This window comes from Podarcis bocagei (genome assembly GCF_964188305.1).
Source record: "Podarcis bocagei genome assembly, chromosome: 5".
Taxonomy (NCBI): domain Eukaryota; kingdom Metazoa; phylum Chordata; class Lepidosauria; order Squamata; family Lacertidae; genus Podarcis; species Podarcis bocagei.
Genome location: NC_138129.1, coordinates 224,192 through 293,358, shown reverse-complemented (window position 1 = coordinate 293,358; position 69,167 = coordinate 224,192). Strand labels below are relative to the sequence as shown.

General features: G+C 53.0%; 2 protein-coding genes and 1 long non-coding RNA gene across 5 annotated transcripts; 1 reads left to right on the top strand and 2 right to left on the bottom strand.

The window, feature by feature from the left end:
- Positions 1–4,331: 4,331 nt before the first annotated feature.
- LOC308588029 (protein-glutamine gamma-glutamyltransferase E-like) lies at positions 4,332–24,269 on the bottom strand. 2 transcript variants are annotated; one of them, XM_081196191.1, is made up of 14 exons: positions 24,200–24,269; positions 23,266–23,389; positions 21,268–21,441; positions 20,412–20,654; positions 18,417–18,535; positions 16,104–16,232; positions 15,794–15,974; positions 15,566–15,701; positions 13,905–14,008; positions 13,588–13,830; positions 11,184–11,504; positions 6,431–6,588; positions 4,831–4,955; positions 4,332–4,581 (listed from the first exon to the last, which is right to left on the bottom strand). In XM_081196191.1, the coding sequence occupies exons 2-14, from the start codon at positions 23,270–23,272 to the stop codon at positions 4,422–4,424; spliced, it is 2,100 nt and encodes a 699-aa protein (XP_081052317.1). In that variant the 5' UTR covers positions 23,273–23,389; positions 24,200–24,269; the 3' UTR covers positions 4,332–4,421. The 2 variants fall into 2 exon arrangements, with proteins under 2 accessions (XP_081052317.1, XP_081052318.1); XM_081196192.1 differs by having other exon boundaries at positions 23,266–23,382.
- Positions 24,270–40,841: 16,572 nt separating this feature from the next.
- Positions 40,842–56,171, bottom strand: LOC308588031 (protein-glutamine gamma-glutamyltransferase E-like). Its single transcript, XM_081196194.1, has 13 exons — positions 56,020–56,171; positions 53,890–54,057; positions 53,496–53,732; positions 52,930–53,048; positions 51,403–51,531; positions 50,943–51,120; positions 48,046–48,181; positions 47,735–47,838; positions 44,863–45,108; positions 43,978–44,280; positions 43,146–43,303; positions 42,803–42,936; positions 40,842–41,115 (listed from the first exon to the last, which is right to left on the bottom strand). The coding sequence occupies exons 1-13, from the start codon at positions 56,024–56,026 to the stop codon at positions 40,968–40,970; spliced, it is 2,067 nt and encodes a 688-aa protein (XP_081052320.1). The 5' UTR covers positions 56,027–56,171; the 3' UTR covers positions 40,842–40,967.
- On the top strand, positions 47,358–65,423 carry LOC308588430. Of its 2 annotated transcripts, XR_014008753.1 has the most exons (4): positions 47,358–47,471; positions 50,540–50,588; positions 60,144–60,395; positions 62,249–65,423. It is a non-coding gene; the product is annotated as an uncharacterized lncRNA (long non-coding RNA). The 2 variants fall into 2 exon arrangements; XR_014008752.1 differs by lacking the exon at positions 60,144–60,395.
- Positions 65,424–69,167: the final 3,744 nt, after the last annotated feature.

The window sequence follows — 69,167 nt, the reverse complement described above, 5'->3', positions numbered from 1 at the left end:
GCAGGGATGGATTGGCAGGTGGAGTCCATTCTTCAGGGCTTCCCACACGGCTCATACCAGACCCTCCAACATTTGTGCAGTGAAAATGGGGACAGTCTATTCTACACAGAGTGACTGGGGCAACCCAGGCAGATGAACGAGGTGTTGTTGTTGTTTGGTTGTTGTTGTTATATCAGGAAGCTGCTCCCACGTTTGATCTCACCACACATGAAGACATCACATACACATCATTTGTCACCTTGGGCCACTGACAACCTCTCCACTAAAGCTACCTCACAGGATTTTTGTAAAGAAACAATTTGCAAGTGAAGGGATCGTGTACAACACCTTCAATAGATTACAATAAAGGAATAAACCAGGGCTAGGCAACCTACAAAGACAGGAGGGCCTGGCCTGCTCTGGTCCAGGAGGTCACGAAGAGTCGGACACGACTAAACGACTAAACAACAGCAACAGGCAACCTAAGGCCCGTGGGCCAGATGTGGCCCACTTGCCTTCTCAATTCGGACCACAGACGGTCTGGGAATCAGCGTGTTTTTACATGAGTAGAATGTGTCCTTTTATTTAAAATGCATCTCTGGGTTATTTGTGGGGCATAGGAATTTGTTCATTTTCTTCTTCTTCAAAATATGGTCTGAGGGACAGGGGACCGGCCCCCTGCTGAAAAAGGTTGCTGACCCCTGGAAGAAACACTCCAGATGTTTCCTAAAAAATGCCCGGCTGCTGAAGCATTGCAATTTAAAGTGGATTGCTGACATTTCCCTTCAAAATTATAGGAAGGGCTTTTTATGCCAGCTTCACCATTTCCTTCATTTGGTGCAGGGATTTTATTTTCAGTATAAACTGGACTCCGTTTTTGCACCTGCACACACACCATTCTTAATTGTTGTCTGAGACATGGAGGGGAGGAAAAAGGAAAACCGGGGACATTCCAGGATCAGATCAGAAACTGGGATGACTTCTGAAAGATGGGGACACTTGGAAGGCATGTACTACTTGCAGGCATGGAAAATGGCACAGTGCAAGCACCCTTGGCGTGTGCTGTCTGCCTCCCCTTAGAAACGAGATTGTGGAGCTGGAAAAGCTACAGAAAAGGGCAACTGAAACAGCCAAGGCGTGAAACAACTCCTTTAGGCAGAAAGGTTGTCGCATTTAGGACTTTTTAGTAGAAGAAAAGTAAGAGGCGGCACAACAGAGGGCGGTGCGGAGACCAGAGAGAGAGAGAGAGAGAGAGAGAGAGAGAGAGAGAGAGAGAGAGAGAGAGAGGCCTTTCCAACTCAGCCTCAAGATGTGGGGACAGATCCTGAGGCTCTTTCTTAGGAACTGGGGTGCCCTTTCCCCACCCGCCTCCCGCAGTCCTTGCCCTGAGCCCCGCAGGGCTAGAGAGCCAGACAAGCTGCTGCAGGCCCTCACATGGGGCAGCGGAGATGGCAAGCGCAGCCCAGGCGTGGGGCAGTCCAAAGACGCTTCCCCTGGAGATTTCTTCTCCCCTCAGGTATTATTATCATTATTAAATAAATTTGTATTCCACACTTCATCTATAGAGCTCAACAACAGAAAATTACAATATAAAAAAGCAACACTGACATACTAAAAATAAGAACAAAACAAACCAATACCCCCACAACTCATTTAAAAGGACATTGGATGTGGGGGGTGATGAGACCCAGAGGTCTTTGGGGGCCCGCGGCAGGGCTGGGGTTCTCTCCCGCTCCGTTTCCAACCACAGGTCTGGGATGCAGCCGGGTGGGGCTGCTGGCTGTCATTCGGGCTGCGTGTCGGCCACCCACGCAGAACAAGCTCCTCTCTCCAGCAGCTTCCTAATTACTCTTCCCCACAACTGGCAGGTGTCCAAGGGCAGGTCGGCCTGAGGTGCCTTTTCCGCATGGGGCTCCCTGGATGGGGAAAGAGGCTTTGGCTGCTTCCCTTGGAGCGGAGGCTCAGGAGACGGGGCCCAAGGAAGCCAGGAGGACCCTGTTGGCAGCTGGACGTGAGGAGGAGATGCTCGGCTTGGAAGACTTGCTGGGGGCTTTCCCATGATTCTGGATGATCATAAAGGGGGAGACAGCCCAGGCCAATCCACCTTCCCTCCTCAAGTTTAACACGAGAGTCCTTCTGGATCAGGCCCGCCTGGCCTCCCGGCCTCCCAGGGGCTACCCAGATGCCACAGGGGAAGCCTCAAAGCCGGACCTGAGCTCCAGAGCAGTCCAGCAACTGGGATTCAGAAGCACTGGCTGCAGGCAGAGCAGAGCCTCCCCCAGGGCTGGCAGCCCCTGTCAGGAAGGGAGCTGAGAGGCCCAAGAGACTTGGAGAAGAGCCCTGGCTCCGACGGGCAGCTGGTCTTGCTGATGGGGCAACCATGGCTCCCCTGGAGCGGTCCTGGTGCTTCATCTAAATGGCCCCACTCCTTGCTTGTTTCAACCCCCCCCAGCCACCCCCTTCAGCCCTCTGTGCTGTGTTGCCTGCACAACAGGAGGAATCAGAGGGAGGGACTCTGAGTCCAGCATCCTGCGCTAGTCTGCCTTGGTCAGACCCCCCCCCCCCGGCATAGAAGCCAATTCCTAGGGGCCGAGGGGCTTTGTCCCCTCAATAAAATATTTGAGGGGGTGGGGCCCCCCAAAGTTGATGGGCATTGCCATTCAAATGGTGTCTGTGCACTGCATTGTGTGATCGATTATGCAGGGCTTTATTCAAGTTGGCACCCCTGCCGCCTGGAATTCTGTGTCCAGTTCTGGGCCCCTACAATTCCAGGATGATTTGCAGGGAGAGCACCTCCTCTGCCAGCACCAGCACCACCCTAAGGCCCGGACTCAAAGGGACCTCTTCTCTGACCACGGGAGTAGCCAGTGGCCAGCCACAGAGGATCCTGCATGCAGGGGCTCAGTCATCCCTTGAAAGACCACCCAGTTGGAGGGGGCCATAGAAGAGACACCAAGGATCGCCTAGTCCAATGCTCATTGTCACCCTCAACCTTCCACTTCGTATCCATGAAGCCCCTCTTCCCTGAGCTGGGACTGAGGGAGCGAATGGCTCTGACCCGGCCTTTTCTTCCTCTCCCTTCTCCCGAGTAGAGCCAGCTGCTGGACGAAGGTGAGAGCCAGGTACCCCCACTCAGTCTTGGCTGACCTAGTTTAAAGGCAGCGCTTCAACACCCCCCTGATTCAAAACCGCTGAAATCCAGTTGAACCAGTCAGCTGGGTCACCACATTTCCACATCTATTATGGTTAATTATTGTTATTATATTCAGGCATGTTCATTATGAGGTGGAGGGGAGGGGAGGAGGGCAGGCCCAACCGTCATGAAGGAAGCTCTGAGTAGCGGTCTGGGGCAGGGTGGGGGCGATCCTGTGGGCAGAGCCATCTAGGGCAGGGAGGGGGGGAGAGAGGGTTGGTGGCTTCTTCAGGGGGTAGAGCTGGGCCCAGGCAGTCCTGGGGGGAAAGGTTGAGGCAAGCGGACCCTCTTCTCTTAGGCTGAATCGGGGGGGGGGGGGGGCTGGCAATATTGTGGTCCTAGCAAGGGCCCTGAGAGGGGAGGGAGTTGGATGGCGGCTGGAGCGAGGCAAGACCGAGGAGCCTGTCTGGCCTCTGGGGAGACCACGCTGGGAACAAAGGGGGCCGGGTTCACTCCTGAGGCCTGGGCAGCGGAAGCCAGAGGGAGGCCCCTCCAGTGGGGCTCCTGGAGGTTCTTCATCTGCTTCCAGAGCCCAGCTAGTGTGACCTGCCCTTTGGCAAAAGCTGCTGCAATTCAGCCAGGAAGAAGAGCACCCCAGCCCTGGAAGAGATCACTGTGTGAATGCCCCCTCCTCCCCGTGACCAAGCAGATTTTGCAAGATGCACCTAGCGCGCCTTCTTAGCTGACCATTTGCCAGGAGGTGGTTCTGTGCCTTGGAGAGGCCCAAGTGGTGCAATTTGACCCAGTTTCTGAGCACATCAGAGCATACCAGTCTGCCCAAAGATCCCTACAAGAGGTGGAGGAGGAGGAGGAGGAAGAGCTGTCATGTGGAGGATGGAGCAAGCTTCTTTCCTACTGCTCCAGAACCAAGGGATACAAATGGCAAGAAAGGAGACTCCAATTCAACACCAGGAAGAGGGCAAGAGCCCTGGGCAGGTGGTGGCCTCTCCTGCCTTGGAGGCTGTTAAGCAGAGGTCGGCTGGCCATCTGTCAGGGATGCTTTAGTGGAGATTCTGGCATTGCGGGGGCTTGGACTGGATGACCCTTGAGACCCCTTCCAAATCTATAATTTGATGACTGAAGGAGCAGGAGACGTTCCTCACCCCACCCATGAGATGTGCCTTAGCCATCCACAACCCCCTAGAAGAAATGCTGCCACTTTTCTGCCTGGGGAAAAAGCTTTTAATCATCGTGCAGGAACAGGACAGTCACACACACACCCTTCACCACCGCAGCCCCTTGCCCCGGATCACATGGACCCGGCCGGGGCCACGTTCATGAGCACAAAGCCCTTGATGTGCTGGAACTTGTTGCAGGAGAAGTCGACGTGGAGCTGCATAGCCCCTGCGCTGCGTGGGGTGAACTCAAAGAAGATTTTGGACTTCTCTCCAGGTGCCAGCGCTGCCACACTGAAGGGAGAGAGAGAGAGTCACACACACACACATGCAAGGATGCAGCCCTGGAGTGACCAGCCAGAGGCCTGCAGGGGTGACGTCCTCCACAGGGCCACGGCTGAACCGGCTCCACCTGCAGCTGGCTTGGCTTCTCAGAGGAGTCGCTTGGGTGGGACGTCTCCTCGCCTTCCCCTTGCCAGGCAGGAGAGTGGGCCAGCCAAGCTCCTCCCACTTGCTGGTTGCTCCTCCCCCCGCCAAACTTACTTGATCTTGACAGCTTGGCCCATCAGTGTCACCAGCAGCACACAGTTGTCCACTGGCTCTGGGAGAGGGTTGGCGTAGAAGATCTCCACGGTGGCCGGTCTGTTGGCTACAACGCTTGGAGGGGCCTGCAGCCAAGGAGAGGAGCTGCTCAGTCTCTGGGAACGCACTCTGCACCAGCACTTATCCTGGCAGAGCCACAGACCCAGGGGGCTTGCTGAGCCAGGACCCCCTCCTCAGGCACAGCCACCACCTCTCCAGAGCCCCCTTCTTTCAAATATGGTCAAACGCTGTACCTATTTAGGCCTTGGAATCGTTGCAAACAGGATACTCACAGCCACATTCCAAATTGGATCAGGATCTCAGCAGGAGCAAAGGGTTGAGCTCTCTCTCCCCCCATGATCCAGTTGCAGGGGGAACCCAACAGCCCCGCAAGGTTCATCCAGCTTGGCCCTGAATGCCAACTGGGATGGTCAGGCTGCATCATTAACCCTTTGGGGCTCACCACCTCCTCCCCAAGCTCCCTTATGAGCTGTTGCATACTGGGATGGCATCCCATGATGCAACAGGGCTGAACCAGGATGGGGAGGTGAGGCAGGGTTTGCAGGTACTGCAGTATGGACCTGGGGCCAGATGAGGGGAGACAGGGGACTGGCTGCCCCCTCCCCTTGCCCAAGGACAGGGTCTGTGCTGATGTGGCTCCAAACTCAGCCCCTCTTATTTGGGGTCTTGAGGCTAGAAGAAGCCTCTCAACCTGGACTTGCATCTGCATTGCCATATGAACACCAGAAGAACTGGATCAGGCCAGTGGCCCAGCCATTCCAGCCTCCTCTTCTCACAGGAGCCAGCCAGATGCCTCTACTGGGAGCCCTGCAAGCAGGACCCGGGCGCAGGAGCCCCTCTCCCCCCCCCCCCCCCGCAGTCTCCAGCACCTGGGATTTGGAAGCATTGCTGCCTCCAACTGCGGAGGGCAGGCAGAGCCATCTTGACTGGTAGCCCTCAGTTGCCCCCTCATCCTCCAATAATTTGTCCCATCCTCTTCCAAAGCCATCCCTGCCTCAAGTGGGAGGGAGTTCCACAGTTTCACTCTGCACTACAAGAAGGAGGACTTTCTTTCATCTGTCCTCAATCTTCCCACCATCAAGTTAGCCTCAGCAGCAGCAGTGATTAAAATCACTTGTGGGTGTAAAAAAGAAAAATGGTGTAAAAAAAATGTACAAAGATGGAAGTAATCTACATTAGACACAACAATACAGTAAGAGTAAATTTTTTGAGGTCTTAGAACAATGGAAGGAAGTCAATATGTGTATATGTATGTGATGAGATATGGTTTTTTTCTGTAGATGTGTGCTTTTTCGTTTTTGTTTTGTTTCCTTTGCTTTTTTTCTTTCTCTTTTTTGTATGTTTCGTTCTTTTTTGTTTGTATAGTACTATTTTGGACTTAATGTCTGTAATTTTTGTTATGATTCTACATTGAAAATAAAAAAGGAAAATAAATAAAAATCACTTGTGGGTGGGGGGCTGCGGTTCCAGGACGGGGGACCAGCAGGGAGTGGGGCATTCCTTCTTGGCTGCAGCCCTTGAGTGCAGAGGGGCTCCTTACCGTGATGGAGACGTTCTGGGTCTCCAGGGTGATGGCCTTCTCCACCAGCAGCTTCACGCCGTCCACAACGTCACATAAGGCCGTGACCAAGAGCTTCTTGTCGTCCGTCAGGGATGCCCCATAGTGGCCGTACGTGATCCGCAGTGGGAGGTGCTTCTCTGAAAGGCAGAGGGGTGGGGGGAGTCAGGATCCTTTCCTCAGAGGCAACCCACCACCACCCAGCCTCCTGCCCCCTGAACTTGTTCCTGCTCCATGGATTCAGCCCAGCGATGACCACAGCTCTTCCCGCCCCTTTTCCAGGGCCGCCTCTGCAGCGGAAGGTGCAGCTTCCAGAGGGAAGCAGCTTGGAGGACCATCGGCTGGGTGAGGACTGCAGAGCCTGCTCCCTTCCAGGGCCTTTTCCAGCTGGCCCAGGGAGCGTGGCCCAGGCCCTTATTTGGAACAACCTTTTGGGGAAGTGTGGGAAGTGTTCTGCCATTGCTTCCCTGTTCCAGGTGGTTAATGTGCTTTAAAATGTCCTCAAGCAGTCGGTGGCAATTTAAATTTTTATTCCTTTTTTCCTTTGTTGGGGGTGGGTGGGTGGGATGGATAGTTGGTTGGGGATTAATTTTAGTATAATTGTTCTGTTCCTTTTTGTTTTCTGTTGTTTTATTGGTTCTGTATAGTTTGTGTTTTGTTTTTAAGGGGCGGGATCAGGGCTGCCTGGGAGTGGCTCCCCAGCCAACACGATGGCTGGGACAAGTTCCACAGGGGGGGAAGCACTGGGACAACCGATCTCAGTGATCACGGGCAGGAGGAGGAGTTACGCTAAGACCAGACCATGTCATTACCGAGGAGGCAGGTTTAGTCGTTGTTTGAAGACTATCCCTGCCTCCGGGTCTGGCCTTGACCGGATGGATACTGGAATCAACAGGGGAAACCCACATGACCTAAAAGTGTTGCTGTGCAATGCCAGGTCAATGATGAATAAAACCACTGCCATCCACGACCTGATTGTGGATGGAGGATTTGACCTGGCATGTGTGACAGAGACCTGGTTGGAGGAAGCAGATGGGCCTGTCCTTGCCGCTGCTTGCCCACCAGGTTTCTCTTACGCACAGCAACCCAGGTCATGTGGGCGGGGAGGGGGGGTTGCAGTGATTTTTAGGAAGTCACTAGCTTGCACCAGGCGTCCTACTGGGAAGATCCAGTTCTCTGAGTGCATGTTCTGGAAGTTGGGCAATAGGGGCAGTACAGGATTCCTTTTGGTGTACCGACCTCCCCGCTGCACCAAGGATTCCCTGTCTGAGCTGCTTCAGGTCGTGGCGGATGTTCTCCTGGAGACATCTAGTTTGGTTGTCCTAGGGGATTTTAACATCCATGCCGACACGACCTTACAAGGGGCTGCTCGGGACTTTGTGGAAAGCATGGCCTCCATGGGGCTGTCCCTGAATAAGTCTGGCCCAACTCATAGCCATGGGCATGCCTTAGACCTGGTATTCACCTCTAGTGATGTGGGTGATCTGACATGGTCAGATCACTTCCTGGTGCAACTGGACTTCTCTGTGACCCTTCCCCTCTGCAGGGAGGTGGGACCAATTCGGATGGTCCGCCCCCACCACTTAATGGATCCAAATGGTTTCCAGAGAGTGGTAGGGGATGCTTTAGCCCATGTTGATGGCCTTTCAGCTGATTCCCTGGTGGCCCGCTGGAATGCGGAGTTAACCAGGGCTAGAGCGTCGGTGGCAGAAAACTCACTCCGAATCTGACCAGACACAGGTTAGAGCTCAACGTCGAGCCTACCAAGTGGCGATAGCGACGGTGAAGAAGACTTTCTTCACCGCCTCTATTGCATCTGCAGAAAATAGTAGCAGGAGACTCTTTCAGGTGGTTCGCAATTTAACGGAACCACCTTTACCACCGGGGCCTTGTAAAGACCCCAAGATCTCCTGCAATGATTTTGCTAAGTTTTTTGCATATTCGGAAGGAGCTAGACACCACCGTGGGAGCAGGGCCGGGGCGGGAGAGTGCTAGAGCTCTGTCTGGTCAAGTTGCATGGAATCAATTTCAATCCGTTACCCCCGAGGATGTGGACAGGCTGCTTGGACGAGTGAAACCAACCACCTGTCTCCTTGATCCTTGCCCATCCTGGCTTATAAAAGCTAGCCGGGAAGGGCTGGGCGATGGGCTTCGTGGGGTGGTGAATGCTTCCCTCTGTGAGGGAACATTCCCAGATCCACTGAAAGAGGCGGTCATTAAACCGCTTCTTAAAAAACCATCTTTAGACCCGGCCAGTATGGCCAACTATCGCCCAGTTTCAAATCTTCCATTCTTGGGCAAGGTGATTGAGCGCGTGGTTGCTGAACAACTCCATGCACGCCTGGAGGATGCGGACCATTTGGATCCCTTCCAATTGGGATTCAGTCCTCACCATGGGAGTGAAACTGCCTTGGTCGCACTGGTTGATGATCTCCGGCGAGCTAGGGACAAAGGCGAGAGTTGTTTCCTAGTTCTGCTGGATCTCTCAGCGGCCTTTGACACCATCGATCATAACATCCTTCTGGACCGTCTAGAGGGGCTGGGAGCTGGGGGCACTGTCATACAGTGGTTTCACTCCTTCCTCCTGGGCCGTGTTCAGAAAGTGGTGGTGGGGGATGAGTGTTCAGACCCCTGGGCCCTCACTTGTGGGGTGGCTCAGGGTTCCGTCCTCATCCCCATGCTATTTAACATCTATATGAAGCCGCTGGGAGAGATCAGGGGGTTTGGACTGGGTGTCCATCAATATGCAGATGATACCCAGCTCTACCTCTCTTTCAAATCAGAACCAGTGAAGGCGGTGAAGGTCCTGCGAGAGTGTCTGGAGGCGGTTGGAGGACGGGTGGCAGCTAACAGATTGAGGTTGAATCCTGACAAGACAGAAGTACTGTTTTTGGGGGACAGGAGGCGGGCTGGTGTGGAGGACTCCCTGGTCCTGAATAGGGTAACTGTGCCCCTGAAGGACCAGGTGCGCAGCCTGGGAGTCATTTTGGACTCACAGCTGTCCATGGAGGCGCAGGTCAATTCTGTATCCAGGGCAGCTGTCTACCAACTCCACCTGGTACGCAGGCTGAGACCCTACCTGCCCGCGGACTGTCTCGCCAGAGTGGTGCATACTCTAGTTATTTCCCGCTTGGACTACTGCAATGCGCTCTATGTGGGGCTACCTTTGAAGGTGACTCGGAAACTACAACTAATCCAGAATGCGGCAGCTAGACTGGTGACTGGGGGCGGCCGCCGAGACCACATAACACCGGTCTTGAAAGACCTACATTGGCTCCCAGTACGTTTCCGAGCACAATTCAAAGTGCTGGTGTTGACCTTTAAAGCCCTAAACAGCATCAGCCCAGTACACCTGAAGGAGCGTCTCCACCCCCATCGTTCAGCCCGGACACTGAGGTCCAGCGCCGAGGGCCTTCTGGCGGTTCCCTCATTGCAAGAAGCAAAGCTACAGGGAACCAGGCAGAAGGCCTTCTCGGTAGTAGCGCCCGCCCTGTGGAATGCCCTCCCATCAGATGTCAAAGCGATGAATAACTACCTGACATTTAGAAGACATCTTAAGGCAGCCCTGTTCAGGGAAGTTTTTAATCTGTGATATTTTACTGTATTTTTGGTTTCTATGGAAGCCGCCCAGAGTGGCTGGGGAAACCTAGCCAGATGGGCGGGGTACAAATAATAAATTATTATTATTATTATTATTATTATTATTATTATTATTATTATTATTATTATTACTATCCCTCCTCCTCCTCCTCCTCCCTTGGGACCCCCCAAAGGGCAGAACATTCCCAGCAAGGACCCCCTTGGCTGGAAGGCCAGAGCTTAGAGCATAAAAGAAGATGCAGACCTCCCTCAGCCGGCTGAAGACTGACCTCTTTGCCTGACCCACAAAGCGAGACCCTTGTTTATGGCTCCAAACACCTCAAATCCCTATCTCGTTTGTCTTTCTAAGATCTTCTATGCTTTATAGAGTTCAGGCTGTATTTTTGATTTAACGATACTGCTTAGTTTTTGTTTTTTTTAAAAAAATTGCAGACCGCTTAGATATCTTGAAACATCAAGTGATTTATAAATGCTTTTAAATGGACAAGACAGGCAAACAAACAAATCCTGGGCCTCCAATTTAGCTCTCCAGCTTGCCAAGTGAGAGCAGCCTGCCTTGGCCCTCCTCGGCTGGGGGGGGGGGGGACGGCCCATGCGCTGGGGCTCCCTCCAGACAGGCTGCTCCAGTTGGCCCCTGCCATTGCCTTCCTGTGCTGGCTTCCCTTCCCTGCTCCACTCCAGACCCCAAGGGCAGGTACAGACTCACCTGAGCTGGGCTTTCTTCCTTTGCTGGCTCCCTGACGGTGATGCTTGGAGGCCTCAGAGGACCCCCCCCCCACCTGGTCCAGGGGGCTCTGGCTTTGACAGTGGGGCTGGGGGTGCTCCTGCCCGAGACCTGCTCTTGGCCCTGGTCTCATGATGGGCCCTGCACAGCATTTCTACTGCTGGGCTGCATTTCTCCGCAGCTGCCTCTAGTGGGAGCCTGAGCGAGGGGGAGCCTCGTGTCTGGAAGCCCCAGGGGGCCATTGCAGAGTGGGGTGGGGGGGTCAGAAGGTGGAGTGGGTGCAAAGGGCAGCCCAGTCAGTACCACTCCTGGATGGCAGCAGAAGCTGTGTAGAGCCACCCAGCAGACCACCCCTGTTCTCCCCCCCTGCCTGGATGGGCTTTGAGACACGGAGCAGGGGAGGCCCCTTACCTTCCTTGTTGCCAAGGCTGACAGTCATCACTTCCTTCAGGATTTCTCTGATGGCCCTCCGGGTGTACAGGACACTCGAGACGCTCAGGTTGACAGTTATGGTCTTGGGCTCCGGGGCCAAGTTGGCCAGGGTGAGGATGAGGTTGATGTCCTTGCCAAGGATGGGCGGCTGGGCCAGCTTGAACTTCCCAAAGAGCCCGGGGTGTGTGATGAGTTCGGAGGCGGAGGCGTCGTCAGTGGTGCTCATGCGGCTCTCGCTGGGCGTGGACCCATACATCTGGGAGCAGGCCTTGCGGTAGATGTTCCTCTCCTCGGCAGAGCCTGCAAGGAAAGGAAGGGAGCGGTCAGCCTCCGGTTCCAAGCCCCCCTGCCAAAATGCAGGCCTCCAGCTCACTCCAGATCTTTAGGTCTAGTCTGACACACTGCCCACCTGCTGTGCCCCTTTTCTGCCAGTGCACATGGAAGGAACACCTGCAGGAATGGCGTTGCGGGAAATGACCTGACTCGGCTGGTGCTTCCTGCTGCACAGAGCCTCCCTAGTCTAGCTGGGCGGGCGAGTGGGAGACAAATAGCACTGGCCCTTTGAGCAGTTGAAAGCAGTTGACCAATTGACTGGCCAAAAATTAAAAAGCTTGTTCATCCTATTGTGCGAGTATCTAGGTGGCCCCACTTCTGATGCTCTTAAGATGGACTAGAGGTCTAACTCAGAACAGAGCACCTTCCAGAGCTCCTACATGGGCTGCTTTAGGATGTCCAATGGACACAGGTGAGGGTGGGAGTGATCATCTGGCAGAAGCCCAAGGAGCGCTGGCCGGTTTCCAGCACGTGGAGCTGGGCCAGCAGCCAAGGGCTGGGGCTCCTCATCCCAAGAGAATGTGCACGGAGCGCATTCCAGAGTCCAGGCAGCAGCTGCACCAAGGCAGGGAGGGCGGGTGTGCCTGAGGACGTATGGGTGCTGTGAATGCAGAGAGGGCCGCACGGAGTCAGACGCAGAGCCCCAGAAGTCGCCTTCTGCAGAGTTAAAGCCCAGCACAGGGCGGTTGGCTCTGCTGGCACCCACAGGGGGCCTCGGGGAGGGGTGTGTGGGGGCACCTCAGGATCCCCAGCTGTTCTCTCCAGTGCCAAGGACGGGCAGCAGCACCTTCTGCGCACCCAGCATGTGCTTCCTTCCTTCCTTCCCAATGCTGCTTCCAGCCAGAAATCCTGAGACTGAGGGAAGGCAGGCAGAGCCCAGGCAGGAAGGTTTCCGTGTGGGACGGGGAAGAGCCTCTGCCAGCGGGTGTCCCAAACACTCCCTGGCGTTCTGGCGGGGGGAGAGGCCAAGGGTGCAAGTGCCTCTGTGGGCTCTCCCAGCCCCTCATTCTGCCTCCAGCTGTGGCCCACCAAATGCACCTTCCCGGAAGGGCTGATCCCCCGTGTTGTTGCCTGACTATCTGGTATGCAGAAGTCTTCTCCTGCTGAGCATGGAGTCTCCATTTTGCGCCTCCTCGTCATGGCCACTGACAGACCCCCTCCTCCCTGGGAGTTTCGCCACCTCCGCTATGATTGCTGCCTTTGAGAAAGGATTCTCTTTTCTCTCTTCTAGAAGGGAAAGGGATTCCTGGGGGAGGGCGGTGGGCTGGCACGAGGCAGACAGACCCCCCTCTGTTCCCTCTGTTGGCAGCTATTCATAAGTTTACACACCTGCTCTGCATCTCCTGCTTGTCATTAGCTCCACGGTCAAGAACTGGGGCCTCCTTCAGACCGGCAGGATCCAGCCCCTCCCCAAAGGTGGTCCTACTGGCCCTGATTGGCCTTCTGAATGCCAGCTGCTGGGAACCCCGGGGGGGGGGGGCGGACAGGGCTCTTGAGCTCAGGTCCTGCTTGGGGGTTTCCCATGGGGCGCCTGTTTGGCTATTTGGACTAGGTGCCCCCCTTTTGGAGGGCTGCTTCAGCAAGGGAGTTTTAAGTTCTTATTGTATCACTCATTCCCATATGGAGCAGGGTGTGTGGGTGTGTGTGTGGGTGTGTGTGGACAGACTAGATGTCCTTCAAGGTCCCTTCCAAATTTGCGATTCTGCAATGGAGTTTAAACCCTGGCATTGTGATTTTGGCGGTGGTCCTTTTACTCCCTTTCCTAGTTGATCATCTTTTGGTCTTGCTTTCTAGTACAATGGCAAAGTTTGCATCCTGGGGGGTCACAGCTGATGACAAGTTGTCCCACCCTGCATCGATTTGCCGTTGAACCTGCCATTCTGCCACCCAGTTTGGAGAGACCACCTGTATGCTAATTTGGTGGCCTCTGTGCTGGCCTGGCCGGTGGTGGCTTCTGCCTCTCCCCGCCTAGTGTGTCCCCTGAGATCAGAAATGGGGGAAGGGGGGAAGCCAGCCGGAAGGGGCTGGTCCAGGAGGGAAGGGGACTCACCTTCTGGGTACTTGTAGTTGTTGGTGATGTCCACCCGATAGTTGCTGCCCACGGCTTTGGTGCTGATGTGGCTGCCGATGGACGCTGTGTCGCAATAGACCCTGACTTGCCTCCCGTCGGGATAGATGACCCATCGGTTGATATCGGCATTCACCTCGGAGAAGACGAATCCCGTGTCGTAGTTCAGCCGCACGTCTCCTTGCTTGACAGCCAGGACAGAGGCTGGTCCACATTGGTAGATCCCTGGAAGGAAAGCGGGATGCAGCAGCTGCTCTGGAGGGCGACCAGGGTGGGGTGGGGGCAGGAGAGGGCCTTACCTTGGCTTTTCTCCTGGGGGGTTCCGTCTACCACCTGCCACCCGCAGTAGGCATTCCCCAGATCCCTCCGAGTGAACCAGCATTCATTCCAGACATGGTAATCCCTGAAGGGGGGAAGGAACAGAGGAGGAGATAGGAAGCTGCCTCGTACAGAGTCAGACCCATCTAGCTCATCTCGCTCAGCACTGTCCACTCTTCCTGGCAGCAGCTCTCCCGGGCTTCAAGCCAGGTTCTCCCCTGCCTGAGGTGCTGGGGATTGAACTGGGCGCCTGCTGCAGATGCTTTGGCCCTGCTGAGCTGTGTCCCTTCCCCTGAAGGCGCTGGAGGCTCGCCTGAAGAGGGGGCGGCAGGAGGCAGAGCCAGGCCTCTCCCCACACAGCTTCTATACAACACGAGCCTCATGCACAGATGGCAAGCCAAGAGGCTGAGCTCACAAGGAGGGGGGTGGCAGGGGTGCCAACTTGAATAAAATAGGGGGGGGGCAAGTAAGCCCTTCCCCACATTACCACATGAGGCGGTTCGTGGACACCATTTGAATGGCAATGCCATATGTTCTAGGGTGGCTGAAGGGATCTCGGCCCCTGGGAGTTGGCTCCTCAAAGACGACGCTGCCCCAGAGCCCAGAGGCAGAAAGGCAGGCAGGGAGGTCCTGTCCGGGGGCTTCTGGCCAAATCCGCTCAAACTGGTCAGCAATGGGTCCTCTGGGACCTTTAGGGGGAATATTTCCTGGCTGGTTGGTGATTATTGGTAAACATGATGTTTATCCCCCCTCCCATGTTTTAATATTGCTTTATAATGGAGTCATATTTAGCTATCATAAGGGTCCCCCAAACAGACAAAGCAGCAGGGCAAAGACATGGGGATGATTGAAACCAATGGCTGCTCCTGGCATGATAAGGGGCCGCCTAGCCAAGCCGAGTGACCTGGGCTCAGCCCTTATTGATCTTGGACTGGGTGAGCAAAGAGGTGCTCCCTGAGCCATAACTGCCTCTGCAAACAGGACGGTGAGCAGCACTGCCCAAGGGGCAGGTGTTTGCCTTGGCTCCCTCCACCTTCCAGCTCTCCTGGGAAAGTGACTCCTCTTCCCCGAAGAGCTGGGGAGGGAGAAATGTCCCCTGGGCCAGAACAGTCCCTGTCCCCCGGACGGGAGCCCAGGCTGAGGAGGGCGACGTTGGGCTTTGCCAGAATCCTGGCCCAAGATCTGGCATTCCTCTGACAGTTCCATTGCCTGTAGGGGGCTGATCCCCAGAGCCAAACACAGACATGAATAGACTCATAGAAGTGTAGAGTTGGAAGGGATCCCAAGGGTCATCTAGACCAACCCACTCCCCAGCAATGCAGGAATCTCAGCTAAAGCATCTCTGACAGGTGGCTACCCAACCCCTCCTTTAAAACTTCCCATGAAGGTGGTGGAGAATTGAGTTTAAGATTGGAAATGTGAGAAATGGAGAGAAACCCCAGATATCCGTTGTCTGTCTCCAGGGCCTGGCAAGACTGGCCCCCGGTGGGGGGCGCTTTAGTTGAGATCCCTGCATTGCGGAGGGTTGGAACAGATGACCCTCAGGGTCCCCTCTCGCTCTACAGCTCTGTGATTCTCTGAAGGGAATCCTGGGATCGAGCACCCGAAGGGCCTCCTCCCCGCCCACCAGAGGCGCATTTACCAAACGGAGTCTTGTCCCCTCTTGATGCTCTTCCCAGAGGGATCGTAGTATTTGTCGATGCTGAAGTTCGTGTCTGCGTCGTGGGCGGAATTGAAGTTGGTGACCAAGCGGGTCGGGATGCCCAGGCACCTCAGGACTGCGCAAGAGAGGAGAGAGGGGCCGGTGGGTCTGGCTCTGCTCGCCGCCCTGACCCCCGTTTCTTCCTCCGCTTTGCCACCAGAAGCCTACCTGTGCCGCCCACCCCGGCGAAGACCCAGCACTGGCCGTACTGGACCGGCCGGAAGTTGTCCTGCGCCCACTTTCTGAGGATGGCCACGCTGCCGTCCCACCGAGAGGGGTTCTCGTGGTGGGCAAACTCCTCGCTCCACTTGCCCTCCAGCACCCCGTTGTCGTTGTCGTTCCCGTTGACCTAAAGCGCCAGGGAGGCGGAACGGGAGGAGCAGGCGGGTGAGGGGGGCCTGGGAGCTGGGGAGGGCTTTCAGGCTCCCTGAAGGATCTCACCCCGCCTGGGATCAAGTGGCAGAGGGCTGGCGCTTACCATGGAGCTGATCACCCGGCCCACGTAGCGAGGGTCGCTCCTGCGCGACGTGTCCCCACCCGGGTCCTGGCGATGGTAGAGGCTCAGGTCCAGCAGCGTCAGGGCCAGGTTGAGCATGTTATCTTGGAACTGCAAGGCAGAAAGGAAGGTTCTCTAAAGCAGAGGAGCATCCACACAGAGACAAATACACGCAGTCACCCAGCCAAGGTGCGCTCCAGTTGGGGCAAGAGGTGGAGAGGGAAACATGGGCCCTCAGACTGGGGCAGGTTAGAAGCAGAGGGTCTTCCTGTGCACATGAAGATGCAGAAGGACCAACTGGTTCCAGGGCAAGTGGGGACCCCCAGAGAGGGAAACATGGGCCGTCAGACTGGGGCAGGTTAGAAGCAGAGGGTCTTCCTGTGCACATGAAGATGCAGAAGGACCAACTGGTTCCAGGGCAAGTGGGGACCCCCAGAGAGGGAAACATGGGCCCTCAGACTGGGGCAGGTTAGAAGCAGAGGGTCTTCTTGTGCACATGAAGATGCAGAAGGACCAACTGGTTCCAGGGCAAGTGGGGACCCCCCGCGCTCCGCAGCCAGCAGGAGCACCTGCCGCTCCTCTGCTCGTTCTCTGTGATACGGATTATTATCTCAGGCCTCAGCCCAGCATCCTCTGAGCAGAACCATCTCCATGCCACGGGGCACAGATGGAGCTGGGCTCAGTGGCTGCCTCCCTCTTGTCTACCTTCAGCCCCTGACACTGGGAGGGAATACCCGAGAATGCTGACCCCAGGAGAGTCTTGTCTTGTTCTGCTCCTGGTGGTGGCAGGAACCATTCCCTTCCATCATGCAATGCACTCTCTACTTTGGGCTACACACACAGTCACAGAACATGTGGACAACCTTCAGCATGTGTGAAATTGGCAGCCCAACCTAAAAAGTGCAGGTTCCTGCTAGCAGGCGGGAGAAGGGGCTAAGACTACAGTGCTCTATTGCTGACAGCTAAGGGCCAAGACCATAGAAATGCAATTGGTAGAGAGGGCTTTGTGTGATGTCATTTCCCCTCCTCTCCCAGAGGAGAAGGAGCATATAGTACTTCCTGCTCCTCTCTCTCTCTCTTCCTTTGACCAGCAATGGGTGCAGATCTGCCTCCCTTGCTCCAGCTCAGAAAAGTAAATAGAAGTGACTTGCTTGCATAGTCTTTACTGATCCTGTTGCTGTGAACCAACACCTGTCTAAAGTAAGTGAATCTTATTATTAAGCTTACCTTCCAAGCTGCTGCCTGGTTCTTTATTAAGGAGCCAGCTTACTTCATAGCTGGACTTGCTCAAAACAAGGTTCTACAGCCTAATTGATTTGATTTATTATAATTCCTATGTTTTTAAATTTTCTGCCACGCATGGGGTGATTTTGCTTAAAAATGGAAAGCAATGATTCTTCAACATCAACTTTGTTGGACTGGTCAAGTTGTGTGGATGCCTGATTATCGTCTTCCAAAGCAAATACTCTATTCCAAATTTAAGAATGGAAAACGTAATGCTGGTGGTCAACAAAAGAAGTTTAAAGACTCTTTCAAGGTAAAACTTTAAAAAGTAGTATAAACACCAACAACTGGGAAACATTGGCCTGTGAGCACTCCAATTGCAGAACAGCCTTTACCAAAGGTGTCATGGGCTTTGAAGACACTTGAACTCAGGACACAAGGGAGAAACATGCTAAGAAGAAGGCACGCTTGGCAAACCATCACCATGATCAACTCCCACCCAGAAACCTACGTCCCCCCTGTGGAAGGACATGTGGATCTAGAATTGGCCTCCACAGTCACCTACGGACACACTGTTAAGACCGTGTTCATGGAAGACAATCTTACTTGGCTACTGCCAAAGAAGAAGAATATTTTGAAACCCTGTTCAGCCCACACACGTGGGTGCCTAGATGGATAAATGACAATTAATATATCTTCTCCTACCTATTAAGGCTCATCCCACTCGACGGTGACTGTGCAGCCATACAGCAATGGCCTAGGAAGCTGCTCTCCTCAACCTCCCCATGACCCCATTTCCCAGGACTACTTGCCCTGCTTATCCTCCCATGAAGGTTTCCATCGCTCTGAGGATCCAGGCAGAGGAAAATGCTGCCTCCCCTCCCTTACCATCACTTCCTCTCCTGGCCACCTCTCCATCTTCAGGCTACAAGGGCACCGCTGCTGTCCCCCTGGCAGGGGCGGTGGAACCCCAATCCCAGAGATATAGGGCCACAGCCCCATAGCCCAGAGATATAGGGCCAGCAGCAGAGCTGGTGCTTTGAAGGCCAGGAGCAAGACCTTAACACTGACCTGCCCGTAGTACCATCCTCGCGCTTCGATATAGTTGGCGTTTCCCACGAAGATGATCCCATTTTCGTTCAAAACGTATTCTTGCCTCTCGCTTTCATCTGCCATGTAGACAAGGTCTCCTGTTGGGCGGAGGCAAGAGGTTGGCAGTGGGTGCTTCAAGTAAAGCTGGATTGGACTTTGAACAACCAAGTGGCAAGGGGTAAATGCCCCCCCTCAAATGTCTTTGGGGGCCTCCAGCTTTGCTCTAAAATTAGAACTTGATCATATAAATCAGTTTCCCTCTGGTGTGTGCTGGGCAACAGTTGCTTGGAAAATAATTATTTTGCTGAATAGAACATCCTTGCAAATGTAAGTTTATGAAAGAGCTGGATTGCAAGAGAGGAGATTCCAGAAAAAACATTAAGAAGAACTTTCTGGGGGTAAGAGCTATTCAAGAGTGGAACAGACTCCTTGGGAAGGTGGTAGTCAGATGCTCTGACTGTGCTCCTGCACTGCGGAGGGTTGGACTAGTAGACCCTTGCCGTCTGTTCCAACAATACAGTTTTATTACTTTGTGGTTCTTGCATAGACACTGCAGACCGTGGCTGTGACCCTGAAGGTCAGAGACCCTGCCCCAGGGGATGGGGACACTCGTCTTGACAACTGAGAGGGAGAGCTTTCCAGCTGAGCAGTGCAAAGGAGCCTGGGCAAAAGGGTCACATCCTGCTCTGCTCTGCTTGGGCAGTGAGAGGGGAGCCCCCTCCCTGCCATGTCCCTGCCCCACAAGGAGCTTTTTTGCTCAGCCCCATCATTGCTCCTGCCTCCTTGGGCCAAAAGAAGGAGCTGCCATGGAGCTTCCCAAGCCGGCCGTTTTGCAGCAAGGGATTTCCTAGCCCTTGGCTCCCTTCCAAGAAAAACCTGGCACCCTCTGGGGTCTCCCAGCCTGGCATGGGCAAGTTCCAGGGCCCTCCAAGGCCTGGCTCGAGGCTACCCCCCCCCCAGCATCTGTCCTAGGAGGGGAGGGCTGTCAGCTAGGCCTTGCAAAGCCAGTGGGACCATGTTACCCCCTTCCCTATCCTTTGGGGGTGGGGTAGTGCAACCACTAGGCTGCTTGGTGGGGGGGCCTTGAAAGGGGCCCATGGAAATGGGGGGGGGGCTCCCCTGTGCAGCTGCTGCTGTAGCAAAGGGCTCTGGCTGCTGCTTGCTCTGCTGACGCATGGAAGGGGCAAGTCAGGACTCGGTCGGACGCAGCAGCAGTCAGATCTGCAGGTGCTTCTGGGAGGCTCACTGGGCCAACGTTCTTCTGGGCAAAGAGGGATCTGGCCTCCTGCCCAGCTGTGCTGGATCTTGCCCTTCTTCTTTCAGCCACGTTCCCATTTTTAGCTAGTCCTGAGTGCTGAGTTTCCACCGCCCAGCTGGATGATGGATGAGCAGCCCAGAGGCCCTGGGTGATGCAACCAGAAGAACAGGAGGAGAGTCCCTGGGAGGCAGGGAGGGAGGGAGGGAGGGAGAGGGGAGGCCTCCTCCTCCTGCTGCTGCTGTTGTGAAGCACACTTGGCCCCATGTGCTGCGGGGGGGGGGGATTACTCTGTCTCCAGGACCACCATTACAAACTCTTGCAGCATCAGCCCGGTCCATCACCAGCCGGTCAGTAGAGCATTGCTGTGCCCCAGTCGGGCTTCTGGGTCAGGCATCTCATTGCCCAGATGCCAACATCTGGGGTGGGGAGGCGGTCTGTGCAAGGCTTCTGCTTTGAGCTACAAATAAGCCCAAAGCCCCCTACAATTCTCTGAGTCTATGATTCCCTGCCTGCTTGCTTGGGAAGCTGTCCTAAGGGACGAGTTCTAAACCGCAGAGCTGTGGTGCGGAAGGGAGTCACGTGGCACCAACTGCATTGTCTGCCTGTCAACCCTCAGCAGAAACACCCCTGTGGGGCAGAGGCCCATCCCAAGGGCGGCAGCAGGGCCTGCGCAGGCAGGCAGGCAGGCAGGCAGGCAGGCAGGAGGAGCATCTTACCTTGGCACCAAGGGTTAAAGAGCAGGACAAACTGCCCCAGGAAGCGGGCATAGGCCTGGTTGCCACACATCATCTGCAGGCTCAGTTTGTAGCGGCCGATGGCAGCGGTGGGGGGGCTGGCCAGGGTGAAGTTGGCGCAGTTGCCATTGATGGAGCTGAGCATGGCACTCCAGGACCCTCCAGTCAGGGCGCTGGAGACGGGGAAGACGGCCCGGGTGTGCTGGGACTCCGAAGGGGCTCTCCCTGCCAGAGGGAACAGAGGCAAAGGCAAAGCTGTCATTGGAGGTGACTCATACCTGTGAGAGGCTACCCAAGCGGCAACCTTCTCCCTGAAGGGTTTGGTCAGCATGAAGATCCAGCCAGCTGGCCAACCTCCGGATGCAGGCACTGCACAGACCTCCTGGGACAGGAGTGTTGGTGCGTGTGTGCACCCGCACTGGACCCGGTCTCTTCCGCGCCACAGAACAGCTCCTGTGGTGGTGGTGCCATCTTGGCTTCCCACCAGAGAGAACGCTGTGGAGGGCATAACGTGGCACAGGGCAAGCCATGGGTCTTGGGCAGCACCTTACAGATGGACAAGCTTCTTGTGGGAGAGAGATGTTTGCATGCAGGGGTAGGGTGGTGGGAAAGGGGAACCCCGCGGTCAAAAAGGTCTTGGCAGGCTAGAGGCCCAGGAGATCTGCCGCTTCCGTGTGCAGAGGCCAAAGGTGCGCAAGGACCGAAGGGGAGCAGAGGTGCCATCCCGGAGGCGCCTTTTTGTCCTGCAGCCAGAGATCAGGCCAAGAGGTGCCCATGCGAGTGATGCCAGCTGGCCATGAAGGAGGACGGGGGGAAACAGTGGTGGGGGCGGCCTTACCTGTCTCTACAACGAAAGCAAAGCTGTCCCCGGACTGAAGGGGTCTATTGAAGTAGACGGTCAGCAAGAAGCCCTGCCCCCGGCGTACAGCCAGCTCCGAGCAGGCAAAGCGGCTGGTGTGGTGGGCCGGGCCATTGGCCGGGATTTGCCAGCTCAGCTGTGTTGGTGTCAGATCTGTGGAACAGCATAAGGTGAGTCTGGAAGGGGCCTGCCTGGGCCTGACTCTGCTCTCCCCCAGCCAGCCAGACGCAGCTGCTGCTCGTCCACCTTCACGTCTCCAAGCCTTCTCCTAAGCAGACTCTGCTTCTTGGGTGGCCGCGACAGGGTGCAATATCCATGCTGACCAGAGCAGCTATCGTCATTTTATTTAGTAACACACCTACATCCCATTCTCCAGGTAAGTTTCTTCAACCCACCTTACAATATCCAATTAAATCAATGTCACAAAATATGAAAACTGCAACAGAAAAGGAAAAGGGGAGAAGGCAGCATCAAATGAAAAGTCAAGATTGTGTGTGAAAGTGATGAAGGGGGGCGGGATGTATAACATCCATCAATCATCACAGATTAGGAAGCAGCATGGGCGTGAGCGCCAGCCAGGGAAGGAGCTGCATGTCTCCCGACAGGAACATCAAAGAGGAAGAGGCCTTGCCTTCATTAGACACACAAGGTGATTTGCAACAAGGACAAAACACCCTGACGCCGGGCAGCCCTTGCCACCCAAGTGCAGAGGAGCTCAGCAGAGCTGAGGGACTCCCTTTCCAAGGCAGCTCCCTGCAGTCCTCCTCAAGCACATCCTGACCACCCAGCCGAGGGGCTGGGGGGGGGCTGCTGCTCCCGCGTCCTTGGGATTTCCAGCACCACCACCACCAGGACAGGACAGGGTAGAGGTCAGTGCCAAGACTGAGTCTCCATGCCCCAGTCCAGAGAGAGCGTTCTAGAGTTGCCCATAATCCAGCTGGTGCTTTGGGGATGGAGCGGGAAGCAGCTGCTTCCGGGGTTTTTGCTCTCTAGACTTGGCAAATCTGAACCTGAAGGATGAAGTGAGAAGGATGAGTCACCATTAAAGGGAGGGAGGGAGGGAGGGAGATCAAAGACTCAGCTGCTCCCATTGTGGTGAGACCAGGAAATGCTCTCAGGTGTTTCAGGCATTAAATGCCAGGCAGGCAGAACCTGCCCTAACATTGGGGATACGTGGCTGTTGGGTCTTCATGCGCCACTTGCTGCCCAGTTCTTTCACAGAGGTTAATGCCAATGGCGGGGGGTGCTGGGTACTCAGTTTTGCAGTTCCCACCTGGGTTAGACCAGATCAGGACAAAGATCAAAGCGGCAGGCGCACGTACGCACACACACACACACACACACACACACACACACACACACACACACCACCCCATGACTGTTTGGTTAAGGAGCCTCAAGGAGGGTTGTAGTGGGAGGCCAACCAGAGCAGCACTCTGAGGGGTTTGGAAGGGCTACCTGCTGATGGGCTTTTGGTGGAGGATTGTTGCAAACCGCTCAGATGCTATTTATGAAGAGCAATATATTAATATTTTCCACTCATAAATACATGAAGTGGAGAGATGGAAGAAGAGGCTGGTGCAGGAACTCCAGGATGCTCAGGAATGCGCTGCATCCGTCCACTCAGAGCAGATTGCCACCTTGAGAGGAAGAGCCATCACTTGGGACCTTCAAGGCCCTCTTGCGCCCTGAGGGTAGAGCTGCTGGGGAAGAGGAACACCCCATTTCTCCTGGCACCCAGAAACTCACCATCTCTCCCTTGGAAGGCCCCAGGCAGCTGGGCTGGACCCCTTGGATGTGGGAGACAGCAAATGCACAGTTGCCTTGTGTTCTTCTGAGGACTCCCGTCTCAGCAGAGCAACAAGCCAAAGGCCACCAAAGAGAAAGCTCCCTCCCTCCCTAGCAAGGACCACAGCATGGAGGCTGCAGGGCAGAGAGCAGGGCTGGCCGGGGCAGGTGCCACCATCCCAAACTCACCTCCCATCCTTGAGTCTTGTCTTCTTCAGCACGGCCAGGAGCTCCTACTGCACATTCCTCGCCGCTCTCCTGCTGTCCGCTGAGCCAGGTGTGATGTGAGGATGTTTCCGCTGATCCCTAAAAACTACCCAGGTGCAATTAGCCAGTTCCTGTAATCGGTGGCAGCGCAAGGGCAATTTTCCTCTCCAGTGGGAGGAGAAGGCATCCTTGTTTACTCAGAGGAAGTGCATTCACTTGCTTGCGCAGGGATGACATGCAGGACTTCCTACATGGAATTCCAAGGTGAGGAGTCACCCCCAGAGGCGAGGAAACAGGTGGGAAGGGAGAGAAACTGCAGGAGGAAGAGAGAGCCTCTCTCCCCACACCCTTCCATTAGGCAGAGCCCTGCGTCTCCTTCATTGCACAAGCCCAGCCACCTCCCATTTCCCAATGGGGTTCCTGCCTGTGTGCGGACATCCCTTTGGCCTCCTGCCCTCCCCCAGGAAGCTGGCATGGCCCCATTTGCTCCTCACAAGGTAACTGTGCTTCCAGCATTGCAGGGGGTTGGACTAGACGACCCTTTGGGTCTCTCGCCAATCTATGGTTCTGCTCCAAGAGCCTCTTGAGGCAGCTTCAGCTGAGAGGGAGGGAAGGAGGGGCTGCTAGGCTGCGTTGGCAGTAGCCTTGCTTGACCAGAGAGAGACCCAAAGCCACCAAGTGAGTTCCATGGCTGAGAAGGGGCTGACCATCCCCAGGGACTCTTGCAGAAACCCACTGCTGGCTCCCTTGGGCCTCTTGCACAATGCCTCATTGGCATCGACATTCTCCCCTCCCCATTTTTGTTTCTCCTGGGCTTGAGGTGGTACCTCAGACAGTGGAGGAGCCTTTCCTTCTCCTCAGATGAGCTTTACTGAGGTTTCTAGAAATTGTGTTTTGGCTGAGGAAAGTGAAGTACCTTTTGCCAGTGGAGTATTGATCTTCTCTGAAGGTCTCCAGTGGCTCTTGGTTGCTTTGCATCAAGAATGCTGAACTGCAACTTTGTCCTTGCTTGCTTCCTGGATTCTTCACCGGGAATCATCACAAGCCCAGCCTGAACTCCATGATGGCTTCTGGAAGTCTGCCACAGGGCTGGAGTTGAGCAATGCTGTTGCCACTTCCCCGCCCAACTTAATGGTCCTGATGTTGCTCAATGTCCTACTCAGGAGGAAGTAGCCTGCTCCAAAGCCTTCTTTGTGAATCACAGAATGCTGGGGAGATGTCTAAGGCTGTTGCTCTGCTTAATTTCCCCTCAGCATCCTCCTCCACCCCAGCTGAGCACTTCCAGCTCCCTTCCTCTTCTTTGGAAGGCTTCTGCTTCTGCACCACCTGCAGTTACAGGGATCCGCCTTCTCCCCACCTTGTGCCCTTGCAGTGGGCAGATGCCTGACGTGGTTGCCTTACTCTTCTCCTGCTGCTGCAAGTTCAGAGCATGTTCAGAGCAGGTACAGAGGCATTTCCCAGGGGATGGACAGCAAGCACACAGGTCCACAACAACACCCTCTTCCATTCGGAGCCTTATATCCAAAAAATCAGCTTTATACTACTACTACTACTAAAGACCCTGATGTTGGGAAAGATGGAGGGCACAAGGAGAAGGGGACGACAGAGGACGAGATGGTGGGACAGTGTTCTCGAAGCTACGAACATGAGTTTGACCAAAGTGCGGGAGGCAGTGGAAGACAGGAGGGCCTGGCATGCTCTGGTCCAGGGGGTCACGAAGAGTCAGACACGACTGAACGAGTAAACAACAACTACTACTACTTCTACTAATAATTATTTTTATCATTTTTATTTCATACCCAACCTTTCCTCCCTGACAAGGACTTAAGGCTGCTTACAGATAAAATAAGAACATCTAAAAATATAGGGGAAATCGTTTTTTTTAAAATAAGCATTAATAACATTTTGTGCACACACTCACATAACAGAAGATAATTACAATAAAAACAGCACGGTGCCAGCCCGTTCATTAAAAGCAGTCTGTTCCCCAGAGCCTGTCGAAACGAGAAGCTCTCCACCTGCTGGTGGAAGAGCAACAAGAAGGGAGCCAGCCTGACTTCTCTAGGCAGGGAGTTCCAAAGTTGCCTCTCTTCCAAACTAAGCAGATTTGTTTTCCCAAAGCTGCTGGTTTCGGCCATGTTTGTTGCAACTGCAAACTCTTGTTTTACTGTAACTTAGAAGTGTTTTCCTGTACGTAAACTTTTTTGTCTATCTTACTAAAAAAGCTGTGTGGTTTATTCTCTGCAATGGAAAGGTCAGAAGACCACAAATAAAAGTGATAAAAGGTTTGATTGCCTTGTTTCTAAGCTTTATTAAGTGTTTTACTCTGTTACAGAGTCTTCACAGCCTGTTTACTTTTGCATTTTAGCCTGCAGATTTAACCCTCCATCCATCTCCCACAACCATCGCTGAGAAAGCCCCCTCCCCCACCCCACCAAGGGTGCCTGTGAAGGTGGCAGGACCAAGAGAAGGGCTCTTTTATGTGAAGGGATATGACACTTCTGATAGCTGGCACCTAAGCTGTGCAGGGCTTGTTATCTTATAGCCAGCCCTTTGAAAAGAGATCTTTCATGAGTTGAAAATTGGATCTTATTTGTTTACCAGAAGCACATATTAGGGAAAACAATATAAAATATTTGTTTCAAAAAAAATTAGCTGAGGAAATTGTCTGCAGAACTGAAGAAAAAAATGGGGTTATTCTACATGAACATAGACATTCCAATTTTGCCCAAAACTGATGAGCAAGGTAGATATGTTTTTCCCCCATATAATTTTTATTAACAAACCAATCAGATCACATTAATTCCAAATTACAAAACCAATTTTTTAAATTTTTGTTGGGGGTACCCATGCTTCGAGCTCAGAAAGGGATCCAAACATCTCTCTTGCTGCTGCTTTAATATTCACAGTTCTGTCCAAATAGTATTCACAGTTCTGTCCAATCTTCCCTCTGTCCATATTTCTTCATCTTCTTGTTGTTATCGTATATTCCTTTCTTTGTGACCTCTGATAGTCTCCACAAGCGGGTTAAAAACAAACGTTGTTATATCCTGTGTGGATTGTCCGTTCCTCCAAGAGCCATATTCAAACAGGCAGACGCCATTTCAACACTTCGATACAAAGCATTCTTAAAGTCTGCCCATTAATCCTCGCAAGCCTGTCACTCTCTCCTTGGTCTTCTTAGGGGGTTCTGCCAGGTCAAACTCACAGTCCGCTATAATAACAAAGCCGTGGTCTCCTCCCCCTCGATCATAAATCCTGCCACCAGGCCTGCTTCCTAACAAGTCTCTTTTTATAGCTGCGTCATTCCAAAGGCCTTTCATTTCTTTCCAAATATTTCACAAACCATGTCTTTGATTAGTAATTCATTTCCACACAGTTCTTAATCATTCCTCTTATATTCAGTAATTGCAACAATTCTTCGGGGGGGGGGTTTGTTAGGTAATCACATAAGATAAAAAAAGAACCCCCCCTCATTCCGTCCTGTTCCAAAGCAAGGTAGATATGTTGGGGTGGAAGTTAGCATCCAAGGGAATAAAACTGTGGTTTTAGGCATTTATGCTCCAAATGAAGACAAATCAATATTTTATAAATGATTTATGGAAAAGTTGGTGGGTTTTTCATATGAAAGTTGGTGCGTTATGGGAGATTGGAATGGAGTGGTCTTCACAATACAGGCTAGAGCTTCAGAGAAAAATACTAAAACTTCCTAGGGTAAGGTACCTAAACATTTTTTTAAAAAAATGATGGATAATTTGGAACTTGTTGATATCTGGCGAGATAAAATGGAGATGTAAAGCAGATCTTTCTCAAGAACAGACATGATATGGTGGACAGACACCGGTTACTTGGGTGCATAAAGCTGACATATAGTTAAAAAGGGAAATCCTGGGGTGCAGGCTGACTCTGCTGCCCAGCTCCTTGGGGTGCCACTCCCCGTGGGTCCCTCCAGTCAGTAAAGAAGGAATTTCCAGCCAAGTTTAAAAACCAAAACTGCGCCAGTAGACCCAATCTTTAGTGTTGCCTCAAGGTTCAAACACACAAAGGGTAGGAACCCCAAACATGGGTTGCATGTGATCCCTCGTAGCCGAGTAAGATTGTCTTCCATGAACACAGTCTGAACAGTTAGTCCGTAAGTGACTGTGGAGGCCAATTCTGGATCCACACATTCTTCCACAGTGGGGACATTGGTTTCCGGGTGGGAGTTCATCATGGTGTGGATTTGCCAAGCGTGCCTTCCTCTTAGTGTGTTTCTCCCTTGTGTCCTGAGTTCGAGTGTCTCCAAAGCCCATTCTCCAATTGGAGTGCTCACAGGCCAATGTTTCCCAGTTGTTAGTGTTTATACTACTGTCAGAGCTGCTCGAAGATCCTAGCTCACAGAGGATCACGCTAGCCAGCGACCATTAAGTAAAAGTCTTTATTGAGTTACAGTTTCCATTTTCAAGCTGCTGCGTGCAACTCTACGTCTAGTAGCTAGATCGGCGAAGCTCCGTCTGATTCTCCGCCCCTTGTGCACCAACTTAATATCCTAGCCCTGCTCCACCTTTTCCGCCTGACTGTTCTCCTCTGGGTCCCTCTGCCCCCCGGGGTTTCTTCCTTCCGGGATTCTTCTGACGCTGACCCGGACCCTTCTGCCTCCTTGCGCCGGGCTTTAGGACCTGGCTCCCTTTCCGGGCTGCTTACTGCGCCGCCTTCCTCTGCATTTGAACTTGGCGCGCGCGCCCAACCTTCCACTTTCCGCTTAACCGTTCCTTCGCTCCCCGATGGAGGTGTGGCCACTCCTGACTCCTGCCCTCCCTCCTGTGGTGAGCTGCCAGCGCTTGCCCCCTGGCTCCCTTCCTCCTCCCTGCTCCCTGGCGGTGACGCTGGTCCCGATTTCCAACTGCTCTCCTCTGAGTCCCCTCTGGCTCTATCTTCCTGGGGTGCCCCCCTAAACTCCCCCCTTGCCCTGGCCACTGGTGCTCCTTTCTGTGAATCCTCTGATTCACTGGAAAGACTCGGAGATCTCGGGTCGTCGTCATCACTCATCTTTTCTTCTGCCTCCTGCCCTTCGCTCTCTGTTTCCTCCCTTGCCCTTGCCTCTGCTCCTAAACCCCTGACAACTACTTTTTAAAGATTTACCTTGAAAGAGTTTTTAAACTTCTTTTGTTGACCACCAGCATTACGTTTTCCATTCTTAAATTTGGAATAGAGTAGTTGCTTTGGAAGACGATAATCAGGCATCCGCACAACTTGACCAGTCCAACGAAGTTGATGTTGAAGAATCATTGCTTCGACACTGTTGATCTTTCCCTCTTCCAGTACGCTGGTATTAGTTTGCCTGTCTTCCCAAGTGATGTGTAAATTTTTTGGGAGACACTGTTGATGGAATCTTTCAAAAAGTTGGAGATGGCGTTTATAAGTGGTCCATGTTTCACAGGCATACAGTAAGGTTCTAGTACAATAGCTTTGTAAACAAGCATTTTGGTTTCCCTGCAAATGTCCTGGTCCTCAAACACTCTGCATTTCAATCAGGAGAAAGTTGCACTTTCAGGCGATGCTGGATTTCAGCATCAATGTTGGCCCTTGTGGAAAGATAACTGCCCAGGTAAGAGAAGTGATTGACACTTTCCACCACTGAGGTCGCTTTGTGGTGGTGCAGAGGGATTGTTTTGTGCTTGTTGGTGCAGCACTTTGTTTTTTTGGATGTTGGGCAATAGGCCAAGCTTCTTGTAAGCTTCTGCGAATACATTTAGGATGGTTTGGTAGTCATCCTCTGAGTGTACACACATTACGTTGAACAAAAATTAGAATTAGAACAAAAGAGGGAGCTTTGGGGTTTTAGGTTTATGTTGCATTTGTGCAAACAGTGTAGGGGAACGCTCAGGCTCATCATCCTGACTCGAGGCTGTGGTACCACTTCTGGGGTGTCACAATCCCCCCCCTCCAGCTTTAACATTACCAAAGACTTTCTCAATCATAATCCAGTTATTATGACTTTCAACAGGAAAAAAATGTTTGTGTAGAGGCTTATTACAACAAGAAAAGTTTGTACAAGACTGCAAACAGAAGTTAAAATATTTATTGGAGAATAATTTAGACAAAGTCATAGAGATGCAAACAGTTTGGGATTCAATTAAGCTTTCATAAGAGGCTATTTCATACAACATACAGTTGAAATCAAAATTATTCAACTCCCTCAACTCCCTTTGCAAATCAGGTTTATTATCAAAAATTACAACTTTCGGCTGTTTGCAATGAGCAAATCAAACAAAAGCAATTGAAATAGCTCAACACAATGGATGCTTCAAGTGGTTTCCCTCCAATTCATCTGAAATTGCAACTTATACTGGCTTCTCCAGTCTCACTATCATTCAACCCCCTGAATAGAATCCCTCACAACAGCACAAATACAACTGGTGTTGATTAGTTGCACCAGGTGTGCTTGAGCTGGAACACCTGAGATACCTGAACTGGCTAGGGGTTTGCTGAGTATCAAATGTGGCTGCAAGTCAGAAATATCACTATGTCACGAGAATACAAGAATGTAAGAGAATAGATCATCCCCCTTCCGATACAAGAAGATACCGAAGGCACTGAATGGGAGCTTGAGTTGAGAGTCTTGCATTGCAGGGGGTTGGACTAGATCAGCCTGGGGGAATCCCTTCCAACTCTATAATTCTATGATTCTAATTAGAAAAAGATTATGGAACTTTATTTCAATACATGATTACAGCTGTGAGACTTTTATACGCAGAAAGATGGAAAGATTCATCATTACCTACCATGGAGGAATGGTTGTTAAAATTATTGGATTTAGCTGAGATGGTGAAGTAGACATGTTTAATCAGAGAAAAATATTGTCAATATTTACTCAAGATTGGACATTCCTTATAGACTTTTTGCATTAAAAAGAAAGTGACCTTATAATATAATATTGAGGATTGAAAATGATATTGGTGGAATTCTGGGAACTATTTTGGAATGGATTCTTTGAACAATTTTCTATATATAGCTGACAGACAAAGAATCAGAAGTTATCATTTTCTTTACTGTCAGAGCTGCTTCAAGATCCTAGCTCACAGAGGATCACGCTAGCCAGCGGTGATTAAGTAAAAGTCTTTATTGAATTACAGTTTCCATTCTCACGCTGCTGTCTGCAACTCTACGTCTACTAGCTAGATCGGCGAGGCTCCGTCTGAGTCTCCGCCCCGTGCGCACCAACTTAATATCCTAGCCTTGCTCCACCTTTTCCTCCTGACTGTCCTCCTCTGGGTCCCTCTACCCCCCGGGGCTTCTTCCTTCCGGGATTCTTCTGACGCTGACCCGGACCCTTCTGCCTCCTTGCGCCGGGCTTTAGGACCCGGTTCCCTTTCGGGGCTGCTCACTGCGCCGCCTTCCTCTGCATTTGAACTTGGCGCGCGCGCCCAACCTTCCACTTTCCTCTTAACCGTTTCTTCGCTCCCCGATGGAGGTGTGGCCACTCCTGACTCCTGCCCTCCCTCCTGTGGTGAGCTGCCAGCGCTTCCCCCCTGGCTCCTTTCCTCTTCCCTGCTTCCTGGCGGTGACGCTGGTCCCGATTTCCAGCTGCTCCCCCCTGAGTCTCCTCTGGCTCTATCTTCCTGGGGTGCCTCCCTAGACTCCCCCCTTGCCCTGGCCACTGGTGCTCCTTTCTGTGAATCCTCTGATTCACTGGAAAGACTGGGAGATCTCGGGTCGTCGTCATCACTCATCCTTTCCTCTGTCTCCTCCCCTTCGCTCTCTGTTTCCTCCCTTGCCCGTGCCTCTGCACCTAAACCCCTGACATCCATCCCCCCCTCGAAGCCCCCCAGTCCCCCCTCCCCTCCTTCCGGTGCTGGAACTGGGGGCTGCTGTTGCAAAGGGACGAACGTCGGATATCGGTCGCTTCCCGTGGCAGGCCTCCAGCGGAACTCTTCCAGGTCTTCCTCTCTGCTCTCGTTGACGACAGTCACCTCCTCTTCCATCTCTGTGCCGCCGTGCTCGAAACCAGGGTCGTCCCCGAAAATGTCCATGTCCGTCTCTCCCGCACTACCTCCAGGCGGCGTTGCTCGGCCGGAACAGTCCAGCCACTTCCTGCGGAACTGCTCCTCCGGCCTATCGTCCCACCAATACGAGGGTTCTGAGACAGATCCCGAGGGTGACCCCTCCGGGGAACGGACGTCTCGTGTTGGTTCCTCGTCCGAGTCGAACCCCCTGAACGTGCTGTCCGAAAGCGTGGGCGTGAAAAGCCAGTCGTCGAAAAAGTCTGCTGGCATCGATCTATGTGGGAAGAGGGCATGAAACTCGTCTTTGAGCAGAGGTTCGTCTAAAGCGTAGCCCGGCACCCAGCTGTTCGCACTGGCCGGGGTGCCCTCCCTGGCGAGAAAGTATTCTACTCCCTCTTCCCCCCATCTGGAGTCCAAAATCTCCGTGACTTCGTTGATGCGCTCCTCCTGTGCCACTCCCGCGTGCCCCGTTCCTTCTCTGAGCGGACTCGGCGCCGTTCCGGGTTCCTGGAACCTGTGCGGTGCCTTGTAGGGAGTGAGCACCGATCTGTGGAACACCGGATGCATTCTGGAACCCTCCGGAAGCGCCAGCCTGAAAGCCACCGGGTTGACCTGCTCTTCGACTTGGTAGGGCCCCAGTTGTTTATGCCCTAGTTTCTTCTTGGCCAACGACCTGGCCGGCACTGCGTGGGCTGCTAACCAGACCCAGTCTCCCACGTGGAGCTCTTCGCCAACCCTTCTGTGTTTGTCCGCTTGTACCTTGTATGCGTGTTTAGCCAGCTCCAGGTGGCGCCGCAGCTGATCGTGGACTTCCTGCAGCTCCGACGCGAACGCATCTGCTGACTGCGGCTCCTCTTCTCCCCTGCATTCCAGTCCCGGAAAGGTTCTAGGGTGCCGCCCGTTGTTGGCGAAGAACGGCGTGACGCCCGTGGATACGTGCTTCGTGTTGTTGTAGGCAAACTCTGCAAGCGGCAGGTAATCCACCCACGTCGCAGGCTGTTGGTTTGCATAACATCTCAGGTACTGCTGCATGATGGCATTGGCTCGTTCCGCTTGCCCGTTGGTCTGCGGGTGTCTCGCCGACGCCAGATTGATCTTGACGTTCAGGAAGCCCATCAGTTTCTGCCAGAAGTTCGAGATGAACTGCCGCCCGCGGTCGGACAGAATAGACCGTGGCAGACCGTGAACCTTGAACACGTGGTCTATGAACAGTTTGGCGGTTTGCTCCGCCGTGGCCACCTTAGCACACGGAATGAAATGCGCCATCTTGGAGAACAGGTCCACCACCACCAACACTGCCGTCTTGCCCCTTGAGCTGGGCAGATCCGTGACAAAGTCCAGAGCCACCCTTTCCCAAGGTTCGACCGGAGTTTGCAGCGGCTCCAACAGTCCAGCCGGCGGTTTGTGCACCGGCTTTGCCCTCTGGCAGGTGTCACACCTCGCCACGTAGTCTGCGACCTCCCCTCTCATTCCAGGCCACCAGAAATCCCTGGCTACTAATTCCACCGTCTTCTCCTTGCCAAAGTGCCCGGCCGTGGGTGCGTCGTGCAGCTGCTGTAGCACCTTGGCTCGAAGTTCGTCACCCGGCACGTAGATGGCCCCTTTACGGATGAGCAAGCCATCTCGTAGCTGGAAACCGTCGGCCGCTGCCTTGCCCCCTCGCACCTCTGCCATCTTCGTTTGTGCGAAGGAGTCCCCCTGCAACGCTCGCCGCACCGCCTCTAGGTCCACGGTCGCCGCGGCGCACGCCCACACTGTCGGTGCAAAGATGTGCATGGCGGCCGCTGGTGTCGCGTCCTCCAGATACTGTGGCTTGCGGGAGAGAGCGTCTGCCATGATGTTGGTGTCCCCCGGGACATACTCTATTCGGAAGTCGAAGTCCGCAAAGAACTCAGCCCAACGTATCTGCCTCTGGTTCAGGAACTGTGCTGTGCGCCAGTGTTCCAGATTCTTGTGGTCCGTGCAAACCTGCACCGTGTGCTTGGCGCCGATCAGAAAGTGCCTCCACGCCTTGAACGCTGCATGAATGGCCAGCAACTCCCTGTCCCATATGGTGTAGTTCTGCTCGGACTTGCTGAGCTTCCTGGAGTAAAACGCTCCCGGCCGCCACACGCCCCGCGGGTCCTTCTGCAGCAGGACCGCCCCCACTGCTCTGTCCGAAGCGTCTGTCTCCACCCTCATCGGCATGCTGGGGTTGACATGAAGCAGCTGCTCTTCCGACGCGAAGAGACGCTTGAGGGCCTGAAAGGACTGCTCCGCCTGCTCTGTCCAGATGAACTTCTTCTTCTTGGAGCTAAGGGTGTCAGTGATGGCCGCCGTCTGCATCGCGAAGCCCTTGATAAACTTGCGATAGAAGTTCGCAAAGCCGACAAACCGTTGGACCTCCTTCCGGTTGCGTGGGCTCTTCCAATCCAACACTGCTCGAACCTTGGCGCTGTCCATGGCGAGCCCCTTGTCAGACAGCTTGTAGCCCAGAAAATCCACCTCCGGCACGTCAAATTGGCACTTCTCCAGCTTGGCGTAGAGCCTGTGTTGCTTTAGCCTGCCCAGCACTTCCTTGACGTGCTTGTCATGTTCTTGCTGCGACTCCGAAAAGATCAGGATGTCATCCAAGAAACAGACGCACGTCTTGTAGAGCAGTCCCGCCAACACGTGATGCATAAATGCTTGAAAAACGTGAGCGCCATTTTGCAGTCCAAAAGGCATAACTCTGTATTCGTAGGTACCCAGTGGCGTGAACATGGCTGTCTTCCACTCATCACCTTCCCGCATGCGAATGAGGTTGTACGCCCCCCGCAGGTCCAACTTGGTGAACACCTTTCCCTTCCGTACCTTCGCCAGGAGGTCGTCGATGCGGGGCATGGGGAAGTCCGACGGCTTGGTCACACTGTTCAAAATCCTGTAATCCACTACGAGTCTTTTTTGGGGCGTGTCTCGCTTCTTAACAAAGAATACAGGACTGCCCCCCACTGCCTTAGACTCCCGGATGAAACCGCGCTCCAAATTATGATCGATGAAGTCTTTGAGTTCCTGCAGTTCGTCCTCAGACATGGAATACAGCTTCCCTTTAGGCAGCGCCGCCCCCGGCAGCAGGTCAATTTTGCAGTCATATGGTCTGTGAGGGGGTAGCCTGTCCGCCTCCTTCTCGCAGAAAACTTCCAGAAATTCTGCGTACTTGTGGGGAATCGCTTGCAGCGTGCCTAGCAGCAGCTGTGACTCCTCTTCCTCTCCTTCCTGCCTGGGTACGATGCAGTGTTCAGCACAAAAGGAAGAGCCGAAGACCAGCTGCCTCTGGAACCAAGCCATCGTTGGGCTGTGCTTGTCCAGCCAACTCATACCCAATACAATGGGCGTGTCAGACAGTTGAGTGACGTTGAAGCTGATGACTTCCCTGTGATTCCCAAGTCGCATCACCATTGGTGGCGTCTGCTTCACCACTTGCCCCCCTAGCAGCTCCCTGCCATCCACCGTGACAACCTGCAGGGGCAGTGTGGCCGGCAGCAACTGCACAGCGTGCCTGTCGACAAATTCCTGCCCTATAAAGTCCGCGTTGCTGCCGGAGTCGATGGTGATTGGCACGTCCATGGTGATTCCATTGGGCAGCTGGAGAGATGCTGTGAGCCTCACTACTGGTTTGGGCGGGAGGGGGTTCACTGGCTGTAAAATTTCTGGGGACTGCGTCACTAACACGTCTGGCTGGGCCCCAGTGCCTCTTCCTCCAGCCAGACATCGTCGTTTCCCTGCTGTGGTCCTCCCTGCTGCGTTGCTGCAGTCACCATTGCTGAGGCTGCAGTAAGCTTGTGGGGCCTCTGGGGACACTCTTTCGCCATATGCCCTGGCTGCTCACAGACGTAACACTTCCTGGTCCCTCTAGGAGGCTTCGCCTTCACTGCTGCCGGTGCTAGGGCTCTGGTTGCTGACTGAGCCCTTGCACCTCCAACCTCCATAGGTTCGGCTCCTCCTCCTGGCGGAGGCGTGGATTGCGCCCGCGCTGCTTCTCTGGGAAAGAAGGAGGGGCCCCCGGCTGGTTCGCGCCTTCCACGTCCTTCGTCCTTGCTCCACGGACGTCCTTCCAGCCTCACCCCCACGGCCAGTGCCCTCTGAACGACCTCCTGGGTGGTTCGGGGTCTCTCCCCCCTCGCTATCTCATCTTTAATCGAGTTGTGCAGTCCCTCCCAAAAGAGGTCTCTTACAGGAGCCGAATCTCTGTCCCATTCCAGGGCGCTGACCAAGGCGAAAAAGCGGGCATGATACTGTCTGACGCTGGCCCTCCCTTGTCTCAGCCCATGCACCTCCTTCCGTGCAAGATCAATGTCAATACTTGATAAGAAACACCCATCCATCGCTTTAATAAAGGCATCCGCATTCTGGAGCGCCGGATCGTTATCTCTCCATAAATTGCGCAACCATGCTTTCGCCTCCCCATGCAGATGGGACATGATGAACCCCACTCTCTCCTGTTCATCTCTAAAGTCTTTATGCAACAGTTGCAGTGCGCACAGTACGTCGGCTCTAAAGTTGGGATACTGTTGCAGGTTCCCATCGAAGTGAGAGAGCAGCCCGCCTGTCCGTCTCGCCAACCCAATTCCCTCCTGCCGGGGTGGTTGCTTTGCCAGTACGTCTAACCTGACCTGGAGATCCCTGCAGGCGGCAGCTGCCTCGTCCTCTCTCTTCCTGGATGCGAGAACCTCGGCGTTCAGTTGTGCCACTGCTTTTCTGAGGTCCTCTATCTGCTGCTCAGCCGTCATGTCTCCTGCCGTTCGTGAGCTCGCTAGTGGGCGCCTGTTTCTCTCCCCTCCTCGAGGCTGCAGATGCCCACAATGTAGAGACGGAGCCTACTGTCAGAGCTGCTTCAAGATCCTAGCTCACAGAGGATCACGCTAGCCAGCGGTGATTAAGTAAAAGTCTTTATTGAATTACAGTTTCCATTCTCACGCTGCTGTCTGCAACTCTACGTCTACTAGCTAGATCGGCGAGGCTCCGTCTGAGTCTCCGCCCCGTGCGCACCAACTTAATATCCTAGCCTTGCTCCACCTTTTCCTCCTGACTGTCCTCCTCTGGGTCCCTCTACCCCCCGGGGCTTCTTCCTTCCGGGATTCTTCTGACGCTGACCCGGACCCTTCTGCCTCCTTGCGCCGGGCTTTAGGACCCGGTTCCCTTTCGGGGCTGCTCACTGCGCCGCCTTCCTCTGCATTTGAACTTGGCGCGCGCGCCCAACCTTCCACTTTCCTCTTAACCGTTTCTTCGCTCCCCGATGGAGGTGTGGCCACTCCTGACTCCTGCCCTCCCTCCTGTGGTGAGCTGCCAGCGCTTCCCCCCTGGCTCCTTTCCTCTTCCCTGCTTCCTGGCGGTGACGCTGGTCCCGATTTCCAGCTGCTCCCCCCTGAGTCTCCTCTGGCTCTATCTTCCTGGGGTGCCTCCCTAGACTCCCCCCTTGCCCTGGCCACTGGTGCTCCTTTCTGTGAATCCTCTGATTCACTGGAAAGACTGGGAGATCTCGGGTCGTCGTCATCACTCATCCTTTCCTCTGTCTCCTCCCCTTCGCTCTCTGTTTCCTCCCTTGCCCGTGCCTCTGCACCTAAACCCCTGACATTTACTTTATTTCTTTCCTTTTTTTGTTTGTGCTTTTGTTTAGATTAGTTTTTTTATCTTTTATGTTGACCTTTGAATTTGTTTTCAGACTTTAATAACATCTATTTTAAAAAAAGAAAAACTTGTTTGCATTGAATTGCCCTTGCCCCTTTCCTCCCCATTCCCATCCAGGGCATTCCTACTTCATTTCCGAAGCTGCATCCATGTGCTGTTCGACACAAGCTGTATCAATTCTGTAGGTTCCTGGCAAATCCTGCTCTTTGATGCATTTTCTCTCAAACCAGTTTCTTTCCAATTAGGAAACTGGATGAGGAGCAAGTGGTGACATGAACAGCAGTGGCGCAGGCAAAGATGGAAGGGGATGGGGGGGTGTCCAAAAGGGTCATGTGCTTCATTGGGTAAAGACATCCCCTCCCCACCCCCTCTCTGGTGCAAACAACTGCTCCGTGCTTCAGTGTAGCCAGGAGAAGGGATGACCTCACTGCATGCCAAGCTGTTATTGTGAACATCCTCTCAGTTTGGAGAGTTCCTCACAGTCTTTGTTTCAACCACCCTGAGCAAGTTGTGGGAAATTGTAGTCAAGCTTAGTGCACAATGCATGAAATGGTTAAGACCAGAGAATTGTATTCCTAGACTCATCTAGCTCACCCCCCTCACCTGGAAGGAAGTTTCCTCCTTTGTTCAGTCATGAGAACGCACTGAGATAGAATGGGACAGAGCTTGCTCACAATCAGCTCAGACCATGTGCTTAGAGCTATTTCACTATATTTTGTCATCCAAGATTTCTGCTGCATCTCCCACAGGGCATGTTTTCAGAAAGACTGGTCCAGCGCACCACTAGTGAAATGCTCAGTTTATCTAACATTCAACCACAAAGGGGTTCCAGCCTAAACACCCTTTCCACATTTGCAGTCCTGTCCCATCTCCTGTCTTCGTTGTACTCCTATGAAATACAACTTGGACTCAGAAACCCCTCCAGGAGAAAGCGGAATGAGGAATAATCTCTACTTTCTGGCCTCACCAGGCATCTTGGAAACCAGGGAGCCAGAGAGCAAGAAAATAAACTGGAAGGGGAGCATGATGCACAAACCACATTTGGGGCGCCTACAAATTACAGGGACAGGCAGGTGTTTTGCCTTAGGCAACCTCGGTCTTGCACAGATCAATTCCATTAATGATGGTAATTTGCAGCATAAGTAGTTTATGTATGAACCAGAACCACAACAAGGAGCATTGAGAAACTCTCATGCCAAGGGTTATCCCTCTGCAGCTTCTGTTTTCAGGGTTCTGTTATTCTCCTTCATTCTGCAATTTTTCTGGGGAAACTTAACTTTACTGCCAGCTTCCCAATGGGAGAAGTTTTGTCTTTTTTCTGCTTTTGGTCCTACTTTGGTGTTACCCTCTGGACTGCCAATCCCAGTGTCATAACTGCAGGTGAGGGGGAGGGCAGGTGCCCCAGTGAGGATTTTTCTTTTGAACATCACGAGAGCTGGAAGGCAAATCCTCAGAGATGCCCTTCCCCCAAAGCCATTGGGCCTCATTGAGAGGAAGGGGGAGAGGAGCTAACAAGGAGTAGTCTTGGCTGTCTTCCTTCTTGCACAGTCCCTGGGTTGGGGCTCGCCTCAGTGGGCTTGGGGCATTTCACCCCTGGCTTTTATTCCTCTGCAGGCAAAGGCAGAGGTGAGAGTCTTGGACTGGGGCAGTGGGACACAGATCCATTGGGGCTCAGAGTGCCACGGGGGGGTGGGGATGAGCCACCACGCATCTTTCCTTGGAGAGCTGCTCTGCCAGAGCTGCCCTGATGGAGGCCAGCACAGCCAAGGGGATCCAGTGGCGCTTCCCTGGCTGGGCCACCCACAGAGCAAATCTCCTTGCCACACCTGCCCAAGGCGGCTCACTGGGAAACTGCTGAACGTGCAGGGGGCCAGCAGGACGCCTGCGGAGCCTGCGCAAGAAAGAGAACCCCACTGCAGCCTGCCTGGCCCAGAACAGGGTGTGCTGGGGCACAGGTCTGCTTGCCTCAGCTGAAAAAGTGTGGGTGATTAGCAGCCAAACAAAACAAAAGCCTATTCTTGCTAGTTAGCATGAGAAGGGGCTAAGATCACAGAGCAGTACTGCTGACGGGCAGAGACTCAGACCATAGAAATACAATTCGTTAGAGAGGGCTCTCTCTGAGGCTTAGAATAAAAATTGCCAGTAGCACCTTAGAGACCAACTAAGTTTGTTCTGGGTAGAAGCTTTTGTGTGCATGTACAAACTTAGTTGGTCACTAAGGTGCTACTGGACAATTTTTTAATTTATTTTGACTGCGTCAGACCAACACGACTACCTACCTGAATCTGAGGGTTAGGGTTAGGTTGGCAGTCCAACCTAAAAAGTGCAGGTTCTTGCTAGCTAGCAGGAGAAGGGGCTAAGGCTACAGCTGACTGCTAAGGACCAAGACCATCAAAATGCAATTGGTAGAGAGGACTCTGTGTGATGTCATTTCCCCTCCTCTCCTGGGGGCCTCCTGGTACTTCCTGCTCCTCTCTCTCCCTCTGGCCAGCTAAGAGGGCAGATGTTCCCTTTGCCTGCTCCACTGCAGGCAGATGCCAGAAACTGGTTATACAGCCAAGCTCCGTTTTGGAACATTTTGGCTCCCGAACACCGAAAACCCAGAAATAACTGCTCCGGTATTTGAACAATTTTCGGAAGCCGAACAGCTTCTGTGGAGTTTTTTTCTTTTACGTATCTCCATTGACTTTACTGGCCACCCTTTGATCCTTGGTTGTTGAACGTTTCGGAAGTCAAACTGTCTTCCGGAATGGATTACGTTCGACAACCGAGGTTTGACTGTACTGTGAAGGTAAACATTGTTGGGGGATTGATCATTTGTTTTACAGACAACTGAGTGAGTTTCTGTTCTGTATGTGATGCAACTTTCAGATGCTGGCCAGAAAAACCAGAATGGTTACACTGCTGCAATATAAGGCTGAGATCATTGTCAGCTTGCAGCATCTGGAAAAATAGCCTTGAAAAACTGTGCTTTTTATTATTTTATTATTTATTGAGTTTATATACCGCCCTATACCTGGAGTTTCTCCTTAGACTACTGCTGTGTGCCATAGTATGCTAAGTGAGATGTTCCACTGTTGGGACCAGCAGCCATAAATGGACTTTCTGTATATATTTCAACAATGATGCTTAATACGGGCAATAAAGAGCTATTGCTTGGACTGCTCTTGCGTCTTGAGCTGTTTATCCATCAGGGCAAATCCGCTTGCAAAAGCTGCATGTTTACAACTCTGCTGGAAGGGTGCTGGGCGATTGGTTTAAGGCAGGAGTTTGAAGGCCATAAAATCTCAGAGGTATTTTGCCTGCATAATTTTTACTCCTGCCATTGCTGTGAACCAATGCATGATAATAAGTAAATTATATTTTAAACTTACTTCCCAGGTTGTTGACTTTGTTAATCAGGGTAAGAAAGGGAGAGCCAGTTGAGTTGATAGCTAGACTTGCTCAAAACAAGGTTTCATAGCCTAATCCCTGTGCTTTTAATGTTGCAGCCAAGGATGGGACCCCCCCCTTGGTGTCCTCTGCTCTGGGCTGTTATTGGGGGGTCCAAGGAGTACACACACATGAAGGAGATGGATGGTTGGTGAAGGAATGGCCGCTACTGCTTCAACCATGACGGTCCCTGGCAGGGCTTCGCTGCCCCACAGGGGACTTTCCTTGCCAGGTTCCAGCGCCCCCTTCCTGCATAGAGGCTGGAATCCCCCCCCCCCGAGTCCTGTTGATTGCATGGGGGCTGCTTTTCATCTCCTGTTTCTGCCGCTGGGTCGGCAGGCCGTGGTGTCCCAAGAGTCAAAATGTCATAGAATCAGAGAGCCACAGAGTTGGGAGAGACCAAAGGGGTTAAGGTCTCACAACTCATGTGTCGGGTTTTGGGGGGTTCTCAAAGGCACGCACCAGCCAGAAGAAGAGGACGTCACACAGTGGAGATATAAGAAGAAAACTTGTATTAAAATGCACATGAAAACAATGGGGCTGAGGCCCCGCTGTGCTCAGGCTCCCCATTCCACTGCTTGGCTCCATCCTCCTGGCAGGCTGCTACATGGCTAGTCATGCTCAGGCAGAGACGTTAATGGGCTCAAAGGCTTTGATGTCTTGAAATTTGTCACAGGAGAAATTAACCAGCAGCTGCTTCGTCCCACTCTTGCTGGGCTTGACCTCGAACTCGAGGCGGGTGCTCTGCTTGGCCTGCAGGGGTGGCGCGCTGCAAACAAGGAGCAAAAGGAGCCAGTCAGCTGATGCTCAGGAGGAGCTGTGGGCCTGGCATGGGGGCTGCCTGGCCCTCCTCTGCCCTTCAGGACTCCAGGGCCGGCTCCAGAGGCTCTCCCAGGCCCTGCCCACCAGGCGGGGTCTCCCTCTCGCTGCTGGGTTCCCATGCGCAGGCCAGGCTGCGGCTTCATTTGCTTTTCACTACTAATTAGATCAAGCACAATAACTCTGAGTTGGGGGGGGGGGAGCAGTGGCAGAAGCAGGTGCTTCCCCTGCAGAAGGACCCACGGCTGGGAGGGCAGCTGCCAAAGGGACCAGGGCAGGGGGGGGTTGGGGCTAACGGGGTCCAGGTTGGACATGCCATGATCATTCAGGTGGACCAGAAGGTGCAGTCTGAGGTGCAGCCAGTGGGGGGACTCTGAGCCTGGAGAAACGATGGATGGCAGCCCTAGGCTGAGCATGATGGACCCACTCGGGGGGGGGCAGTGGGTGCTAGCAGTCTCCCATTACCCCTCACCTCCCTCTCAGACCACCCTCGGAAGAGCAGCTCTGGACGGCCCCTCCCTCGCCCCATCACCTTGTGACAGTGGCAGCAGATGGCAGGAAGGGTATTTGGGGGGGGGGCGTATGCCTGGGAATTTATCCTTCTTCTGATTTGAGGGTCAGACTAAATGTTCCCCAGTTAAGCAGCTCAGGCTGAAGGTAGCCATGAGCGCCCACATCCACGCCAGCCAGGTGAGGAGCCAGCCTGGGCCCAGCAGAGCACACAAGTGGCTTGTGGGACCTTCAGTTTGGAGCACGGGTCCCTCTCCCCACAAAATACTTCCACATCCCATCAAAGCTTGCTCATTGGGAAGCAGGGACCCAGTGTCCCAATTCCTCTCTAGAAGGGTCCTCCTTGAAGCCTTTCTTCTAAGATCACTTTTCTTCCTCAGAGTAGTTTGTCCCCATTGGCTGCCCAGCCTCCTCCTGACTTTGGATGTGCCAAAGACACAGCAGCCCAGCTCTGCCTTTGCCAGTTCCTGGCTGGAGTGTTGAAAGGCAGTGGGGACACCCAGCCCCACACAGCTGCCACCAGGTGGGGTGAGTGACAGCACCAGTGCTAAGCACTGCCTGGGGTGGTTGGCAAGCCGGGGGGGGGGTACAAATGAGCAGTGGGGTGCTGGGGGCAAACATTTCTAAAAGGTGGCTGAAACTCATGTCTGCAGCAGAGGCTGCCTGTGCACAGCTCTCTCTCTCTCTCTCTCTCTCTCTCTCTCTCTCTCTCTCTCTCTCTCACACACACACACACACACACACACACACACACACTCGTGATTCCCTGAAGCAATTTCTCAACTATTAAAAGACACCTCTGAAGGAAAAGGGGCCCCAGCCTCTGTCACTGACAATTCCTGGTACACATAGAAAAGTTGCCTTGGAAGGTGATAGAAAAGTGGGCTGTGACTCTTTTGGGTAGTGAGCAAAGGAAGCCCCACATGGCCAGGAAGACACAGGAGTCCCTTCTGGGCACCCCTTTCCAGACCCCCGCCCAGGAGACTGGAGCCCCAACTTTGCCTGCTCTGGAAGTGCAGCTGAGGAACTGGGAGGTGGGAGCACCACGAGGGAGCACCCCAGCAGCCACCCCCAGTCCTGGGGAGGGGACACGGCACCCCACCTGTCTGGATGTCCCAGGCACTTACTCCAGCTTGAGCTTCTCTGCCAGCAAGTCACTGCCCTCTGCCTGCAGCACACAGTCCTTCACTTCTTCATTGAGAGGGTTGGTGAAGACCACCTCCACCTTCAGCGGCTGGTCCACTTTCGCCTGTCCCAGCACCTGCCCAGAGAAAAGCCCCCATTGAGTAGGATGGCCACTCCCCAGGCCTCCCAGGGGGCAGACAAGGGGGCAAAGCCAGGAGGGCCTGGGAGGGCCATGCACCGCCCAGCAAGCAGAGAGAGAAACTTGAGGGGCAATTCTGTGGGCATCAAGGCAGGGAGGCACTCAGGAGCCTCTCCTGGGCACAGAGGCAGCTGAGGAAGGCTTACTTTCAAGGTGACGGAGGGGTTGCTCAGCATGATGTCTCCTTCCACCACGGCTTTGGTTCCCTCTGAGAGTTGGCACAAGGCTGTGGCTCGAATCATGTTGTCTGGCGTCAGGTGTTGCTGGTACTCAGCGTATGAGATCTTGAGAGGAAACTTTTTCTCTGAAAGTGACAAGTAACCAAAGGGCCTTCCATGAGATGTGGGTCACGCAAGCCGGCAGGGGCAGACTTTGGTCTTCCATAGTGAACCCATGGAAGACCTAATTTGGCACCCTTCCTCATGCACATGCACTGCATCATAGTTGCAACACCTTGTGGCTCAGCGGCCGGTGCAGAGGAACCTCTTGCGGTGCTCAAAATCCCCCTTGGATGCCAGGAAGAACCCCAAAACGTTGCCCTTTCTTCAGGGGAAGGTGAGTCCCATAGCCCTTGGTGGAGAACAGTCAGGGGCTGCCAAGGCAGGAACTTGGCTAGCTGGGAAGCAATGATCCCCCTCTTCCGTGTCCCTTGCCCCCCAACATTGCCCATGGGTGCAAAAAGAGGAGCCCCCCATCTCTTGGGGTAGAGCAAGTGGAAAAAGGGGCAGGCCAAGCACAGAGGTCAGCACACACCAGCAGTGGGAGTTCCTTGCACCCCAAGATCTGAGGAGGTTGCTGGAACTCGCCATCCCCCACCCCAGCAAGCCAAGAGGGAGACCTATGAGAGGTGCCTCTGCCACCACCCTCACCTGAGTGGGGCTTCTCCAGAAGGCCCGACTGTGGCTTGTGGGCAAAGGAGGAGGAAGAGGGGGCATTGGAGGCTGTCCCCTTGCTGTGGGGAGCCCACAAAAGGCTTACCTTCTTGCGGGCCCAGAGTCACTGCGAGAGAGTCCTTCCAGACTTCATGGATGGGCTTCCCATTGTAGATGATGGACCAGGCGGTCATCTTGGCTGTCAGGCTCCTGGCCTCGGAGGCAAGGTTCTTGAGGGTGAAGACCAAGTCAACATCCTGACCAACCTTTGGCTCAGGGCTCTTGGACTTCAGAGTCCCTGAGAGGTTTGGGTTCACAGCTTCCGGACCCTTGGCAGATATGGCATTGAACGTGTTCAAGTTCAGCTTCTCACTGGCCTTCTTGAAGACGGCTCTTTCCTTCTCTGAGCCTGGAAGAGAAACAGCAGGTGGCAAAGCCCAGCGGGGCTGTTAGGGACCAGCAGTTGCATGAAGGGCACCTTCCCTCTCCTTCCCCAGGCCAGGGGCTCTTGGGGCCTCAACCTCCCAGCCATCCTAGCAGTGCAAGGCCTGGTGGCACAGGAGGGCTGGCAGGCAGCCCATGGGGCTCTTTCCTCAGGCCTGGCTGGAGTGTGGCGCATGGACTGAAAATCTTTGCCTGCCCTCCCTCCCACGCATTGGTGGGCAATGCCACCCATGTTCCGCCCTCCCTGCCCTGGCCAGTCTGCTGACAGGGCGCCCAAAGTAGCTTCTGGGAAATGCTCTGAGAAACACCTGAGCCTCCATGGGTGTAGCCAAGGGGCAGCAGGGGAGCATCTCCCCCCCCCCATCAAGTAAATCCATAAAAATATTTAACTGAGGTTCTGCCCCCAACAAAAATACTGTCTCCACCCATGTGAGCCTCCCTCTGCTTTGCTCTCCTGATGGGCCAGTCTTGTCCTCACAACTTGGGTAAGTGCTCATTTCCAGATCCCTCAACATTTCCAGTTTCTGTCTCAATTTGCATGCCTTACCTTCTGGGTATTTATAATTGTTGGTGACATCCTGGCGGGCATAGCTGCCCACGGCCTTGGTGCTTGTGTTCTGGCCAATCGTCTTGGTCTCAGAGTAGACCTTTGTTTTCTTTCCCGTGTTTGTGTCATACGTCCAGGTGACGCGGTCGGCATTGACCTCTGCATAGACGAATGGGCAATCGTAGTTCAGGTCGACGTCTCCTTCCTTGATGGCCATCAGAGAAGCTGGACCGCACTGGAAGATGCCTGCAGGAAGGAAAGGGAGGGAGAATCATAGAATCATAGAGTTGGAAGAGACCACAAGGGCCATCGAGTCCAACCCCCTGCCAGAGAACCAGTGGGCATTCTGCGCCTCAAGGCCACATGCAAGAAAACAGTTTGGGAGGGAGCAAACAAAACCCCAGCTAGCAGATACACTTAAAACAAAATGAAAAGCATACAAAACAAACTTTCATGGCAAAGACCCACTAAGTCAGCTGGGAAAGCCCGTCAGAACAAAAATGTCTTCAGCTGCTTCCAGAAAGTGCAGATCATGGCTGCCTGTCATATCTCAACAGGGATGCTGCTCCACAGAAGAAGGGCAGCCACACTCAAAACCCTCTTCTTTACAGGTCAGTTGCTTTTGGTGAGTAGGCATTGTGAGTTTGGGAGTGAGAGAAGGAGCAGAGAGAGAGGCAGGGGAGATTTTTTTAACTTGCAGGAGAAACCTCCTGCCAGCTGCAGCCACCTATTGGGCAGCCAGTGCCACATTTACATAGCTTGGGCCCCCCAAAAAAATTTAAAGGAAAAAAACAACCTGGATGTCCATTTCCAAAATATAAGATAAAAAACAAATAAAATAAAACCTACATACAGCAACAGTGTTTTGTTTTGTGTTGTGTATGGACCTATTAAAATTAATCAATTTTATGTATATTGGTAATTCAAAATTATTTTGATGTGAATGGACAATTTGTTGTTGACAAAGGACAGCGGGGCATATAAAGGGCCCCATTCCCTTCTGTAACTTAGGGCCTCACCAAACCTAAATCTGGCCCTGTGGGCAGCAAAGGGATAAGATGGTCTCTCTTGCAAGGAACCTGGTCCCAAGCTGTATAGGGACCATATATGTAAGTACCAAGGCCTTGAACTTGGCCCGAGAGCAGAATGGCAGCTGGTGCAAATTCCAAATGTTGCTGCTGGTTGGTCCCTGCAATCAACCTTGGTGTTCTGCCCTCCACAAAATCTTTCCTTTCAAAAAATACATATTATTGTACACAGCACTCCAGCAGGTTTCATAATATGATGGGCAAAAGGTCCCCCTGCTTAAATTTCTTTAAAAATTAATTCCATTTTTCATTCATTTTCCTTCTGTCATTGACTGCTCCCACAAATCCCCCACCAGGATGACATTGCAGCAAAAGGTTTTGTTCGCCCCTTTGCCAGGCTCCTTAAAATCTGTACATGTAAAACAAAACTATCAACATTTAATAGTGAATGATACAAAATTATATTTAAAAAGAGAATAGCTGGTGGGAAACCTTGAGAATCACTGTTCCTATAGCATTGACTCTTCCAGAAACACTGGGGGAAGAAAAATTGTGACTCCCCCCCCCTTTTTAGACAACAAAGGTAAGTTTTCCTAAAACGAGAGCCCCTGGACCTCTTTCTCTGACCTTTGGCAGGTTTCTTAGCCAAGGGCGGCTCCCAGTCTCAGGTTCCCAGTTGCCCACATAAGACTGGGAGAGGAAGGGGGCTTCTCCCCACCTGCCCCAAATGCCAACGGCAGCCCCTGAGGAGGGGCCACTGCCCTTCACAGAGACATCCTCCTCTCAGGAGGGGGTGCCTCTTATTCCAATTCTGCCACAAAATAAACAAGCAACCTTCTTTTGCTCCCGTGAGAAAAATAGCCCTTAAAGGTCTTGTGGGATGCACAACATTCCTTGTCATGCTAGAGTGGACATGCAAGGGAATGTTTGGTCCAGCCAGTTGAAACTTCCTGTTCCTCCAGGCCTGGAGCAGCCTTCCTCTTGCATGTGACCAGAGGTGGGCATGACCTCACCTGTCCAGGTAACAAAAGGACGAGTCATGCAGCACTCCCTCCCTTTTTTTCTTTCTCCTTTTGTCTGCTTCCAGCTAGGACTGCTCTGTTGGCTTTCAGCCAACAGCAGCACAGGGCTATGGGGTAAATCCACATGTTGCTATAAGCCTTGAGGACTGATACTGTGCACTGCCTGAAAGTGAGTAAACTTACTTTTTGTTGACTATGAAGAGGATTCTGGTGTCTTTATTCTTTTAAGAGGGATTTAAAAGGGGATCTTACCAGGAACATACAATTCACTCTGAGGCAGATTGAATTGCATAATAGTAAGAGGTTCTAATGAGCCTGCAACCAGTTTCTGCTGTGCATGAGAAGGGGAACGTAACTCTGCTACATAAGGAACTTGCTAGCGCATGTTAGGAAGATTATTAATAAAGAAATATATCCCCTCCTGCCACCCTGAACATTCCCACAGGTCCCTTGGATGAAACTCCCCTGGACGAATCCACATGAAGCTTGGCAGGCTTTGGATTCCACTCTGGAGGAGATCCTTTGCCTGCAAATGTCATCCACCTCAGCAAAAATGAAGGTGGGGAATTATTGCTGATTTTAGATTTCCCATTATAGTCAAAGGGTAGGGGACAGAGCTTGGGATTTAGCAGATCAGAATTGGTCCCAAATAGTGAATTGAACTGGAACAACACAGAACCTTTGGGTCGCTTCCAACACTACAGTTCTTTGATTCTGCTGCCCGCCACTTAGCCCCTCGCCAAACCTGGGCATTTCTGCCATGGGGAACAGTGTGGCAAGAAGGCAAAGCACAAATCAGCCTCCCCCCCCCCCAGTTCTCACCTGTGCTCCTCTCCTGGGGAGTTGCATCCAAAATTTGCCACCCATTGAACTGGGAGCCAAGGTCCGGCCGGACAAACCAACCTTCATTCCAGACATGGAAGTTCCTGGGCCAGAGAATAAACAAGCTTGATGTGAAGGTTTGCAGTGAGATGAGGGCAGATTGTGGCTTCCACCACGGCAACTTCCTCCTGCCAAGGGAGCCAAGGAAAGGACCAAGAGATCCCTTTCACCCACCCACCCAGGGCCCTGCCTCTCTGTGCAGAAATGCAACTGATGCTGGTGAGGTGGGGGGAAGAGTCAGGCTGAGTTACCAGACACTGTCAGAGGCAATGTTCAGGGGGTTCCCAGAGCTGTCATAGTACTCATCCACAGTCAGGCTTTTGTCGGTGTCGTGGGCAGAATTGAAATTGGAGATCATGCGTGCTGCAATTCCCAGGCATCGGAGGACTGAGAGGGAATGAGAGAGAGAATATGAACTTTGTGAGGCTGTTCCTCAGGGGCAGAGGCAATGGCTGCAGAATACTCTTGGTTGAAACATCAACTTCTCAGGCAGGTGCTCTTGGCTCTGTGGCCTGTGAGCACTCCTTGGGAGATGTTGCCATTGACCCTCTGGGCTGGCGCAAGAGCAAGCATGGAAAGGGGAGCGATCACTGGAAGGAAGTAGAGCAGTGGCTGCCATTCCCACTCAGGAGTCTCCTGTGACGAGGACTGGTCTAAGGTGCTGGGTGCGAGAGGCAGGTGCAAAGTTGAAACTTCATCACTAGATAGATGGCTGCCTCATGCCCCATTGCCCTCTTTGTCAGGGCCAGCACTTTTCCTGCCTCCTCACACATCTGAAAATGCCAGGGGGAGCCAGCAGAGCGTATCCGACTACCGAGACCACCAGCCCGGAAAGAGCCCCACCAGGGGAGTTTGCAGATCCAGAGAGGGTGACGCTTTTCTCCCCAGTCACAACACACACAAACATACCCAGCCTAGTTCCATGCCCAGGATCCCAGGCAGAAAGGGCCACAAGTCTGAATCAAAGCTCAGACCAGAAGCACAAGTGCCGGTCACTCTGAGCCATGAGGAAGAAGGGGAGCCGTGGAGCAAAGGGCTCTCGGGATCCAGCTATGGCTCCTTCTCCTTACTTCCGGATTTACTGGTGCAGCACATCCTTCTGTCCCGCTCCTAGGCCTGTGTGTGATGGTGACCCCTGGACTGGACATTTCACTTGCCACAATTACATCAAATGATAGGAACATAATGAAATGTTGAAGCAGAAAGGCATGGAATCATGGAGCTGGAAGGGACCCCAAGGGTCATCTTTCTTGTGCAATGCAGGAATCTCAGCTCAAGCATCCCTGACAGATGGCCACCCAACCTCTGCTTAGAAACCTCCAAGGAAGGAGAGTCCAGAACCTCCTTATAAAAAGTAAACACTTGTTTGACCTCAGTTATTTGACACAGAGGGGGAAACCTGCATATACAGTCCAAAAGGCACACAGGGAGTTCTGCATGTATGGGAGAAATTTAAAAAGCAAGTGGTCCTCACTGACCGGGTGAAAAAAGATATTGTCATCCGGAGGAGCCCTGGCTGCCTATATAAAACACTATAGCGCCCCCCTTACCTGAGAGTAAGGCCCACCGAACTCAGTGCAGCTTTCTTCTGAGTAGATAGTTCTTTACTAGATGCAAGTCAGCTGCACCAAATGACCCCGTTCAGCTAGGCCCTGCGCCTCGCAAAGCTGAGCAGATGCTGCCAACAGGCCTTGTGCCCCTTGGCAACATCTGAAGACCCTGATCTACCTGATCCAGTGCTGGGTGGATTGGACCCTGTGCCTTGCAGAGTCAGGCCCAGGCTGCCACTGGGCCCAGGACTGGTGGCAGCTACAAGCAGCTCTGGTTCGCCCAGCCCTACCCATTGCCACCCCACCTGACCTGGGGGTTCTGGATCGGTAGCTCTACTGGTCAAAATAGGAGCATCAGCAATCGCCCTCTCCTATCAGAAACATCCCAGGACTGCTCCAAGAAAACACATGTGGCAAAAAGGAGTGCTAGGCCCTGGCGGGCCTCCCCCTTACCCACTTGCCATTGACCAAGCGCATAGCTAGCTGGTCAGGATTCTATATGTGCCTATTTTTCTTCCCTTCTCACTTCCCTCTGTGGCCCCCTAGCCTCGTGCTATGCCCCCCCCCCATTTATGCGATTTTCACCTGTGACCCCCTTGGAATATCCTTAGACTATCCCCTTGGAATATTCTAGATAATTTTCTGTGACCCCTTGGTTGTGGGGGTTTGTTGTCAAAATAACAATGCATTGTTGAGGTTGAGTAACTCTAGAGACTAGGGACGCGGGTGGCGCTGTGGGTTAAACCACAGAGCCTAGGGCTTACTGATCTGAAGGTCGCAGTGAAGCGGCTTAGTCCTGCTGGCCACATGACCCGGAAGCTGTACGCCGGCTCCCTTGGCCAATAAAGCGAGATGAGCGCTGCAACCCCAGAGTCGTCCGTGACTGGACCTAATGGTCAGGGGTCCCTTTACCTTTACCCTTAACTCTAGAGACTAACAACCACAGTGCTGCAAATTTCTGGTTAGACAGATTGCAAAGAAAAGCAATGTAATTTGCAGACACAGAGCTCTGTTTGACAGGACTTCCCTTGAGTTCTCTAGCAGGAAAAAGACAAAGGGATTTAATTTTTTCTACTTCCTCCTGCTTCAGAACTCATTATCTTTTCCGCCATGCTTCTGAGGCAGATGGACGTCTGTCTGGTCTCTCCTCCAGTGGAGATTCCATTTTTGACCTCAACTATGCATTGTAATCTAGAAGCAGAATTTGCCTGTTTGAACTGCTGGAATCAAGTGCAAGACTTTATGTAAATACTATTTTACATGTGATTCTTTTATTAAGAGGGAGAAAGGGGGAAATCATATATCCTATCCTTCCCACAAAATCCATCCAACAATGGTTCCCTGGGGACTCTGAATGTTCTGGGGGTGGGGGTGGGGCAGCAGCAGCAGAGAAGCTGCTTGCAGCAAAAGGCATTGGCACCCATTGCACTCAGCCATCCGTTTTGCCCAGACGAAATGCTTGCTGCATGCCTGCCACCTGTGGTTTGGCTGCTGACCAGAGGCAGCAGAGCCTGCCATGAAAACCCACAGCTGGTGCTTGAGCTAATTCCTCACCCCAGCGGCTTGGTGGTGCATGCCAGTGTTTCAGGCAGGCCTACCTGTAGTCAGCACTCCAGCAAAGACCCAGCACTGCCCATACAGGACAGGTCTAAATCCCGAGTCCTTCCATTTTCTCAAGATGTCCACGCTTCCATTCCAGCTGCTTGGACTCTCCCCACCACTGTAATTCCCACTCCAGTTTCCTTGCAGGACTCCTCTGTCGTCATTGCTGTTGACCTGCAGCGGGGGAGGGGGGAGTCGAGAGAGGCCAATGAGCTGCTCCCCCTTTTTGGCACAGGCCGGATTGGACCAGGGAGCAGCAGGAAGGGAGTAGCGGGCTGCCTGCCTGCCTGCCTTCCCCTTTCCACCCATGATCCCACCTCCACATCCTTTTGCAAAGTTAATAGAATCATAAAATTGTAGGCAGGCAGGTGAGAGTCCCCTCGTGGCTCCTCTCAGGGACACTCGCTCCTATCCATGGGGTGGGTGGGAGGCTGGCTCATGCTGGGCTTTCCTTACCATGGCGCTGAGCACCCGCCCAACGTATTTGGGGTCATTTCGTCTGCGCACGTCAGCAGTTGGGTCCTTGCGGTAGCTCAAGCTCCGGTCTAGGATGTCAAGGCAGATGTCCAAAATGCCCTCTTGAAACTGAACACAGAGAGGAAGACAAATGAAATGGTTCTTTATCCCGTGGCAGCATCACCCAGTGCTACACACATAACCTGGAGCTCCCCCTGCGTTTTGAGCGACTCCAACTATGAACTGGTTGAAGGAAGAGAGCAGGTACTATTTGTTCCTTCCTCTGCAGGAGAGGAGGGGAAATGATATCACACAGAGCCCTCTCTACCAATTGCATTTCTATGGTCTGAGTCGGCCTCTCATCAATACAGTTCTGTGGATTTAGCACCTTCTCATGTGTTGGGGGAATTACTGGCTTGTTTTGCTTTTGGTTTTCTTACTTATTTTGTGTTTTCATTTTGTATTTTTCTGTATTTTTCTGTTGTGAACTGTGATCTTTGGAAGAAGGCTGATATACAAACTTAATAAAATAAATAATTAATATAAATAGGTGCTTGTGAGGTTTGGCTGCTAATCTCTCACAAGGCCTGGGTGGGCGAGAGGGGCCCACAGTGGCTCCGAGGGTTTCCTGCCCCTCTCCCTCCCTTGGGAAGAGGCTTGGGAGTAACCCAGACTGTCCCAGAGAATGTTCAGCTTGTTAAGACGACCCAGGCCAGGGGCTTCTCCTTCTCCCTCTCCCCCCCCCTTCCCGGGATTGCCATATGTCCTCTTTTTCCAAGACACGTCCTCTTTTTCATGGGTAGAGCCATCATCTCCCCCCAAAAAACTAAGTTTTGGGTCTTTTGGGGGATTTTTACAGCATTTTCCTCAAAAAGTGCCCTAAGTTGCCATACCTCCGGAGTTTTCTGGACATTTTGCCATTTTGGCGAAAAATCCTCCCAGACACCGTTTTGACAGTCCGATTTACGGACGTGTCTGGGGGAAAACCGAGACGTATGGCAGCCCTATCATGGTGATCCATAGCAGTGGCGTAGCGTGGGTTGTCAGCACCCGGGGCAAGGCAAGAAATTTGCGCCCCCTAACCTGTGGATTTGCGCCCCCTAACCCTAACCCCCAGATGTTGCGCCCGGCCCCCCCTGCACCCCCACGCTAGGCCACTGATCCATAGCTAAAAGCAGAAGTCGACAAATGTGTCCTGTTCTTTGCTCTTCAAAATATGGCAACCCAAAGACCCCCAGGGACCGTCCAGCCAGCCTAGGAAGTGCGCTCTGGTCGCGGGGGAGGAGACACGAGGCATTGCCATCCACACCTGGAATTGAGGAGGAGCTGGAAAGGTCCTTTGGCTTCACACCCAGGACCCATTTTCTCTCTCTTCTTTTGAGAAAGGGGGGGGCGGGATTTGGAGGGCGCGCGTGTGCGCGTAGCTGAGCTCCCGTTGCTCTGGGCATTTCTGGACGGGGCCGGTAGCGTCTCTCCTAACCCCTCCGCACCCCGGTCTCCAGCCCCCGCCCAAAGGCTTCCCCCTACCTGGCCGAAGTTCCACCCGAAGCTGGAGATGCGGTTCGCGCTGCCCACGAAGACGACGCCGAACTCGGAGAGGACGTATTCCTTGCGCTCCGCGTCCTTGCCCATGAAGACGTCGTCTCCTGCGAGCGAAAGAACCGGCCGGTGCTGAGGGGCCATTTGGGTGGGGAAGAACTAGGAATCCCCAATACCTCCTTGGGACGCCCCCAGCCCTCCTCCCTGTAGCTGCAGGTGGCCCGTCCTGTCCCTGTGCGCCTTGGGGGCAGGAAGCCCCCCGGCGCCACCTGAGGCCGCTTCGTGCAGCTGGAAGCACCTAGCCAGGAGGAGAAGGAGGAGGAGTCTCGGGTCCCCACAAGAAAAGGCCGGGGGCCGACGGGGGGCAGTCGTCGGGGGGGACGGGACGGTGCGGTGGGTTCGGGGGCATCAGTCGCTGGGGGGCCGTGTGTTTTGGATTTGTTTTCGCTCTTGTTTTTATTAAGTATTTCGTATTTCTTATATTTTTATGTTGTGAACCACCTTGAGATCTACGGATGAAGGGCGGCACACAAATTTAATAAATAACTAAATACCTGTCGCCCAGGGGTTAAAGAGCAGCACGAAGGTGCCGAGGTGGGAGGCGCCGGCGCTCGTTTTGATCCCCAGCCGGTAGCGCCCGATGGCGGCACTCGCAGGGCTGGAAATGGCGATGTTCAGGGAGCCCGAAGCCGCCGGAGAGTCCTGGACGGCGCCCCAGGAGCCGCCGCTGGGTGCGGCGCTGGAGATGCCAAAAGCCACGCGGGTCTTCTCGTGCAGGGCAGAGGTCGATCCTGGCAGCAGGAGGAAGGCGGTGAGCTTTGGGCATAGTGGAGGTCACACCTTGGGCAGCCCGCCCTCCGGGGTGGGGGCCTTTACGCCAAGTGGCCCCCTCGACATGGAGAGCCAAGGAGTCACCCAGCTGGACTCTGCATTTCGGTGGCGGCTTACCTGTTTCGACGGTGAACGTGAGGCTGCCTGGAGCTGGCGCTGCTCCGCCGAAGGCCAGAGAGATATAGAAAACTTGTGCCCGTCGCACCACCAGCTCGGTGCCGGGGTACTGCTCGGTGTGGTGCGCGCTGCCATTGGCCTTCCGCTTCCAGTCAATCTTCGGCACAGCTGCAAAAACGGGGACAAGACCACGAAGGATGAGGCAGAGAGGCTCGCCTGCGCCTTTCCGAAACAGGTCATGCCCTCGCAGCGACCCAGAGGCACCCTTCAGTCACAGGGCGCTCCTTTCCCTGAAGACCAAGAGCCAAGGGACCGCCTTTCCTAGCGCCCCTTTCCCTCAGACCGGCTGGAGAAACGCGCGTGAAACGGAGCTCTTGATGCTCGACTTCATCGCATTTGACACCCATGCAAATACTGTGGCAGCTGCGGAGTTGTGGGCAGGGCAGACCCTCCACGTGGCGCTGCGGCACTTCGGCAAGAGCAGCCGCTGCGGAGCAGGGCAGCGCAAGGGCACCAGCCCGCCTGTCCCGGCCTGGCGCCAGCTGAGCTCAGTCGCTTTCTGCGGATTCACGCGTGTTGGGTTGCGCATACAGAACAGAAACCGTCGTCTCCGGTGCCAAAGTATTTAGTCAAGGGATGGATTGTGACTAAGCAAAAACCACTCACGAATCTGAGGGCTCAGCACTTGCTGGGCAGCTCCGGACCGACCTCTCCTAGCGCCTGGGACGGGACCGGGCGGGCGAGCAGGGAAGGCGGGGAGGGGGCACTCGCCCAGACTCTCGCCAGGGCAGCCCGGCCACATTCTGGATGCGGCCAAGCCTGCGCGCTCTCTCTCTGTGCAACCGTCCCTCGTGCGTCGTGCATCGCCCTGGGAAGACTCCGGGTCCCGCCGCTCCTTGGCCCGGGGTGCAGAGCGCTTGGGCTGGGCTGCGGACCGAGGGAGCTGGGCCCCGAAGCCCAGAGCCCAGCCGCGTCCCGCAAGCGCCGGCTTGCCCTGCCCCCGCCTCTCGCTGTAATTACGGCTCTTCAAACGGGGCGGACAGCGCGCGGAGCGTGTCCCGGTGGGGAGAGGGCAGCCCCAGGTCCCAACCCAGGAGGCAGCCGGGGACTAAAGATTTCCCTTTGGGAAGCTGCTGTTTGGCGGCGGACGCCCCATAACGGAACTGCCGGAGCCTCGTTGGTCCCCCGAGCTGGCGAGGCTCCTCGGAGAGAGCCTTACGGAACGCGCTGTCACTGGAAGTCCAATGGACGCCTGCAGAAAACTTTTCCGCGCTGCCCAGCTCATGCAGACAATTAAGACACCACCTTTCAAAGGCTCATAGAACCGTAGAGTTGGAAGGCACCCCAGGGTCATCTAGTCTACCCTCTGCATTGCAGGAATCTGTTGCCCAAGGTGGGCCTGAACCCATGACCCTGAGAGTAAGAGCCTCACACTCTACGGACCGAGCGATCACTAGAGAGGGAGTTCCAAAGGTTGGAACAGACACCATAATACTGTAGTTAGTGGAGGATTCCTGTGTTTAGATTTTCATGTGCTTTCAACTGCATATAGATGTTGTAAGCACGGGTTCTTTTTGTGATGTAGTGGTATATGCATATTCCTTGGGGTTAGGATAGAGGTTAACTTTCCCCCGTCAGGCGATCAGCCTCCCTGCTCCAGCCCTGCCCAGGGTGGTCCCCTTTCCCATCCATGTCCTTGATGAGCTGGCTCTGCTTTGCTGCCGGCCCGGGATGAGCCCTACAGGTCTTTATCCACTCTAGAAAGCAGATCACCCTCACCAGCCCCTCCAGGCTGTGCTCCCAGCAGCAACAGGGCTGGGGGAAATGGGCAGGGGGGCAGGTGTGCTGGGTCCCTCCGAGCAAGGTGGGGTGCGTGGCTAGAGGAAGGCCAGCCCACCAGAGAGATGCAAAGGCTCCTCCTGCAGAGGAAGAGGCAGGAGAACCCAGCTGGCTTGTATTCTATTACTAGCTGGTGCTGTGGAGGGGTAGAGGAGAGGGCAAAGGCAAAGCCTTGATTTGCTGGCATGCCCAACAGGTCCATGAAATGCTGGCCAAGCCTTCCTTATTCGCACCTGCCCAGCCCTGCAGGCAGCCCATCCTGGGGCCTTGCCCAGGGCAGCTTGTACTCACCAGCCATGCTCTCTCTTGTTCTGCTGCTCGTTGGGTCCTCTAGAGAAGCTCCCAGGGAGAGGATGAGTCTCTCAAGGGGCTTGGAAGCACCTTATATGCAGCACACTGGAGACTCCTCCTTTTTGTCCAAAGGTGGGCGAGGCTCACAAGCCACACCAACAGTGCTGCAACCTTCCCTGCCATGGGAGGGGCAGGCAGGAGTGACTCTGGGTGGCTCTTCACTCCAGGAAGGCTGATGACAGAAAGGGTGCCTGCAGCAGGGAGTCATTTCCAGGTCAGAAGAAAGGGGCCTGAATCAGCCACCAGGAACCTTTCCCCTAGTCTTTCTAGGAAGGCCTCGGCACAAAGCCCTCAAGTAGCCAGCCCTCTGGGGCAGGTACACGGGCCTCTCTACAACTAGGGCATCTCTTAACTCATGCAGCCATGAAGCCAGCATTTCCCACTGGGGAACAGCTCGGTGGTGCAACCTCATTAAGCTGCACTCCTTCCTTAACGCTAATTCCTTGCTGCATCCCGCACTCCCTGCATGTCAGACACTTTGCCAGCTGCAGTTCTGCTGGGTGGGAGGTGGCGGATGGCTGCAGCTGCCTGTGTGCAGGTCAACTCTTCCCTGAACTTGTTACCAGAGAAGTCAAGGCCATTTCTGACAAAAGGAGGAATGCACCACCTCCTCCCTCCAATATGCCCATCCCAGCACAGGACTGATGACAGGCCTGTGGCAACAAAGCACTCAAGGAAGGAGACCCTCCAAAGGCACTTCGGAAAGGGTCCCTTTCCCTCCCACCCTCTCTCCAGTATTCTTGGGCAACCCACATGCAGGAGAGGCTCAAAGCTTCTTATGTTAATAGGCTTCTTAAACAACTGATGCATATTCACACACCAACTTATTTTTGCTGCCACACATGAAACAGCCTGGCTGGAACCTCCAGAGCTGGCTCTTCCTGAGCATTTGTCCCTTGCTCTCTCAGCCAGTGCTGGGACCAAGCAGGCAGGGGAGCTGTGATGGGGCCTGCTGGCTTCCAGGATCTGGCCATTTGCCCCAGTGACCGTCATGGCAGTGACTAAGAAGAGCTTCCTTATGTCAAAACCCTCCATGAAAGATTGTGTGGCAAGGAACAACTATCCATATGCATTTCTACTCATGAGACGGATGTGACTCCCCTGAGTCACGAGCTGATACATCTACCAATTCTTCCAGGGTTGCAGTTTCACTCACAGGAAAAGCAGAGGGAACCCTCTTCCTGCTAATGGGCCTTCCCACTGAAACTGGAAAGTAGCTCGCTTTCTACAGGGAGTAGAAAGGCAGAGCCTTGGTGCCACTCGGGAGCACATGGCCGGCCAGCCTTCCCTGCTCTTCCTCTCCTTCTGATGCAGCGGTGCCATCCCTTTGCCCAACAAACATCTCAAGACAGCAAGTCCTCTGACCAGTTTGTGGACTGGGCATCTGTACAAGGAACTGCAGCCCATGGAGAAAGCCTCACTTGGGTCTGGAGCAAGGGGCCCAGGAGCTGCCCTCTCTCCGGACAGAGCTCCACCGTCCTCCAGGCCATGGCAGAGGAAGCAATGCTGGCATTTCCCGGCTCACCTCACAGTGACTGATCCAGCCAGAATCTCCTTTATCTTGCTCCATTCAGGCTGCCTCAGCACTGAGTGGCAACAGAGGCCAACGGCAAGCAGATTATTATGAAGGGCCACACCCTGAGCTGATGGTTTTCCTGTCCAGGGAATCTTGTTGCATCTAGTTCTGCATGTTCACCAGTGACTGCCAGGGATAAAAGTGTGGAAAAGATCACTCCTCCCCAGGACTGTGGCTCACCCGCTTACCTGGAGGGAGGGGCAAGGAGGGGCTCAAGCAAGGGACGACGTCACACACACACACACACACACACACACACCCTCCAGTTGCCATCAGGTTAACTGGACAGGCTCATTCCTGCCACAGAATCCCAACATCTTCAGGCCTTCCACTGCCCTCGGATAAGGAGCACCTGGGGTGGGGTGGGGGGCATGTGCTGGCCTGTGGCTACTGGCAGTGAGGTTGGCAAGCTTGGGGGTGGGGTAAGAGGAGAAAGATTGCCTTTGCCACCCTCTCAGTGCTCTGTCCCCCAACAGAGATTATCCTAGACTTTACTGCAGGTAGTGAGTTTGCTCAGATCCTGGCCGCCCTCCTCCCCTGGCAGTTCTCCAGGAGAAGGTACAGTTGTTCCCACCTGTTGATGGAGCCCCCCCCCATACTCTTGGCTGCCCTGACACTGGCCTTGGTCCTGGGCTGGGCTTGCTCTGGGCTCAACTCCTTGTTTCCAAGGGCTACTCTTGGTCTTGTGCCTTGTGGAGGGGCAGCAGAAACCCCCTCCTGGCACCTCCCTCCCAAATGAAGGGGCTCGGGAGTTTGGGAGCCTTCCTGCCCCTTTGGCCAGAGATATTGCCCCACTTCAGGGTGACTCGCGTGACACAGTTATGAAAGTCGGATGGGGAGGAAATGCTGGAGCAATCTGGCCCCAAGTGAGCAAGAGCGAGGGAGGAAGAGCTGCTGGGGCAATCCTGCTGGGGAAGGGATGTGCCAACCCCGCAGTTCTTGGCTCCTGCTCAGCCCCTGCTGGGGTGGACAGGCTGACTGGCCCACGCACCCCCAGGATGATGCTCACAAGGCCAGGAGCAGATTGGATTGGCTGTGTGTGCGTTAACCAATGTGAGGAAATCTTTAACCATCAAGTGGTTGCCGTTTGAATTGCGAAACAGCTGACCCAAAGAAATCCTGTTCCTTGTAAGGATCTGGCCATGGGTTCAAGGTGTGGGCCAGGACTGGCCACCCCCTGTTCAAAACTCACCTTAGCCACAACCTTGCTGCCCCCAGCTCTGATGGCCCACGGGCTTCGCTGGCTCTAAAGGGAGAGCAGACTGGAGTGGTTCTAATAGTAGTCATAGCAGCAGCAGGGACTCTCAGAATTATAGAGTTGGGTGGGGTCCCAAGGGTCATCTAGTCCAACCCTGTCATAGTCCCATGCTGCTCAACCATGGCAGAGCTCAGTGGCAGGAGAGGAGTCTCAGGGGGTACTTGTCTGGAGGCAGAGTCTATATGCAAGGTTCAGTCCAGTCCTAAGGTCAGAAGTATCCCAGTTCATGTAGTCAGACAGTCCGGGGTCAAGAAAGCAGAGAGTCCAAGGTCACAAGAGGCAAGAAGCAGCAAGGTCTGTCCAGGAACGACAAATATTGTTTCCAGCAACTGACTGAGGCTGGAAACCCTGCTGAAGAAAGCTGGAGCCAGCTGGTTCTCATCAGGAGCAAGAAGGCTGATCAGTGGCAGGTGGCGTCACTCTGCCTTCTGCTCCTTCAGGCTGCTGCTCAACAGGTGAAGCTGATTCCTGGCCCATGACAAAATCCCTGCAATGCGGGAATCACAACTAAAGCCTCCCCGATAGTTGGTGATCGAGTCTCTGCTTAAACCCCCCCAATGATGGAGCCCAGCACCTTCCAAGAGAGTCTGCTCCACTGTCCAACAGTTCTTACCTTCAGTGTGTTTTCTCCCAATATTCCCATGTTTGTAGGCGGTTTTGCCTGATAAGACACTTCTTTGCAAAGTGCCCCCCCCAAATAATGGATTTTTGTATGTTTTCACCAATGCATGCACTTTTATGTACACTTGATTACTGTACGTGCATTTTAGGACACATTACTTGGCTGGAGAACTGCATTCCAACATTTGGGGGGGGGCGAATTTTAAAGGATAGCTGTGTTTGAATTCTTGCAAGGTTTGCTTCCCCTTTCAGTGGAAACTGAATTGAGTTTCTCCATCTACAGAGCTAGGGGGCTCCTGCAGGTGGGAGAGGCGGTTCCTGCTGCACCCAGATACTCCACTGGACTTTCCTGGGTGCTGCCAGGGCGGGTGGGGGAAGAAGGAAGTTTTTCTCAGTGGCAGCAGCAGGGCACACAAACAGGATTTCTGATGATGGTGAAATTTCAGCTCTGCTTGCTCACGGAAGGTGGCTGTTTGTGAGGGACGGATCTCTCTCTCTCTCTCTGCTGAGCCACAGTCAGGCCTCTGGCTGGCCCTTCCTCTTTTTCAGCCCAGCTGCTGGCCACATGCGGGGTACCTGAGAGCCTCTGCTGGTCTTGCTCCACTCTAGGTCATTTCATCCTCTTTTGAGCTGCCTGCCATCAGGAAGGTCTGGTCCAGAGGACATAACACATGTGGATTCTGAAATGATTTTGAAGACAACATCTCACACCAAAGCCTCCTGCCTTGAGATCACAGCGGATGGAAGCTTGGATGGAAGTACATAAGACAAACCTGCTGGATCCGGCCAAGGGCTCATCTAGTCCAGCGTCCATTTATTCATTGTCTTGCTCTGCCACCTCGTTTCCCCAAGAAGCTCAAGGTGATATATGTACCTGGTTCTCCCCTTTCTCATTTAATCCCCGCAACCCCATGAGGTTGTTTAGGCTGAGAAGCTCCGAAGGTCACAGAAAGCTTAATGGCCAACTGGGGATTCAAACCCTGGTCTCCCAGTCTGACACTCCCAGTCTGACACTCTAACTAATATACCACACTGGTTCTCATTTCCCACTGGGGAAACTAAGAAGAACTATCAGGTAGACAAAATCTTTTGAGGTGCTTAAAAAAATCAGCCATGTGCTCCTCTTGCTGAAGCTTCTAGCATTGGAGCTGAGCACTTGGTCCCGGTGGCAACAGAGCCAGCAGACCTCAGGCTTAGTGCAAGGCTGGCCCTGAGACCGGTGTCAGCCGAGTGAGGCTGGGGTGTGCCTACGATGGTATTCCACGGGTAAGTTAAACACTTTTTTGAAATTGTGTTTTTTAAAGGATGTGACCAGTTTTGCAACTTCAATAATTTATCTGTAACTTGGAGAAATATTTTCTCTAAAAGTACTTGAACAATTAAAAAAAACCATCTGTGGCAAAAGGACAAAGAGCTAATGCTTCATGGGCAAGTGCTGAACATATGGCAACGTTTGTTGGAAACTGTGGGGAAAAGCTTTTCTGGCAAAGAACCTGTAGCCAATGTAACATAACCGATGTGACGTGACAATTCAAGCCACGTAAATGTTTCCAAAGCAAAACCCTGTGTATATGACACTTCACTCTGCAGTCACGGGTTGAAGGGGAGCATCAGGTCTACGTGGAAGTTGTAATGTGGAGAAACAGACCCTTTGCTTTAGCAACACCCTAATGATTTGTGACTTTTCAACCCAACGTTTATTATCGTTTACAGGGAAGACAAATGTCAAGGAAGTTCTCTTTCTCAAGAAGAAGAGAATTTCATACCAATAAATATTGTATTGTATCATTTGGCCAACCAATTTCCTTTTCAGTTTCCCAGTTTCAACAATGTCAGAGATGCCAGCTGACACCAGCACTCCGGGACCGCTTTCTGCTTTTGGAGGACAATCAGTTTCCATTGGGACATTATTTCGTGTCTTGGTGCCGCTTGTTTTAAATTGTGTGCCAAATTCATGTACACTTTATGTATGAGACAAGCTTCAACCTGCCATGGGGTTGTACTTGTCCTCTGAGGCAAGTTAAGAGACTTTTGGCTCCCAAAAGGATCTCTCGATCTAGAGTATCTCCAGCCTGTGGGGCAGCCTTGGCCCACCAGTCTTCCTCCATTGGGAACGTGAGGCCATTATTCTAAGCTTGTATGATCCTAATGCAACATTTCTTCTCAGTTCAGCAAGTAAGAAAGCAAATCTATCGGTACAAAAAGGGGTCATTAACCTATTCTCTAATTTCTTGGAGCGATATCTAACTGAAGTTTAGAAAAAAAGAGAGAGAAATCCTGAGTCACATGTTGTTTTAATCAAATGTAAAATGCCATTTGGAAAACTGTTGCCAGATAATGAAACTAGAAAATTATCTTTACAATGAGATAGAACACGTTAACAACGTGAAGATGAAAAAAGGGTTTGTAAGTTGAAATGTTAATGGAATTATTTAGTAGCTCAATTTATGCCTCAGTTTCCCTGCTGAAATTTAAAAAAAATATAGGAAAGAGTTTTAGGACACACTTTCAGTTAAAGATCAACAGCAATTAGAATATACGGTGCAGTTGTTCACAAGTCAGGATAATCTACCAATTTACCAGCTGAAATCACAGTAAAACACCTCAGGCTTTCTTGAGCATTTGAAGGCTGACTGGACAAAGCCTCAAACTGAGATAAGCAACTCTTCATCAAGGATAACAAAATGTGAGGTAATAAAATGTTGTTTCTCCAGAATTTCAGGAAAGCAAGAAAAGGCTTGCTGCTGTTGCTGCAGTCATCCCCAGTCACTGTCAAACTCATGGACAGCAGGACCAACTCCCTTTCTCAATATCTTCTCCCTGAAGAGCTGGTTGGACCCACATAGCTAAAGTTGCCCCACGGCTGGTCGCTCCTGAGACTGCAGCTGGCTTCCTATGGCACAGAGGAGCCCCTGGCCAGAAAATTACTTGCTTCTCATCTTTGTGATGCGTCCAACAGTCTTGGCTCTGAAATGCCCCAGATTTCTGCCCCACGTGTCAACTGAGGAATAACCTCAACTTCAAAAACTCTCAGAGGCGGCACCCCAATATCCCCACCCTTCACTCTGGGAAATGCAAACACTGACTGCGCCAAACTCCAACCATTCCAAAGACCATTTTGGGCAAAAGAAATCTCTGGTTAATTAAATCTATCAAATTGCTCCAACAGATGCCTGCTTGATTGCCATTTGTGCTTAACTGCTCAGTTGCCAAATACGTTTAAATTGGTCTTGGTGTAATTGACACATAACTGTTGCTTATTGCATACTTCCCCAAATGATTTCAGCAATCTCCTGCCAATTAGGGTCTGGGAAAACAGGTTCCTGTTGTCCGTGTGTAGCAGCCACAATGCCCGTGCCATGCTATTTTGTGTCCTAGGCAAGGCTAACTACACACACACTAGTTAACTTCAATTTTCATAACAGATGTCTTGTAGAAAAAATGATAAGTGCAAAACTTGAAACTGCCTTGGTCTGACCACATCTGGAATACTGTGTCCAGTTCTGGGCACCACAATTCAAGAAGGATATTCACATGTGGTAGATATGTAAAATAGTTTAAAAGTATCGGGAAATGATATACAATGCTATATAACGATAATGATATATGATGAGATGAAAAAAAATGTTTAAAAACCTTTTCCCAAATACCCATTTCTTTTGGGAATGGTACATATTAGGGACGCTTGTGGTGCTGTGGGTTAAACCACAGAGCCTAGGACTTGCTGATCAAAAGGTCGGTGGTTCGAATCCCCATGACGGGGTGAGCTCCCGTTGCTCGGTCACTGCTCCAGCCAACCTAGCAGTTCAAAAGCACATCAAAGTGCAAGTAAATAGGTACCACTCTGGCGGGAAGGTAAACGGCATTTCCGTGCACTGCTCTGGTTCACCAGAAGCGGCTTAGTCATGCTGGCCACATGACCTGAAAGCTGTACGCCGGCTCCCTCGGCCAATAAAGCGAGTTGAGTGCCGCAATGCCAGAGTCGGCCACGACTGGACCTAATGGTCAGGGGTCCCTCTACCTTTACATATTTATGTATGCTACTACAGCAGCTAGGATTTTGTTAGCTCAGAAATGGCAGGTGAGTGAGGTCCCAAATAAGGAGGGTTGGCAATTAAAAGTGATGGAATATGCAGTTAGCTGGTCTAACAAGTAAAATAAGAGAACAAGAACAAGTATACAAAGAGGAATGGAATTTTTTGTGTAGTATCTGGAAAACAACTGTAAACATGTGAACAAGTTAGTAGGATTAAGGTAAATTCAATAGTGTAACACATAACAAAGGAATAATAAAGGAATAAGGGAGTTAAATAGATATATGAGAATATGTGGGGTAGGTGGGAAAATTAAAGGAACCACAGAAGGGGAAGATGGGAAGTCGTAGATGACTGGTTGGTTTTAAAGAGACCTGGTGTTCATCTCTATGGATGTGGGTGATCTGACACTAAGTAAAAGCGAAACAAAAGAAGTGTCATGGTCAGATCACTTCCTGGTGCAACTGGACTTCTCCACAACCCTTCCCCTCTGCAGGGAGGTGGGACTGATTCGGATGGTCTGTCCCCGCCACTGAATGGATCCAAATGGTTTCCAGAGGTAGGGGATGTTTTATCCCATGTTGATGGCCTTTCAGCTGATTTCCTGGTAGCCCGCTGGAATGCGGGGTTAACTAGGGCTATTGACTGTTTGGCTCCGAAGTGCCCTCTCTGATTTCATGAGGCCCAGACAGTCCCATGGTTTTCACCAAAGCTGAGGGCAATGAAACAAGTCGTTGAGATGGCTAGAGAACCAGTGGCAGAAAACTCATTCTGAATCGGACCGGACATGGGTTAGAGCTCAACGTCGAGCCTACCAAGTGGCAATAGTGACGGTGAAGAGGACCTTCTTCACCGCCTCTATTGCATCTGCAGAAAACAGCAGCAGGAGACTCTTTCAGGTGGTTTGCAATCTAAAAGCCACCTTCGCCATTGGGGCCTGGTAAGGACCCAAGATTCCGTCTAGTCAAGTTGCATGGGATCAATTCCAATCTGTTACCTCCCAGGATGTGGACAGGCTCTTGAACAACTGAAATTGACCACCTGTCTCTTTGATTCTTGCCCATCTGGGCACATAAAAATGAGCCAGCAAGGGCTGGGTGATGGGCTCTGCGGGGTGGTGAATGCTTCCCTCTGTGAGCAAGCCTTCCCAGACCCACTGAAAGAGGCGGTTATTAAACAGCTTCTTAAAAAAACATCTTTTGATTCGGCTAATATGGCCAACTATCACCCAGTTTAAAATCTTCCATTCTTGGGCAGGGTGATTGAGTGGGTGGCTGCTGAGCAACTCCAGGCATGCCCCCATCGTTGAGCCCAGACACTGAGGTCCACTGAGGGTCTTCTGGTGGCTCCCTCTGCAGGGTAGGGCTCAAACCCATGGCTTCAAGTTACAAGGCAGGAGATTACAACTCAACACCAGGAAGAACTTTCTGACAGTAAGAGCTGTTTGACAGTGAAATGGATTCCTTCAGAAGGTGGAGGACTCTCCTTCCTTGGAGGCTTTTAAGCAGAGGTTGGATGGTCATGTCATGGGTGCTTTAGTTGAGTTTCCTGCATTGCAGGGGGCTGAACTAGATGACCCTTGGGGTCCCTTCCAACTCTTATGATTCCATGTTGCTTCTCACTTGCCTTTTTTCTATACCGGTAAGTTCCAAACGCTGCAGCCTTTGTTCATAGGGGTGTCACTCTATTCCCCCCACTTAATCATTTGGGTTGCCCTTTCTGAACCTTTTCCAGCCCAACAATATCCTTTTACGTGCTCACTTCAGCAGCACATATACTAAAATTGGAACGATACAGAGAAGATTAGCAGGGCCCCTGCGCAAGGATGACACGCAAATTTGTGAAGCGTTCCATTTTTTTTTAAAAAAAAATCCTTCTACGAGGCGAGGGGAGAGGCTGGGGAAACCCAGGAAGATGGGCAAGGTATAAATAATAAAATTATCACATTATTATTATTATTATTATTATTATTATTATTATTATTATTATTAGAGGTTTTGATCTGATGGGCCAGAGATATCGGCCATACAATCCAGTTGGAACAATGGGAGAATTTATGGAGACACAACATTAAATTTACAGCATGCTCCATAATTAGAGAAAACTTAATGAAAATGATATACCAATGGTATTTAACCCCGGTTAAACTGGCTAGAATATATAAATCAAAAACCAGTGTGTGTTGGAGATGCAAAAAAGACATCGGAACAATGTATCATATGTGGTAGGAATGTGTACATATTTAAAAAATTTGGACCACCATACAAGAGGAACTTAAAAAAATGCTTAAAGTACCGTGCAATAACTGTAAAAACCTGTAGCGTTCCTGTCAGGGGTTTAGGTGCAGAGGCACGGGCAAGGGAGGAAACAGAGAGCGAAGGGGAGGAGACAGAGGAAAGGATGAGTGATGACGACGACCCGAGATCTCCCAGTCTTTCCAGTGAATCAGAGGATTCACAGAAAGGAGCACCAGTGGCCAGGGCAAGGGGGGAGTCTAGGGAGGCACCCCAGGAAGATAGAGCCAGAGGAGACTCAGGGGGGAGCAGCTGGAGATCGGGACCAGCGTCACCGCCAGGAAGCAGGGAAGAGGAAAGGAGCCAGGAGGGAAGCGCTGGCAGCTCACCACAGGAGGGAGGGCAGGAGTCAGGAGTGGCCACACCTCCATCGGGGAGCGAGGAAACGGTTAAGAGGAAAGTGGAAGGTTGGGCGCGCGCGCCAAGTTCAAATGCAGAGGAAGGCGGCGCAGTGAGCAGCCCCGAAAGGGAACCGGGTCCTAAAGCCCGGCGCAAGGAGGCAGAAGGGTCCGGGTCAGCGTCAGAAGAATCCCGGAAGGAAGAAGCCCCGGGGGGTAGAGGGACCCAGAGGAGGACAGTCAGGAGGAAAAGGTGGAGCAAGGCTAGGATATTAAGTTGGTGCGCACGGGGCGGAGACTCAGACGGAGCCTCGCCGATCTAGCTAGTAGACGTAGAGTTGCAGACAGCAGCGTGAGAATGGAAACTGTAATTCAATAAAGACTTTTACTTAATGACCGCTGGCTAGCGTGATCCTCTGTGAGCTAGGATCTTGAAGCAGCTCTGACAGTAGGCTCCGTCTCAACATTGTGGGCATCTGCAGCCTCGAGGAGAGGAGAGAAACAGGCGCCCACTAGCGAGCTCACGAACGGCAGGAGACATGACGGCTGAGCAGCAGATAGAGGACCTCAGAAAAGCAGTGGCACAACTGAACGCCGAGGTTCTCGCATCCAGGAAGAGAGAGGACGAGACAGCTGCCGCCTGCAGGGATCTCCAGGTCAGGTTAGACGTACTGGCAAAGCAACCACCCCGGCAGGAGGGAATTGGGTTGGCGAGACGGACAGGCGGGCTGCTCTCTCACTTCGATGGGAACCTGCAACAGTATCCCAACTTTAGAGCCGACGTACTGTGCGCACTGCAACTGTTGCATAAAGACTTTAGAGATGAACAGGAGAGAGTGGGGTTCATCATGTCCCATCTGCATGGGGAGGCGAAAGCATGGTTGCGCAATTTATGGAGAGATAACGATCCGGCGCTCCAGAATGCGGATGCCTTTATTAAAGCGATGGATGGGTGTTTCTTATCAAGTATTGACATTGATCTTGCACGGAAGGAGGTGCATGGGCTGAGACAAGGGAGGGCCAGCGTCAGACAGTATCATGCACGCTTTTTCGCCTTGGTCAGCGCCCTGGAATGGGACAGAGATTCGGCTCCTGTAAGAGACCTCTTTTGGGAGGGACTGCACAACTCGATTAAAGATGAGATAGCGAGGGGGGAGAGACCCCGAACCACCCAGGAGGTCGTTCAGAGGGCACTGGCCGTGGGGGTGAGGCTGGAAGGACGTCCGTGGAGCAAGGACGAAGGACGTGGAGGGCGCGAACCAGCCGGGGGTCCCTCCTTCTTTCCCAGAGAAGCAGCGCGAACGCAATCCACGCCTCCGCCAGGAGGAGGAGCCGAACCTATGGAGGTTGGAGGTGCAAGGGCTCAGTCAGCAACCAGAGCCCTAGCACCGGCAGCAGTGAAGGCGAAGCCTCCTAGAGGGACCAGGAAGTGTTACGTCTGTGAGCAGCCAGGGCATATGGCGAAAGAGTGTCCCCAGAGGCCCCACAAGCTTACTGCAGCCTCAGCAATGGTGACTGCAGCAACGCAGCAGGGAGGACCACAGCAGGGAAACGACAATGTCTGGCTGGAGGAAGAGGCACTGGGGCCCAGCCAGACGTGTTAGTGACGCAGTCCCCAGAAATTTTACAGCCAGTGAACCCCCTCCCGCCCAAACCAGTAGTGAGGCTCACAGCATCTCTCCAGCTGCCCAATGGAATCACCATGGACGTGCCAATCACCATCGACTCCGGCAGCAACGCGGACTTTATAGGGCAGGAATTTGTCGACAGGCACGCTGTGCAGTTGCTGCCGGCCACACTGCCCCTGCAGGTTGTCACGGTGGATGGCAGGGAGCTGCTAGGGGGGCAAGTGGTGAAGCAGACGCCACCAATGGTGATGCGACTTGGGAATCACAGGGAAGTCATCAGCTTCAACGTCACTCAACTGTCTGACACGCCCATTGTATTGGGTATGAGTTGGCTGGACAAGCACAGCCCAACGATGGCTTGGTTCCAGAGGCAGCTGGTCTTCGGCTCTTCCTTTTGTGCTGAACACTGCATCGTACCCAGGCAGGAAGGAGAGGAAGAGGAGTCACAGCTGCTGCTAGGCACACTGCAAGCGATTCCCCACAAGTACGCAGAATTTCTGGAAGTTTTCTGCGAGAAGGAGGCGGACAGGCTACCCCCTCACAGACCATATGACTGCAAAATTGACCTGCTGCCGGGGGCGGCGCTGCCTAAAGGGAAGCTGTATTCCATGTCTGAGGACGAACTGCAGGAACTCAAAGACTTCATCGATCATAATTTGGAGCGCGGTTTCATCCGGGAGTCTAAGGCAGTGGGGGGCAGTCCTGTATTCTTTGTTAAGAAGCGAGACACGCCCCAAAAAAGACTCGTAGTGGATTACAGGATTTTGAACAGTGTGACCAAGCCGTCGGACTTCCCCATGCCCCGCATCGACGACCTCCTGGCGAAGGTACGGAAGGGAAAGGTGTTCACCAAGTTGGACCTGCGGGGGGCGTACAACCTCATTCGCATGCGGGAAGGTGATGAGTGGAAGACAGCCATGTTCACGCCACTGGGTACCTACGAATACAGAGTTATGCCTTTTGGACTGCAAAATGGCGCTCACGTTTTTCAAGCATTTATGCATCACGTGTTGGCGGGACTTCTCTACAAGACGTGCGTCTGTTTCTTGGATGACATCCTGATCTTTTCGGAGTCGCAGCAAGAACATGACAAGCACGTCAAGGAAGTGCTGGGCAGGCTAAAGCAACACAGGCTCTACGCCAAGCTGGAGAAGTGCCAATTTGACGTGCCGGAGGTGGATTTTCTGGGCTACAAGCTGTCTGCCAAGGGGCTCGCCATGGACAGCGCCAAGGTTCGAGCGGTGTTGGATTGGAAGAGCCCACGCAACCGGAAGGAGGTCCAACGGTTTGTCGGCTTTGCGAACTTCTATCGCAAGTTTATCAAGGGCTTCGCGATGCA

What these genes read in the sequence shown, in the direction of transcription:
- LOC308588029 (XM_081196191.1), bottom strand. An exon ending in TGCTTTCGTTGTAGAGACAG is followed by an intron (nt 20,655 to 21,267) that starts GTAAGGCCGCCC and finishes TCCCTCTGGCAG; the next exon opens with GGAGAGCCCCTTCGGAGTCC. An exon ending in CGCCGGGGTGGGCGGCACAG is followed by an intron (nt 15,702 to 15,793) that starts GTAGGCTTCTGG and finishes TCTCTTGCGCAG; the next exon opens with TCCTGAGGTGCCTGGGCATC.
- LOC308588031 (XM_081196194.1), bottom strand. An exon ending in CACGTTCACCGTCGAAACAG is followed by an intron (nt 53,733 to 53,889) that starts GTAAGCCGCCAC and finishes TCCTGCTGCCAG; the next exon opens with GATCGACCTCTGCCCTGCAC. An exon ending in ATTGCCTCTGACAGTGTCTG is followed by an intron (nt 47,839 to 48,045) that starts GTAACTCAGCCT and finishes TCTCTGGCCCAG; the next exon opens with GAACTTCCATGTCTGGAATG.